The following is a 71,096-nucleotide window of genomic DNA, read 5'->3' on the forward strand; positions in this document are numbered from 1 at the left end:
CATCCTCACTCAGAAACTGCACAGCCTCCCTCGAGAAGGCGTGCTCCTCGCTGCCGGCCAGCAGTGGTGGTTTTGGGCCTCTGTCGAAACCCTGGTCCTGCTGCTTTGGCTCTACATGCTGCGCAGGCAGAGGAGAGCTGACTCGGAGAGGGGCAGCCAGCAGGGAAGCTCCAGCAGAGCAGAGGACGAGAGAGAGAAGGAGAGAGGCCTGGAGGACAGACCAGAAGACCCTTGGGACAGTCTGGGTCAAGACAAGTCTCCGGAGAAGGTCGGGACCTCTGCTGCATTGGCCACGCGCTTCCCAGCAACAATTTTCTGACGGGGCTGCATCTGGCCATGGCAGCGGGCAGCGCCTACGAAGAAGACCTGAGCGCCCACAAGGACGACATCATCGACCGCCTGCTGCTCGTGCCCCTGAAACCGCCCATCCATTGGGCACTTTTCCCACCAAGCCGGGCGCCGTGGGCGAGCTGCCGGCAAGGCACCCCTGCATCCCTGCGGAGCGCCTGCCGGAGAACGTGCTGTGCTTCCTCCTCTGCCCTGTCACGAGCTGAACAGAAGCCAAGGCCCTGATTCCTGCGCAGCCTCCGCGCCTGCTCCCAGCTGTGATGCTCCTCCTGCCCGGAGGTGCAGGAGGGCTTCACCCAATGTAAATATGTCCATAAATTTGCTTCGCTTGAGAAATCCTTTGTCTGCGAGTGTCTGGGCAACACTTTGCTGGGGAATGGTACCCCTTGGCTCCATCTCCCCAGTCGAACAAAGTGAGGAATTTTGTGCTGGAAGTTACCTTGGCAGTGGTTGCACTTATGCTTAGATTTAGCACCTCCTGATCTTCTTTCTCTTCACCCTGGTGTTCTCCACATCCCCTCCTCCCTGCCTCCTTTCCCGTGCCCCAGGCCACCTCTCGGCTTGCTTCAAAAGATGCCCCTGAAATGAGGTGTTCCATCGCTGGGTCTCACTTCTTACGGCTGCCTGGCTTCTGGCTAAGATCAGCCCACCACAAGCGGTCACCTTTCTCTTTGTCAGGGAAAGAGCACATGGAGGTGCAAACCAAAGTAGTCGTAATAGTAATGAGTACAGGACCAGCAGGCAAGGATCTCTGAACTCCAGTGATGTGCTGAAAATCTAGGGGATGTCTCTCTGTCCAGCAATGCCAGCAGTGGTGAGCACCTGGGGAGCTGTGGGGATATGCCCCCACGCCTGCAGCGCTCACCAACCTTGCCCTTGCTGCCTCCGAGCTCCCTCGCCCCCTCTCCCACCCGTCCCCGGGCCCCTGCGCCTCCTGCCCCTGCTGCCCCAGCTGACACCTCCCTCCCACCCAGCCCCACTGAGCAACTTCTCTCCCTCCTCGTCCTGGCCGTGGCTGAGGGGATCACTCACACCCTGACCGTGCTGAGCATCGTGCAATACATGCTGAGGGTGGGTGACCGGACAGACGCAGCCACGCCAGTCCTCCTGCGGCAGCACGAGGAGCAGCACAGTTGGGAGATGGTCCTGCAAGCTCTACTCAGTAAATTCCTGCTAGCCCTATGGCCGAAGTCCAGCTGCTGGTGGCCTTGAACAGCTCTTCACTCAGCCTCTCTTTGCCTTTGCTACCAGCCACCGCTTGTTAGACCTTGGGTCCATCTCGTCTCTGTAACAGAGCGATGGACCTTGTGCTCGAATTTACGCTAGCCCTGCTTATGTTTATGCACAGGCATTTTGCACCTCCTTTTCTCCTCTCTCTTCTTCTGGCCTTCTGGATACCCCCTCCCACAGCCCCTCTGCACTTGCACGCTTCCTTCAAAGGACGCTGCTGAAATCAGACGTTCCATCTCGGCATCTCACTGCTTCTCCGCCAGCTGTTCCTTTCAGGCGGGTGGTCCCGTAAAGCAAACTCGCAAAGGCCTACGGAGGCCATCGGGTTCCTCTATTTCTGACCACCAGATCTTCACCGGCAGCTGCAGGCTCCTCCACCTCTGGATGCAGTTTGATGGCTGCTGGGAGGTGGTTGATGTGCATACACCTACTGCTTTCTTCCCGCACAGCTCCTCCCAAGTACAATTACTGCCAGCACCTGTCAGGCGCCTGAGAAGGTCGCTCTTGGTAGGGGTAAACATGTGCATTTGGTGTCCGTGTCTCGGCAGCAGTGGAGCGACGGGGGTGGCCTGTGTGAGAAGAGGCAAAATGCTGCACGGCAGCATGAGGAGTGAGGAAAGAAGTGCAAGGAACGGCCCTGCGATGGCCAAGGGGCGGGCGGGAAAGGAGGAGGAGGGGAGGAGGCGCTCCAGGCAGCATAGGAGAGACTGCCCTGCTGCCCTTGTGCAGGATCCAAGTGGAGCAGGCATTGCCTTGCAGCCCTTGGAGAGGACCACGCCAGAGCAGGTACCCACACCGCAGGCCACAGAGGAGCCTGCTCTGGAGCACGTGGGCACTTCCCGAAGAAACCGTGCTCTGGGCAGAGCCCGTGCGGCAGCAGGTTTCTCCTCAAGGACTGTGGCCCTTGGGAGGGACTCCACGCTGCAGCAAGGGAAAAGTGTGAGCAGAATGGAGCAGCAGAGAGAGGAGCTGGTATGGACTGAGAAGAGCCCCCGTTCCCCATCATCCTGCGCCCCTGGGGGAGTGGGGAGAGGAAGAAGGAACTTTTGGTGGAGTGAAGCTGAGCCTAGGAAAAAAAGGGTGGGGGTGGGAGCCGTGTTTTGCCTTTGTTCCTCGCTTCCCTAAGTTTTCAATAGGCAGCAAATTAAACCAGTTCTTCCCAAGCCAAGTCTGGTCTGGGCTGGGCTGTTCTGTTCGATAGATGATTTACCAATTACCAGAACAGCTGGAAGGGACCGACAAGGATCATGTATTCCAACTGTCGACCTCCGCAAAGTCTTCGACACTGTTTCCCATGGAATTCTAGCGAAGAAACTGGCTGCTTGTGTCTTGGGTGAGCATACGCTCTGCTGGGTCCAACACGGGCTGGACGGCCGGGCCCAGAGAGTGGTGACCAACAGAGTTAAATCCAGCCGGTGGCCGGCCACCAGTGCTGTTCTGCAGGGGTCGGTACTAGGGCCACTTCTGTTGAACGTTTTTACCAACGGTCTCGACAAACGGGTAGAACGCACCCTTAGTAAGTCTGCAGACGACACCAAGTTAGGTGGGAGTGTTGATCAGCTTGAGGGTAAGGAGGCTCTGCAGCGGGACTTGGGCAGGCCGGATCAACGGGCCGAGGCCGGCCCTTGGGCCACCACAACCCCATGCAACGCTCCAGGCTTGGGGAAGAGTGGCTGGAAAGCTGCCCGGCAGCAAAGGCCCTGGGGGTGCTGATCGATGAGCGGCTGAACATGAGTCAGCAGTGTGCCCAGGTGGCCAAAAAAGCCAATGGCCTCCTGGCTTGTAGCAGGAATAGTGAGGCCAGCAGGGGCAGGGAGGCGATCGTCCCCCTGTACTCGGCACTGCTGAGGCCACACCTCGAGCACTGTGTCGGGTTTTGGGCACCTCAATACAAGACAGACAGTGAGGTGCTGGAGTGGGTACGGAGAAGGGCAAGAGAGCTGGTGAAAGGCCTAGAGAATGAGTCTGATGAAGAGCGGCTGAGGGAACGGGGGCTATTTAGTCTTAAGGAAAGGCGGCTGAGAGGAGAGCTTATTGCTCCCTACAACTGTGGGAGCGTAGCTCGCTGAAAACAGGCATGGAATGCTAGAGGGCCTGCACAGGGAAAACTGTGTTGAACAGTTTGTCTAAACTAATATAGTAGGCCTCAAGGACGCTTCGGCCTTGAGGGTCAGAATAGAAGGATTAGAAGCTAACATCCGTATGAGGCGGAACGCATTAGTATTAATAGTAAAGTGATAGGTAGAAGCAGATGACTGATGTATGTATAGCACAATTAGAGTTTATGAAAAACTGCAAGTCATGATGACTTTGGAAAATTATGCTATATAAGAAAGTGCACCTGCACAATAAAACGAGTTTCCTGATATAACTCATATTGAGTCTTTTGTGGATTCTCCAACTCCCGTCTCCGCAAGTGGCGCCCGAACAGGGACCCGAAGAATGAGCAGGACTCACATTCAGGGAAATTAAGGAAAAAGCTTGCCTCTGCAGCAGAGTTGGAGCTCGGCAGAGAAAAGGAGATAAGAAAACAGGCGGCCCATCAGGGAAAGCCGGAGAAAACAGGCAGCCCGTCAGGGAAAGCCGGAGAAAACAGGCGGCCCACCAGGGAAAGCCAGAAAAAAGAAAACAGGCGGCCCATCAGGGAAAGCCGGAGGAAAAAAACAAACAAACAAAAAAAACCCTCGACACCGCGGTAAGATAATGGAAAAAGAAGTAACTTTATCACTATTGGAAAGCTTTCTGGGAAAGCTGGGTGTAAATATTGGAAAAAAGACTTTAATATCTCTTTATACTTGGGGATATGTAAAAGGACATTTCTCGGACTCAAGCACATTGTTTGATGTGTCCGAGTGGCGTAGATGTGGGGACTCGTTATGGGATGCGGTTATTGATAAGGACCGAACGGCAGAAAGGCTGGGGGCACCGTGGCGGGAAGTAACTAACTGTTTGAAAAAGTACAAAATGGAACTATCGGTGGCGGCTGCCGCCGTGAGACGACTTAATGCGGTCGAGAGTTCGTTGGTATTTACGAAACCCCAGATGTCTCCCGGGTCTGAGGTCTTCCCGCTTGCGCCGCCGTTTTCCCGCCCCGATGGGCAGTGCCCTGCAGGGGGGCCGAGCGCACCGCCGGAGGAAAAGCGGTGACTCACAGAGTTACCAGGCGGGAGGAGAGAAAAGGAAGGCGCGCGCCTCGTCGTGAAACGACTGCGGAATCTCACCCCGATCAGACCCAGAGCGCGAGTTCGGGGGCTAGAGGGGCCTCCGCGGGGACCGCACCCTCGGAGGAGGAGGTGCGCCATCATGGCGCCGACCCGATCGCAGTAACAAGGGACTCGACGGAGAACGCAGAAAAACTACAAGAGGGCGTGGGCAAAGAAAAGGGACAAGTACATGAACCAGTAGAATCAAGTCTTTATCCCGACGTCACAACGACCCGCCTAGAATCTCGCCTTTATCCCGACGTCACAACGACCCGCCTACAGGAAGACTCTCTTTCTCCAGGGATCATGTCAAAACAAAAGCAGAAAGAGGAACTGTTTGATGAAGTCCTACAGCAACTCATAAACAAACTATCGGAACTCAATATCGCAGCGGACAGCAACAAGAAGAATCTAGAAAACGCTGCGACTCATAATCCTTTTGCTGTACCGTCATCACTACCAGTGCCTTTGTCGCAAATGCCTGTGCCAACTACTTCATTGTCAAATACACTATTAAGTGAACAAGAAGCAGGACGAAGATGGGAAGGAGTTATTCGTGATGCCCTGATTGAAGGAAATTTTCTTCCTTCTGCCTTTCCTATTGTTACAGATCAGGCAGGAGGTAGAAAATGGGAACCATTTGATTGGAAAATCCTTGAAAAAGCATGTTTAGCAGTATCACAATATGGGCTTCAATCTAGTTATACTCAGCAATTATTACAATCTATTTTTACAGCAGGTGTTTTGTTACCACTTGATTCACAACAGATTGCTAACATTCTTTTGTCCCCTTCTCAGCAGCTTATGTTCTCCAAGGCCTGGCAACAACTCTGTGACCAGGAGGCTGCACGACCAAGGCAGCAAGGGGATCCATTGTGTGGGGTACAAGCACAAATGCTAACAGGCCAAGGTCCTTTTGCGAGCGCAGCTTTACAACAAGGTTTTATAGGAGAGGTATTACAATCGTCAGAGCAGTTAGCTTACCAAGCAATAATTTCAATCAGGGAACCAGGAAAGGTATATTCCTTTGCCAACATTAAGCAGGGTCCACAAGAAAGTTTTCCTTCTTTTATTGATTGTTTATATCAGGTTATTAGAAGTCATCCAGATTTGGATGAGAGAATGAGGGAAAAGGTTTTTAAAATGTTTGCCTTTGAGAATGCTAATGATACAACAAAAAAAAGCTTTAAGTACCCTACCCAGAGATGCACAAGTAGCTGATATGCTTGAAGTTATAGAACGCACCAATGGTATCGCGTTCTTACTTGCTGCTGCTGTATACAGTGCTGTTCAACCCCTCATAGATAGAAAGGAGAGAGGCAAGCAAAAGAGATGTTTCAGTTATGGGACAAGGGGTCACTTTATGAGCCAATGTAAACTCATTTCATTTCCTTTGTAAATCAAACTTCCGCAGTTACACGGCATATCAAATTGTAATTGCACTGTAGGTTTGTGTTTGTCAGGCAGGTGTAAAAAGTACTTAATTTTTCAGTCGTTACAATAAGGTCAAAGCAGGTCCTTGTTTTAAAACTATTTTTTTGTTGTTGTTTATTTGTTTGTTGTTAAAAAAAAAAAAAAAAAAAACCGAAAAAGGGGGTTCTACGTAAAAGATATAAAAACTTTTGTCAGATTTCTTGAAGTGCTTTGGGGAATGGAGAATACCTGCTTGATAACACTTAGTTGTTATTGAGTTTTCTCAGATTCAGTTGACAACCTAGATGCGACAATCTCTGTCCGGCTGCAGGAGCCAATGAGGACTGGGACTCCCTAGGCGCGCCCCGGGACCCTTTCTCGGAGGGGCTCCCTGGCTCAATCTGGCTCGCTGCAGGGGCAGACAAGGTCCATCTACGGAAAAAGGTATTCTTTCTGGTCTGTTTTTTGTAATTTGCTAAATGTTCACACTGTGCACCAATCGGCATTGATGTCAATGTGTATTTTCACCACTCGCACTGATATTTAACGATGTGAATGAGGTTAGTCTGCTTGGTGCTGTGGTTGCTATTGTAGTAATCATGTTTACAGGTGTCTTCTTGTATCTTTTGTGTGAATGGTGTAAAGGAGCTCCTTGTGTGATAGTGTAAAATTGGTTACCAATATTTGAATGCGTGAGTGAGTGAGATGCAGTGTTAATAGCACTTTGCCTCTTTTTACAAAAAAAAAAAAAAAAAAAAAAAAAAAAGGAGGCAAGCAAATAGAGAAATTAACTTGCTGGTCCGAAAAAGCAGTCGAATGTAACTACGCAAATCCTAGAACAGATTAGAACAGATGCTATTAGATTAAAATAGCTTAAGACATGCGGTCTTGCAGAACTGTGCAGCTATTGATTTCTTGCTTCTAGCACAAGATCATGGGTGTGAAGATGTCCAAGGGATGTGTTGCTTCAACCTGAGCCATCATGGAGAATTGATTCATCAGCAGTTGCGGTGGCTGAAGGAGCACAGCTAAAAGATTCAGGATACGAATTTGTTCGACTTATGGCTGCAAACATCTTTGGAAATCTCTCCCCTTGGTTACTAGGCTTAATCAAAGAAAGCATACGATGGCTTATTATAATTATATTGCTATTGCTAGGGTTAGGCTTTGTATGGAATTTGCTGCAGAAAGGCATATCGAGTCTCGTTCACAGAGTTTTATTTGTGCAAAACGAAAAAGGGGGAATTGTGGGAGCGTAGCTCGCTGAAAAAAGGCATGGAATGCTAGAGGGCCTGCACAGGGAAAACTCTGTTGAACAGTTTGTCTAAACTAATATAGTAGGCCTCAAGGACGCTTCGGCCTTGAGGGTCAGAATAGAAGGATTAGAAGCTAACATCCGTATGAGGCGGAACGCATTAGTATTAATAGTAAAGTGATAGGTAGAAGCAGATGACTGATGTATGTATAGCACAATTAGAGTTTATGAAAAACTGCAAATCATGATGACTTTGGAAAATTATGCTATATAAGAAAGTGCATCTGCACAATAAAACGAGTTTCCTGATATAACTCATATTGAGTCTTTTGTGGATTCTCCAACTCCCATCTCCGCATACAACTACCCAGGAGGACATTGTAGAGAGGCAGGTGCTGGTCTCTTCTCACGGGTAATTAATGATCGAATGAGAGGGAACAGACTCAAGCTGCACCAGGGTAGGTTCAGGCTAGGCATTAGGGAACATTTTTCCGCTGAATGTGTTGTCAGGCGTTTGAAGAGGTTGCCCAGGGAGGTGGTTGAGTCACCGTCCCTTATTGTGTTTAAAGTCGTTTAGACGTGGTGCTTGGAGATACGGTTTAGGGGTGTACTTGGTAGAGGAGGGTTGAGGGTCAGACTTGATGATCTCAAAGGTCTTTTCCAACCTGAATGATTCTATGATTCTATGATTCTAAGCTCAAGTCCCCCATGAGAACAAGGGCTAGCGACATGGCAAGACTTCTCCCAGCTGCTTACAGAATATTTCACCGGCCTCTTCATGGTGATTGGGTGGAGTCTATCACAGACTCCCACCAGGCTATCTGCCTGGCTGGCCTTTCACCTGATTCTTAGACCTAGATGCTTTTTAATCCACCCCAGGGTGTAGTTTGCCCTCAGGGCTGCTCTCCAGCCACTCCTCTCCCCGTTCGCACTTCCCAAGGCCGGCCCTTAGTCCGTTCCCAGGTGCAGAATGTGGCACTTTTCCCATTTTGAGCCACTGGTGATTGCCAGTGCTCCGGTCTATCCAGATCCCTCTGCAAGGGCTCCCGTGCCGTCCCTCAAGAGAGTCAACAGCATCTCCCAGTTTAGTATCACCAGCAAACTTGCAAACGGCGCACTCAACTGCTGCATCCAGATCACTGGGAGAAAGATCTCCCTGTCTTCCCGTCCTGTCCCACTCAGTGGGCTTCGGGGTAGGTGAATCCTTTGTACCCTCTCTTTTAAAGGGGATTCCTCTGCACGGCAGAGACCCTTTTCTCGGCAAAGCTAGCGAGTTAATAACCCTCTTTGGTCAGTAGACTGGCAGCAATAACACACTTTAATATTTCTCAGATCGGATAAAGCTAATGTTTCACAGATCAGAAAAAAGTATGGCTCTCCCTAATTCTATCTAATAATACGGAGAGAGAAGGGAAAAACAATAGAGTGAAAAAAAAAGAGAAAGAAAGAAAGAGAGAGGGAAAGAGCTATGACCACTCCTGGGGTCCAGCGCTGCCTCGCGGGTCCAGTCTGATCTTTGGTTCTTCAGTGGTGGGTGCGCACCTGTGTCTTGATTATTGGCATTTTTATTGTCCCTTTTCATTCATATTTATGAGTCCTCTTCACGTTAGCCCCTCCTCTTCTCGCTTCCCATGCTAATTAGGACTCAGGCGCAGTATGCAACGTTTTGGTGCGTCCAAGGGGGTTTCTGTCCACTATAGGTAAGCGAGTGGACCTCCCCAAGGCCAGCGTACACCTGTAGATAAGGGAGTGGGCCTCCCCAAGTTCAGGAGCACCCCTCTTCTGCGGGGTTTGTCCGCTTGGATAGAGGAGGTTGGGTAGCTTGCTCCAACCGAAGCCTCCCTTTATCGATCGCCCCAACTAAAGTCTCTGAAGAAGAACACCTCTCCACCCTCTGATCTCCGAGGAGGGAGCACCGCTTCCATGTCTTATCTCCAAGGAGGGAGCACTGCTCCACCTTTGCAGGGCTTGTTCCCTCCCCAGAGCAGGCTGTAGGGCGAAGCAGGCTGTTTTTAGGGCTAATATACAAAACTTACCCTGTAAAACAGGTTTGTTCAAGATACATACATAAAATCTGCCCAACAGGTTATTTAAGGCAAAAAAACAGACTGTCCTTTACACTTCCTTGCAACCCAGCAGCTTTTCCGTCTTCCTTTCTCTCTCCGCCCTCTGGAGAAGTGGCAGGCAGCGAGCACCTGGCTGGGCGTCCGGCAGCATCTGGCATCCACCCCCCAGCAAACCCTACGCCCGCTGCTGTGTGACAAGGGCCGCTCCCAGCGGCCGGGGTCACTGCAAGGCGCTGGCTGCTGCCTGGGTAGCTCTAGTACAACTAGGGCAAAGCGACCAAAGGAGCTGCCGCCTGGGGCTGAGCTGGCTGCAGCCCCCCAGAGAGCAAGGAGGGAGGGCAGGAGGTGTCCCAGGGAGGATGGGAGCCTCCGCCCTCTCCTTCCTTTGGAGAGTCTATAGATCTTGGAAGGAGGGGTTGGCCACTTGGGAGGACTGTAAGACTGCTGTCAGAGGATGTAGGGAGGCAACTGGGAAAGCTAAGGCCTCCTTGGAGTTGAGCCTTGCAAGGGAGGTCAAATAACAGCAGAAAGGGCTGCTTCAAATACATTGCAGACAAAACCACCACTAGAGGCAATGTAGGCCCACTGTTGAACAAGGCGGGTGCCCTGGTGACAGAGGCTTCAAAGAAGGCGGAGTTACTGAATGCCTTCTTTGCTTCTGTCCATACTGCTGGAGACTGTCCTCAGCAGTTCCTGACCCCCGAGGCCCCAGAGGAAATCAGGGTAAAGGAGGAGTTTGACTTGGCTGATGAGGACTTGATTAGGGATCAATTAAGCAAGCTGGACACACATAAATCCATGGGCCCTGCCTGGTGGGATGCACCCACGGGTGCTGAGGGAGCTGGCGGAAGTCATTGCTAGACCACTCTCCATCACCTTTGGTAAGTCGTGGGGAACGGGCGAGGTGCCTGACGACTGGAGGAAAGTAAACGTCCCTTCAAAAAGGGCAAGAAGGAGGACCTGAGTAACTACAGACCCGTCCTACAGCCTCAGCTCCATCCCTGGAAAAGCGATGGAACAACTTATCCTCGGTGCTGTCTCTTGGCGTATCAAGGATAAGAGGGTCACTAGGAGCAGTCAACATGGCTTCATCAAGGGGAAGTGATGTCTGACCAACCCGAGAGCCTTTTACGAAGACATAACCAGGTGGATAGAGGATGGCAGTGCAGCGGATGTGGTTTATCTTGATTTCAGTAAAGCATTTGACACCGACTCCCACAGCATCCTCACAGCTAAACTGAGGAAGTGTGGTCTAGATGACCGGGTAGTGCGGTGGATTGTGAATTGGTTAAAGGAAAGAAGTCAGAGAGTTATTGCCAACGGGACAGAGTCTAGTTGGTGGGCTGTATCTAGTGGAGTCCCTCAGGGGTCGGTACTGGGACCAGTACTATTCAATATATTCATCAATGACCTGGATGCGGGAACAGAGTGCACTGTCAGCAAGTTTGCTGATGACACAAAACTGGGAGGAGTGGCTGACACACCAGAAGGCTGTGCTGCCATTCAGCGAGACCTGGACAGGCTGGAGAGCTGGGCGGGGAGAAATTTAATGAAATACAACGAGGGCAAGTGTCGAGACTTGCATCGGGGAAACATCACCCCCACGTACCAGTCTAGGTTGGGGACTGAGCTGTTAGAGAGGAGCGTAGGGGAAAGGGACCCGGGGGTCCTGGTGGACAGCAGGATGCCCATGAGCCAGCAAGGTGCCCTCGTGGCCAAGAAGGCCAATGGCATCCTGGGGTGTGTTAGAAGGGCTGTGGTCAGTAGGTGGAGAGAGGTTCTCCTCCCCCTCTACTCTGCCCTGGTGAGACCCCATCTGGAATATTGTGTCCAGTTCCTGGCCCCTCAGTTCAAGAAGGACAGGGAATGGATTGAAAGAGTCCAGCGCAGAGCCACACAGATGATTAAGGGGGTGGAACACCTCCCTTCTGATGAAAGGCTGAGGGAGCTGGGTGTCTTTAGCTTGGAGAAGAGGAGACTGAGGGGGACCTCATCAAAGTCAATAAATATGTAAAGGGCGAGTGTCAGGAGGATGGAGCCGGGCTCTTCTCGGTGATGGCCAGTGACAGGACAAGGGGCAACAGGTGCAAGCTGGAGCACAGGAGATTCCACATTAACACAAGGAAAAACTTTGTCACTGTGAGGGTGACAGAGCCCTGGAACAGGCTGCCCAGAGAGGTTGCGGAGTCTCCTTCTCTGGAGACATTCAAAACTCGCCTGCACACATTCCTGTGTGATCTACTGTAGGTGGTCCTGCTCTGGCAGGGGGGTTGGACTAGATGATCTTTCGAGGTCCCTTCCAAGCCCTGACATCCTGTGATTGTGTGTGATTCTGTGATTCCTCTCCCCGTGACCACCTGTCCCACCGCCTGCAGATCCTGGTCTCTCCAGCCCCGGCCTGTCCCTACAGGGCTCGAGCAGGCACCCTCGGGTAGGAGCTGCAGGATAGTTTCTGCTTGACCTGGGGACACACTTTTCATTCCCCTCCGTTCTTGGGGCTTGCAGGGCCAAGTCGTGCCCCAGCAGGAGGGGCGCAAGGGCAGGAGAGGGAAGGAGCCCGCTTGCAGGGGTCCCAAGGAGCAAACCCCTCGGGGAGGCGGGAGCAGAACTGGCTCTGCTCTGTCCCTGACCAAAGCTCGTCGCTGCTGCTGCAGCTGCTGCAGCTGTGAAGGGAGCCAGCACTGGAAGCCCGGCCACGGGGCTCAGCCAGCTTGCTCGTGAGGGAAACCATCTGCTTGGTCTTTACTTTGTATTTAGTTTTCATTCTTCGTGGGGACAGTAGTGATATGACCACTGAGAGATACGCCTCCATAGCTCTTCTGAGAAATGGATACCTGATGGCGTGTCAGGCGGTGCAGTCAAAAGTCTCTGGGTGCAACGCAGCTCCCTGACGACCCAACAGGGGTTGGAGCAGCAGAAGGGTGAGCGCGTGTGCTCCGTGTGCCCGTAGGAAAGCATGAGAAAGAACTTCTCCCCAAAGGCGCCTCGCTGCTGCTGCTGCCGCTGCTGCTGCTGCTGCTGCTGCTGCTGCTGGTGATGCTGCTGGTGATGCTGCTGGTGGTGATGCTGCTGGTGGTGGTGGTGCTGGTGGCGTGGAGGGAGGCGGGAGCCTGACCTTGGGGCTTCGCCGGGCGTGGAGCTCCCTGTGCAAGCCAGGGACACCCTTGTGCTGCCCCCGCTGCTCTTTCTGGGGAGGTTTAGCGGCCCTGGGAGCCTTGTCCTGCCGGGAGGGGTTTGAGCTTTGCAACGGCCGTGTCCGGGCGGGCAGGGTGTCGCCGTGGGGCTCTGGCAGCTGTGACATCACAGAGAAGATGTCACAAAGGGGGGTCAGCAAGGGTGCCAGCCGGCAGCACTGCCGCCTCAGTACGGCTCAGGCCAGCGGTGAGCGGGGCAGGCGGGGGGAAGGCTGGGCTGGACGAGGGCCGGGGCAGAAGCACCACCCCCGGGAGGTTTTCTAAGGCTGGGGCGCGGGCGCAGCCACTGCGGGGAGTGCATTGGGCAGGGTAGGGGCTGCCCTCGGGGCTGGACGCAGAGGTGCCTGGGGCTGTCACCACGGCGAGTGCCCCGGGGATCTGTGGGGATATACCCCCTCCCCGCTGCGCTCATCAACCTTCCCCTTGTTTCCTCCAAGCTCCCTCACCCCCTGTCCCCCACCGCCCCAGGCTCCTGTGGCTCCTGCACCTGCTGCCCGAGTTGCCGTCTCCCTCCTACCCAGCCCCACTGAGACCCTGCTCTCCCTCCTCCTCCAGGCCATGGCTTTCCTCATGACCCGCATCCTGGCGGTGCTCGGCGTCATGCTGTACCTACTGTGGGTGGGTGGCCCGATGAACAGGGACACGCAGCACCTCCTGCAGCACCATGAGGAGCAGCAGAAGCAGGAGGAGACTTGGCTGCTGCAGGAGATGGAGAGGAGGAGCCAGGAAGTGCACATCCTCACTCAGAAACTGCACAGCCTCCCTCGGGAAGGCGTGCTCCTCGCTACCGGCCAGCAGTGGTGGTTTTGGGCCTCTGTCGAAACCCTGGTCCTGCTGCTTTGGCTCTACATGCTGCGCAGGCAGAGGAGAGCTGACTCGGAGAGGGGCAGCCAGCAGGGAAGCTCCAGCAGAGCAGAGGACGAGAGAGAGAAGGAGAGAGGCCTGGAGGACAGACCAGAAGACCCTTGGGACAGTCTGGGTCAAGACAAGTCTCCGGAGAAGGTCGGGACCTCTGCTGCATTGGCCACGCGCTTCCCAGCAACAACTTTCTGACGGGGCTGCATCTGGCCATGGCAGCGGGCAGCGCCTACGAAGAAGACCTGAGCGCCCACAAGGACGACATCATCGACCGCCTGCTGCTCGTGCCCCTGAAACCGCCCATCCATCGGGCACTTTTCCCACCAAGCCGGGCGCCGTGGGCGAGCTGCCGGCAAGGCACCCCTGCATCCCTGCGGAGCGCCTGCCGGAGAACGTGTTGTGCTTCCTCCTCTGCCCTGTCACGAGCTGAACAGAAGCCAAGGCCCTGCCTCCTGCGCAGCCTCTGCGCCTGCTCCCAGCTGTGATGCTCCTCCTGCCCGGAGGTGCAGGAGGGCTTCACCCAATGTAAATATGTCCATAAATTTGCTTCGCTTGAGAAATCCTTTGTCTGCGAGTGTCTGGGCAACACTTTGCTAGGGAATGGTACCCCTTGGCTCCATCTCCCCAGTCGAACAAAGTGAGGAATTTTGTGCTGGAAGTTACCTTGGCGGTGGTTGCACTTATGCTTAGATTTAGCACCTCCTGATCTTCTTTCTCTTCACCCTGGTGTTCTCCACATCCCCTCCTCCCTGCCTCCTTTCCCGTGCCCCAGGCCACTTCTCGGCTTGCTTCAAAAGATGCCCCTGAAATGAGGTGTTCCATCGCTGGGTCTCACTTCTTACGGCTGCCTGGCTTCTGGCTAAGATCAGCCCACCACAAGCGGTCACCTTTCTCTTTGTCAGGGAAAGAGCACATGGAGGTGCAAACCAAAGTAGTCGTAGTAGTAATGAGTACAGGACCAGCAGGCAAGGATCTCTGAACTCCAGTGATGTGCTGAAAATCTAGGGGATGTCTCTCTGTCCAGCAATGCCAGCAGTGGTGAGCGCCTGGGGAGCTGTGGGGATATGCCCCCACGCCTGCAGTGCTCACCAACCTTGCCCTTGCTGCCTCCGAGCTCCCTCGCCCCCTCTCCCACCCGTCCCCGGGCCCCTGCGCCTCCTGCCCCTGCTGCCCCAGCTGACACCTCCCTCCCACCCAGCCCCACTGAGCAACTTCTCTCCCTCCTCGTCCTGGCCGTGGCTGAGGGGATCACTCACACCCTGACCGTGCTGAGCATCGTGCAATACATGCTGAGGGTGGGCGACTGCACAGACGCAGCCACGCCAGACCTCCTGCGGCAGCACGAGGAGCAGCACAGTTGGGAGATGGTCCTGCAAGCTCTACTCAGTAAATTCCTGCTAGCCCTATGGCCGAAGTCCAGCTGCTGGTGGCCTTGAACAGCTCTTCACTCAGCCTCTCTTTGCCTTTGCTACCAGCCACCGCTTGTTAGACCTTGGGTCCATCTCGTCTCTGTAACAGAGCGATGGACCTTGTGCTCGAATTTACGCTAGCCCTGCTTATGTTTATGCACAGGCATTTTGCACCTCCTTTTCTCCTCTCTCTTCTTCTGGCCTTCTGGATATCCCCTCCCACAGCCCCTCTGCACTTGCACGCTTCCTTCAAAGGACGCTGCTGAAATCAGACGTTCCATCTCGGCATCTCACTGCTTCTCCGCCAGCTGTTCCTTTCAGGCGGGTGGTCCCGTAAAGCAAACTCGCAAAGGCCTACGGAGGCCATCGGGTTCCTCTATTTCTGACCACCAGATCTTCACCGGCAGCTGCAGGCTCCTCCACCTCTGGATGCAGTTTGATAGCTGCTGGGAGGTGGTTGATGTGCATACACCTACTGCTTTCTTCCCGCACAGCTCCTCCCAAGTACAATTACTGCCAGCACCTGTCAGGCACCTGAGAAGGTCGCTCTTGGTAGGGGTAAACGTGTGCATTTGGTGTCCGTGTCTCGGCAGCAGTGGAGCGACGGGGGTGGCCTGTGTGAGAAGAGGCAAAATGCTGCACGGCAGCATGAGGAGTGAGGAAAGAAGTGCAAGGAACGGCCCTGCGATGGCCAAGGGGCGGGCGGGAAAGGAGGAGGAGGGGAGGAGGCGCTCCAGGCAGCATAGGAGAGACTGCCCTGCTGCCCTTGTGCAGGATCCAAGTGGAGCAGGCATTGCCTTGCAGCCCTTGGAGAGGACCACGCCAGAGCAGGTACCCACACCGCAGGCCACAGAGGAGCCTGCTCTGGAGCACGTGGGCACTTCCCGAAGAAACCGTGCTCTGGGCAGAGCCCGTGCGGCAGCAGGTTTCTCCTCAAGGACTGTGGCCCTTGGGAGGGACTCCACGCTGCAGCAAGGGAAAAGTGTGAGCAGAATGGAGCAGCAGAGAGAGGAGCTGGTATGGACTGAGAAGAGCCCCCGTTCCCCATCATCCTGCGCCCCTGGGGGAGTGGGGAGAGGAAGAAGGAACTTTTGGTGGAGTGAAGCTGAGCCTAGGAAAAAAAGGGTGGGGGTGGGAGCCGTGTTTTGCCTTTGTTCCTCGCTTCCCTAAGTTTTCAATAGGCAGCAAATTAAACCAGTTCTTCCCAAGCCAAGTCTGGTCTGGGCTGGGCTGTTCTGTTCGATAGATGATTTACCAATTACCAGAACAGCTGGAAGGGACCGACAAGGATCATGTATTCCAACTGTCGACCTCCGCAAAGTCTTCGACACTGTTTCCCATGGAATTCTAGCGAAGAAACTGGCTGCTTGTGTCTTGGGTGAGCATACGCTCTGCTGGGTCCAACACGGGCTGGACGGCCGGGCCCAGAGAGTGGTGACCAACAGAGTTAAATCCAGCCGGTGGCCGGCCACCAGTGCTGTTCTGCAGGGGTCGGTACTAGGGCCACTTCTGTTGAACGTTTTTACCAACGGTCTCAACAAACGGGTAGAACGCACCCTTAGTAAGTCTGCAGACGACACCAAGTTAGGTGGGAGTGTTGATCAGCTTGAGGGTAAGGAGGCTCTGCAGCGGGACTTGGGCAGGCCGGATCAACGGGCCGAGGCCTGCCCTTGGGCCACCACAACCCCATGCAACGCTCCAGGCTTGGGGAAGAGTGGCTGGAAAGCTGCCCGGCAGCAAAGGCCCTGGGGGTGCTGATCGATGAGCGGCTGAACATGAGTCAGCAGTGTGCCCAGGTGGCCAAAAAAGCCAATGGCCTCCTGGCTTGTAGCAGGAATAGTGAGGCCAGCAGGGGCAGGGAGGCGATCGTCCCCCTGTACTCGGCACTGCTGAGGCCACACCTCGAGCACTGTGTCGGGTTTTGGGCACCTCAATACAAGACAGACAGTGAGGTGCTGGAGTGGGTACGGAGAAGGGCAAGAGAGCTGGTGAAAGGCCTAGAGAATGAGTCTGATGAAGAGCGGCTGAGGGAACGGGGGCTATTTAGTCTTAAGGAAAGGCGGCTGAGGGGAGAGCTTATTGCTCCCTACAACTGTGGGAGCGTAGCTCGCTGAAAACAGGCATGGAATGCTAGAGGGCCTGCACAGGGAAAACTGTGTTGAACAGTTTGTCTAAACTAATATAGTAGGCCTCAAGGACGCTTCGGCCTTGAGGGTCAGAATAGAAGGATTAGAAGCTAACATCCGTGTGAGGCGGAACGCATTAGTATTAATAGTAAAGTGATAGGTAGAAGCAGATGACTGATGTATGTATAGCACAATTAGAGTTTATGAAAAACTGCAAGTCATGATGACTTTGGAAAATTATGCTATATAAGAAAGTGCACCTGCACAATAAAACGAGTTTCCTGATATAACTCATATTGAGTCTTTTGTGGATTCTCCAACTCCCGTCTCCGCAAGTGGCGCCCGAACAGGGACCCGAAGAATGAGCAGGACTCACATTCAGGGAAATTAAGGAAAAAGCTTGCCTCTGCAGCAGAGTTGGAGCTCGGCAGAGAAAAGGAGATAAGAAAACAGGCGGCCCATCAGGGAAAGCCGGAGAAAACAGGCAGCCCGTCAGGGAAAGCCGGAGAAAACAGGCGGCCCACCAGGGAAAGCCGGAAAAAAGAAAACAGGCGGCCCATCAGGGAAAGCCGGAGAAAACAGGCGGCCCATCAGGGAAAGCCGGAGGAAAAAAACAAACAAACAAAAAAAACCCTCGACACCGCGGTAAGATAATGGAAAAAGAAGTAACTTTATCACTATTGGAAAGCTTTCTGGGAAAGCTGGGTGTAAATATTGGAAAAAAGACTTTAATATCTCTTTATACTTGGGGATATGTAAAAGGACATTTCTCGGACTCAAGCACATTGTTTGATGTGTCCGAGTGGCGTAGATGTGGGGACTCGTTATGGGATGCGGTTATTGATAAGGACCGAACGGCAGAAAGGCTGGGGGCGCCGTGGCGGGAAGTAACTAACTGTTTGAAAAAGTACAAAATGGAACTATCGGTGGCGGCTGCCGCCGTGAGACGACTTAATGCGGTCGAGAGTTCGTTGGTATTTACGAAACCCCAGATGTCTCCCGGGTCTGAGGTCTTCCCGCTTGCGCCGCCGTTTTCCCGCCCCGATGGGCAGTGCCCTGCAGGGGGGCCGAGCGCACCGCCGGAGGAAAAGCGGTGACTCACAGAGTTACCAGGCGGGAGGAGAGAAAAGGAAGGCGCGCGCCTCGTCGTGAAACGACTGCGGAATCTCACCCCGATCAGACACAGAGCGCGAGTTCGGGGGCTAGAGGGGCCTCCGCGGGGACCGCACCCTCGGAGGAGGAGGTGCGCCATCATGGCGCCGACCCGATCGCAGTAACAAGGGACTCGACGGAGAACGCAGAAAAACTACAAGAGGGCGTGGGCAAAGAAAAGGGACAAGTACATGAACCAGTAGAATCAAGTCTTTATCCCGACGTCACAACGACCCGCCTAGAATCTCGCCTTTATCCCGACGTCACAACGACCCGCCTACAGGAAGACTCTCTTTCTCCAGGGATCATGTCAAAACAAAAGCAGAAAGAGGAACTGTTTGATGAAGTCCTACAGCAACTCATAAACAAACTATCGGAACTCAATATCGCAGCGGACAGCAACAAGAAGAATCTAGAAAACGCTGCGACTCATAATCCTTTTGCTGTACCGTCATCACTACCAGTGCCTTTGTCGCAAATGCCTGTGCCAACTACTTCATTGTCAAATACACTATTAAGTGAACAAGAAGCAGGACGAAGATGGGAAGGAGTTATTCGTGATGCCCTGATTGAAGGAAATTTTCTTCCTTCTGCCTTTCCTATTGTTACAGATCAGGCAGGAGGTAGAAAATGGGAACCATTTGATTGGAAAATCCTTGAAAAAGCATGTTTAGCAGTATCACAATATGGGCTTCAATCTAGTTATACTCAGCAATTATTACAATCTATTTTTACAGCAGGTGTTTTGTTACCACTTGATTCACAACAGATTGCTAACATTCTTTTGTCCCCTTCTCAGCAGCTTATGTTCTCCAAGGCCTGGCAACAACTCTGTGACCAGGAGGCTGCACGACCAAGGCAGCAAGGGGATCCATTGTGTGGGGTACAAGCACAAATGCTAACAGGCCAAGGTCCTTTTGCGAGCGCAGCTTTACAACAAGGTTTTATAGGAGAGGTATTACAATCGTCAGAGCAGTTAGCTTACCAAGCAATAATTTCAATCAGGGAACCAGGAAAGGTATATTCCTTTGCCAACATTAAGCAGGGTCCACAAGAAAGTTTTCCTTCTTTTATTGATTGTTTATATCAGGTTATTAGAAGTCATCCAGATTTGGATGAGAGAATGAGGGAAAAGGTTTTTAAAATGTTTGCCTTTGAGAATGCTAATGATACAACAAAAAAAAGCTTTAAGTACCCTACCCAGAGATGCACAAGTAGCTGATATGCTTGAAGTTATAGAACGCACCAATGGTATCGCGTTCTTACTTGCTGCTGCTGTATACAGTGCTGTTCAACCCCTCATAGATAGAAAGGAGAGAGGCAAGCAAAAGAGATGTTTCAGTTATGGGACAAGGGGTCACTTTATGAGCCAATGTAAACTCATTTCATTTCCTTTGTAAATCAAACTTCCGCAGTTACACGGCATATCAAATTGTAATTGCACTGTAGGTTTGTGTTTGTCAGGCAGGTGTAAAAAGTACTTAATTTTTCAGTCGTTACAATAAGGTCAAAGCAGGTCCTTGTTTTAAAACTATTTTTTTGTTGTTGTTTATTTGTTTGTTGTTAAAAAAAAAAAAAAAAAAAAAAACGAAAAAGGGGGTTCTACGTAAAAGATATAAAAACTTTTGTCAGATTTCTTGAAGTGCTTTGGGGAATGGAGAATACCTGCTTGATAACACTTAGTTGTTATTGAGTTTTCTCAGATTCAGTTGACAACCTAGATGCGACAATCTCTGTCCGGCTGCAGGAGCCAATGAGGACTGGGACTCCCTAGGCGCGCCCCGGGACCCTTTCTCGGAGGGGCTCCCTGGCTCAATCTGGCTCGCTGCAGGGGCAGACAAGGTCCATCTACGGAAAAAGGTATTCTTTCTGGTCTGTTTTTTGTAATTTGCTAAATGTTCACACTGTGCACCAATCGGCATTGATGTCAATGTGTATTTTCACCACTCGCACTGATATTTAACGATGTGAATGAGGTTAGTCTGCTTGGTGCTGTGGTTGCTATTGTAGTAATCATGTTTACAGGTGTCTTCTTGTATCTTTTGTGTGAATGGTGTAAAGGAGCTCCTTGTGTGATAGTGTAAAATTGGTTACCAATATTTGAATGCGTGAGTGAGTGAGATGCAGTGTTAATAGCACTTTGCCTCTTTTTACAAAAAAAAAAAAAAAAAAAAAAAAAAAAGGAGGCAAGCAAATAGAGAAATTAACTTGCTGGTCCGAAAAAGCAGTCGAATGTAACTACGCAAATCCTAGAACAGATTAGAACAGATGCTATTAGATTAAAATAGCTTAAGACATGCGGTCTTGCAGAACTGTGCAGCTATTGATTTCTTGCTTCTAGCACAAGATCATGGGTGTGAAGATGTCCAAGGGATGTGTTGCTTCAACCTGAGCCATCATGGAGAATTGATTCATCAGCAGTTGCGGTGGCTGAAGGAGCACAGCTAAAAGATTCAGGATACGAATTTGTTCGACTTATGGCTGCAAACATCTTTGGAAATCTCTCCCCTTGGTTACTAGGCTTAATCAAAGAAAGCATACGATGGCTTATTATAATTATATTGCTATTGCTAGGGTTAGGCTTTGTATGGAATTTGCTGCAGAAAGGCATATCGAGTCTCGTTCACAGAGTTTTATTTGTGCAAAACGAAAAAGGGGGAATTGTGGGAGCGTAGCTCGCTGAAAAAAGGCATGGAATGCTAGAGGGCCTGCACAGGGAAAACTCTGTTGAACAGTTTGTCTAAACTAATATAGTAGGCCTCAAGGACGCTTCGGCCTTGAGGGTCAGAATAGAAGGATTAGAAGCTAACATCCGTATGAGGCGGAACGCATTAGTATTAATAGTAAAGTGATAGGTAGAAGCAGATGACTGATGTATGTATAGCACAATTAGAGTTTATGAAAAACTGCAAATCATGATGACTTTGGAAAATTATGCTATATAAGAAAGTGCATCTGCACAATAAAACGAGTTTCCTGATATAACTCATATTGAGTCTTTTGTGGATTCTCCAACTCCCATCTCCGCATACAACTACCCAGGAGGACATTGTAGAGAGGCAGGTGCTGGTCTCTTCTCACGGGTAATTAATGATCGAATGAGAGGGAACAGACTCAAGCTGCACCAGGGTAGGTTCAGGCTAGGCATTAGGGAACATTTTTCCGCTGAATGTGTTGTCAGGCGTTTGAAGAGGTTGCCCAGGGAGGTGGTTGAGTCACCGTCCCTTATTGTGTTTAAAGTCGTTTAGACGTGGTGCTTGGAGATACGGTTTAGGGGTGTACTTGGTAGAGGAGGGTTGAGGGTCAGACTTGATGATCTCAAAGGTCTTTTCCAACCTGAATGATTCTATGATTCTATGATTCTAAGCTCAAGTCCCCCATGAGAACAAGGGCTAGCGACATGGCAAGACTTCTCCCAGCTGCTTACAGAATATTTCACCGGCCTCTTCATGGTGATTGGGTGGAGTCTATCACAGACTCCCACCAGGCTATCTGCCTGGCTGGCCTTTCACCTGATTCTTAGACCTAGATGCTTTTTAATCCACCCCAGGGTGTAGTTTGCCCTCAGGGCTGCTCTCCAGCCACTCCTCTCCCCGTTCGCACTTCCCAAGGCCGGCCCTTAGTCCGTTCCCAGGTGCAGAATGTGGCACTTTTCCCATTTTGAGCCACTGGTGATTGCCAGTGCTCCGGTCTATCCAGATCCCTCTGCAAGGGCTCCCGTGCCGTCCCTCAAGAGAGTCAACAGCATCTCCCAGTTTAGTATCACCAGCAAACTTGCAAACGGCGCACTCAACTGCTGCATCCAGATCACTGGGAGAAAGATCTCCCTGTCTTCCCGTCCTGTCCCACTCAGTGGGCTTCGGGGTAGGTGAATCCTTTGTACCCTCTCTTTTAAAGGGGATTCCTCTGCACGGCAGAGACCCTTTTCTCGGCAAAGCTAGCGAGTTAATAACCCTCTTTGGTCAGTAGACTGGCAGCAATAACACACTTTAATATTTCTCAGATCGGATAAAGCTAATGTTTCACAGATCAGAAAAAAGTATGGCTCTCCCTAATTCTATCTAATAATACGGAGAGAGAAGGGAAAAACAATAGAGTGAAAAAAAAAGAGAAAGAAAGAAAGAGAGAGGGAAAGAGCTATGACCACTCCTGGGGTCCAGCGCTGCCTCGCGGGTCCAGTCTGATCTTTGGTTCTTCAGTGGTGGGTGCGCACCTGTGTCTTGATTATTGGCATTTTTATTGTCCCTTTTCATTCATATTTATGAGTCCTCTTCACGTTAGCCCCTCCTCTTCTCGCTTCCCATGCTAATTAGGACTCAGGCGCAGTATGCAACGTTTTGGTGCGTCCAAGGGGGTTTCTGTCCACTATAGGTAAGCGAGTGGACCTCCCCAAGGCCAGCGTACACCTGTAGATAAGGGAGTGGGCCTCCCCAAGTTCAGGAGCACCCCTCTTCTGCGGGGTTTGTCCGCTTGGATAGAGGAGGTTGGGTAGCTTGTTCCAACCGAAGCCTCCCTTTATCGATCGCCCCAACTAAAGTCTCTGAAGAAGAACACCTCTCCACCCTCTGATCTCCGAGGAGGGAGCACCGCTTCCATGTCTTATCTCCAAGGAGGGAGCACTGCTCCACCTTTGCAGGGCTTGTTCCCTCCCCAGAGCAGGCTGTAGGGCGAAGCAGGCTGTTTTTAGGGCTAATATACAAAACTTACCCTGTAAAACAGGTTTGTTCAAGATACATACATAAAATCTGCCCAACAGGTTATTTAAGGCAAAAAAACAGACTGTCCTTTACACTTCCTTGCAACCCAGCAGCTTTTCCGTCTTCCTTTCTCTCTCCGCCCTCTGGAGAAGTGGCAGGCAGCGAGCACCTGGCTGGGCGTCCGGCAGCATCTGGCATCCACCCCCCAGCAAACCCTACGCCCGCTGCTGTGTGACAAGGGCCGCTCCCAGCGGCCGGGGTCACTGCAAGGCGCTGGCTGCTGCCTGGGTAGCTCTAGTACAACTAGGGCAAAGCGACCAAAGGAGCTGCCGCCTGGGGCTGAGCTGGCTGCAGCCCCCCAGAGAGCAAGGAGGGAGGGCAGGAGGTGTCCCAGGGAGGATGGGAGCCTCCGCCCTCTCCTTCCTTTGGAGAGTCTATAGATCTTGGAAGGAGGGGTTGGCCACTTGGGAGGACTGTAAGACTGCTGTCAGAGGATGTAGGGAGGCAACTGGGAAAGCTAAGGCCTCCTTGGAGTTGAGCCTTGCAAGGGAGGTCAAATAACAGCAGAAAGGGCTGCTTCAAATACATTGCAGACAAAACCACCACTAGAGGCAATGTAGGCCCACTGTTGAACGAGGCGGGTGCCCTGGTGACAGAGGCTTCAAAGAAGGCGGAGTTACTGAATGCCTTCTTTGCTTCTGTCCATACTGCTGGAGACTGTCCTCAGCAGTTCCTGACCCCCGAGGCCCCAGAGGAAATCAGGGTAAAGGAGGAGTTTGACTTGGCTGATGAGGACTTGATTAGGGATCAATTAAGCAAGCTGGACACACATAAATCCATGGGCCCTGCCTGGTGGGATGCACCCACGGGTGCTGAGGGAGCTGGCGGAAGTCATTGCTAGACCACTCTCCATCACCTTTGGTAAGTCGTGGGGAACGGGCGAGGTGCCTGACGACTGGAGGAAAGTAAACGTCCCTTCAAAAAGGGCAAGAAGGAGGACCTGAGTAACTACAGACCCGTCCTACAGCCTCAGCTCCATCCCTGGAAAAGCGATGGAACAACTTATCCTCGGTGCTGTCTCTTGGCGTATCAAGGATAAGAGGGTCACTAGGAGCAGTCAACATGGCTTCATCAAGGGGAAGTGATGTCTGACCAACCCGAGAGCCTTTTACGAAGACATAACCAGGTGGATAGAGGATGGCAGTGCAGCGGATGTGGTTTATCTTGATTTCAGTAAAGCATTTGACACCGACTCCCACAGCATCCTCACAGCTAAACTGAGGAAGTGTGGTCTAGATGACCGGGTAGTGCGGTGGATTGTGAATTGGTTAAAGGAAAGAAGTCAGAGAGTTATTGCCAACGGGACAGAGTCTAGTTGGTGGGCTGTATCTAGTGGAGTCCCTCAGGGGTCGGTACTGGGACCAGTACTATTCAATATATTCATCAATGACCTGGATGCGGGAACAGAGTGCACTGTCAGCAAGTTTGCTGATGACACAAAACTGGGAGGAGTGGCTGACACACCAGAAGGCTGTGCTGCCATTCAGCGAGACCTGGACAGGCTGGAGAGCTGGGCGGGGAGAAATTTAATGAAATACAACGAGGGCAAGTGTCGAGACTTGCATCGGGGAAACATCACCCCCACGTACCAGTCTAGGTTGGGGACTGAGCTGTTAGAGAGGAGCGTAGGGGAAAGGGACCCGGGGGTCCTGGTGGACAGCAGGATGCCCATGAGCCAGCAAGGTGCCCTCGTGGCCAAGAAGGCCAATGGCATCCTGGGGTGTGTTAGAAGGGCTGTGGTCAGTAGGTGGAGAGAGGTTCTCCTCCCCCTCTACTCTGCCCTGGTGAGACCCCATCTGGAATATTGTGTCCAGTTCCTGGCCCCTCAGTTCAAGAAGGACAGGGAATGGATTGAAAGAGTCCAGCGCAGAGCCACACAGATGATTAAGGGGGTGGAACACCTCCCTTCTGATGAAAGGCTGAGGGAGCTGGGTGTCTTTAGCTTGGAGAAGAGGAGACTGAGGGGGACCTCATCAAAGTCAATAAATATGTAAAGGGCGAGTGTCAGGAGGATGGAGCCGGGCTCTTCTCGGTGATGGCCAGTGACAGGACAAGGGGCAACAGGTGCAAGCTGGAGCACAGGAGATTCCACATTAACACAAGGAAAAACTTTGTCACTGTGAGGGTGACAGAGCCCTGGAACAGGCTGCCCAGAGAGGTTGCGGAGTCTCCTTCTCTGGAGACATTCAAAACTCGCCTGCACACATTCCTGTGTGATCTACTGTAGGTGGTCCTGCTCTGGCAGGGGGGTTGGACTAGATGATCTTTCGAGGTCCCTTCCAAGCCCTGACATCCTGTGATTGTGTGTGATTCTGTGATTCCTCTCCCCGTGACCACCTGTCCCACCGCCTGCAGATCCTGGTCTCTCCAGCCCCGGCCTGTCCCTACAGGGCTCGAGCAGGCACCCTCGGGTAGGAGCTGCAGGATAGTTTCTGCTTGACCTGGGGACACACTTTTCATTCCCCTCCGTTCTTGGGGCTTGCAGGGCCAAGTCGTGCCCCAGCAGGAGGGGCGCAAGGGCAGGAGAGGGAAGGAGCCCGCTTGCAGGGGTCCCAAGGAGCAAACCCCTCGGGGAGGCGGGAGCAGAACTGGCTCTGCTCTGTCCCTGACCAAAGCTCGTCGCTGCTGCTGCAGCTGCTGCAGCTGTGAAGGGAGCCAGCACTGGAAGCCCGGCCACGGGGCTCAGCCAGCTTGCTCGTGAGGGAAACCATCTGCTTGGTCTTTACTTTGTATTTAGTTTTCATTCTTCGTGGGGACAGTAGTGATATGACCACTGAGAGATACGCCTCCATAGCTCTTCTGAGAAATGGATACCTGATGGCGTGTCAGGCGGTGCAGTCAAAAGTCTCTGGGTGCAACGCAGCTCCCTGACGACCCAACAGGGGTTGGAGCAGCAGAAGGGTGAGCGCGTGTGCTCCGTGTGCCCGTAGGAAAGCATGAGAAAGAACTTCTCCCCAAAGGCGCCTCGCTGCTGCTGCCGCTGCTGCTGCTGCTGCTGCTGCTGCTGCTGGTGATGCTGCTGGTGATGCTGCTGGTGGTGATGCTGCTGGTGGTGGTGGTGCTGGTGGCGTGGAGGGAGGCGGGAGCCTGACCTTGGGGCTTCGCCGGGCGTGGAGCTCCCTGTGCAAGCCAGGGACACCCTTGTGCTGCCCCCGCTGCTCTTTCTGGGGAGGTTTAGCGGCCCTGGGAGCCTTGTCCTGCCGGGAGGGGTTTGAGCTTTGCAACGGCCGTGTCCGGGCGGGCAGGGTGTCGCCGTGGGGCTCTGGCAGCTGTGACATCACAGAGAAGATGTCACAAAGGGGGGTCAGCAAGGGTGCCAGCCGGCAGCACTGCCGCCTCAGTACGGCTCAGGCCAGCGGTGAGCGGGGCAGGCGGGGGGAAGGCTGGGCTGGACGAGGGCCGGGGCAGAAGCACCACCCCCGGGAGGTTTTCTAAGGCTGGGGCGCGGGCGCAGCCACTGCGGGGAGTGCATTGGGCAGGGTAGGGGCTGCCCTCGGGGCTGGACGCAGAGGTGCCTGGGGCTGTCACCACGGCGAGTGCCCCGGGGATCTGTGGGGATATACCCCCTCCCCGCTGCGCTCATCAACCTTCCCCTTGTTTCCTCCAAGCTCCCTCACCCCCTGTCCCCCACCGCCCCAGGCTCCTGTGGCTCCTGCACCTGCTGCCCGAGTTGCCGTCTCCCTCCTACCCAGCCCCACTGAGACCCTGCTCTCCCTCCTCCTCCAGGCCATGGCTTTCCTCATGACCCGCATCCTGGCGGTGCTCGGCGTCATGCTGTACCTACTGTGGGTGGGTGGCCCGATGAACAGGGACACGCAGCACCTCCTGCAGCACCATGAGGAGCAGCAGAAGCAGGAGGAGACTTGGCTGCTGCAGGAGATGGAGAGGAGGAGCCAGGAAGTGCACATCCTCACTCAGAAACTGCACAGCCTCCCTCGGGAAGGCGTGCTCCTCGCTACCGGCCAGCAGTGGTGGTTTTGGGCCTCTGTCGAAACCCTGGTCCTGCTGCTTTGGCTCTACATGCTGCGCAGGCAGAGGAGAGCTGACTCGGAGAGGGGCAGCCAGCAGGGAAGCTCCAGCAGAGCAGAGGACGAGAGAGAGAAGGAGAGAGGCCTGGAGGACAGACCAGAAGACCCTTGGGACAGTCTGGGTCAAGACAAGTCTCCGGAGAAGGTCGGGACCTCTGCTGCATTGGCCACGCGCTTCCCAGCAACAACTTTCTGACGGGGCTGCATCTGGCCATGGCAGCGGGCAGCGCCTACGAAGAAGACCTGAGCGCCCACAAGGACGACATCATCGACCGCCTGCTGCTCGTGCCCCTGAAACCGCCCATCCATCGGGCACTTTTCCCACCAAGCCGGGCGCCGTGGGCGAGCTGCCGGCAAGGCACCCCTGCATCCCTGCGGAGCGCCTGCCGGAGAACGTGTTGTGCTTCCTCCTCTGCCCTGTCACGAGCTGAACAGAAGCCAAGGCCCTGCCTCCTGCGCAGCCTCTGCGCCTGCTCCCAGCTGTGATGCTCCTCCTGCCCGGAGGTGCAGGAGGGCTTCACCCAATGTAAATATGTCCATAAATTTGCTTCGCTTGAGAAATCCTTTGTCTGCGAGTGTCTGGGCAACACTTTGCTAGGGAATGGTACCCCTTGGCTCCATCTCCCCAGTCGAACAAAGTGAGGAATTTTGTGCTGGAAGTTACCTTGGCAGTGGTTGCACTTATGCTTAGATTTAGCACCTCCTGATCTTCTTTCTCTTCACCCTGGTGTTCTCCACATCCCCTCCTCCCTGCCTCCTTTCCCGTGCCCCAGGCCACTTCTCGGCTTGCTTCAAAAGATGCCCCTGAAATGAGGTGTTCCATCGCTGGGTCTCACTTCTTACGGCTGCCTGGCTTCTGGCTAAGATCAGCCCACCACAAGCGGTCACCTTTCTCTTTGTCAGGGAAAGAGCACATGGAGGTGCAAACCAAAGTAGTCGTAGTAGTAATGAGTACAGGACCAGCAGGCAAGGATCTCTGAACTCCAGTGATGTGCTGAAAATCTAGGGGATGTCTCTCTGTCCAGCAATGCCAGCAGTGGTGAGCGCCTGGGGAGCTGTGGGGATATGCCCCCACGCCTGCAGTGCTCACCAACCTTGCCCTTGCTGCCTCCGAGCTCCCTCGCCCCCTCTCCCACCCGTCCCCGGGCCCCTGCGCCTCCTGCCCCTGCTGCCCCAGCTGACACCTCCCTCCCACCCAGCCCCACTGAGCAACTTCTCTCCCTCCTCGTCCTGGCCGTGGCTGAGGGGATCACTCACACCCTGACCGTGCTGAGCATCGTGCAATACATGCTGAGGGTGGGCGACTGCACAGACGCAGCCACGCCAGACCTCCTGCGGCAGCACGAGGAGCAGCACAGTTGGGAGATGGTCCTGCAAGCTCTACTCAGTAAATTCCTGCTAGCCCTATGGCCGAAGTCCAGCTGCTGGTGGCCTTGAACAGCTCTTCACTCAGCCTCTCTTTGCCTTTGCTACCAGCCACCGCTTGTTAGACCTTGGGTCCATCTCGTCTCTGTAACAGAGCGATGGACCTTGTGCTCGAATTTACGCTAGCCCTGCTTATGTTTATGCACAGGCATTTTGCACCTCCTTTTCTCCTCTCTCTTCTTCTGGCCTTCTGGATATCCCCTCCCACAGCCCCTCTGCACTTGCACGCTTCCTTCAAAGGACGCTGCTGAAATCAGACGTTCCATCTCGGCATCTCACTGCTTCTCCGCCAGCTGTTCCTTTCAGGCGGGTGGTCCCGTAAAGCAAACTCGCAAAGGCCTACGGAGGCCATCGGGTTCCTCTATTTCTGACCACCAGATCTTCACCGGCAGCTGCAGGCTCCTCCACCTCTGGATGCAGTTTGATAGCTGCTGGGAGGTGGTTGATGTGCATACACCTACTGCTTTCTTCCCGCACAGCTCCTCCCAAGTACAATTACTGCCAGCACCTGTCAGGCACCTGAGAAGGTCGCTCTTGGTAGGGGTAAACGTGTGCATTTGGTGTCCGTGTCTCGGCAGCAGTGGAGCGACGGGGGTGGCCTGTGTGAGAAGAGGCAAAATGCTGCACGGCAGCATGAGGAGTGAGGAAAGAAGTGCAAGGAACGGCCCTGCGATGGCCAAGGGGCGGGCGGGAAAGGAGGAGGAGGGGAGGAGGCGCTCCAGGCAGCATAGGAGAGACTGCCCTGCTGCCCTTGTGCAGGATCCAAGTGGAGCAGGCATTGCCTTGCAGCCCTTGGAGAGGACCACGCCAGAGCAGGTACCCACACCGCAGGCCACAGAGGAGCCTGCTCTGGAGCACGTGGGCACTTCCCGAAGAAACCGTGCTCTGGGCAGAGCCCGTGCGGCAGCAGGTTTCTCCTCAAGGACTGTGGCCCTTGGGAGGGACTCCACGCTGCAGCAAGGGAAAAGTGTGAGCAGAATGGAGCAGCAGAGAGAGGAGCTGGTATGGACTGAGAAGAGCCCCCGTTCCCCATCATCCTGCGCCCCTGGGGGAGTGGGGAGAGGAAGAAGGAACTTTTGGTGGAGTGAAGCTGAGCCTAGGAAAAAAAGGGTGGGGGTGGGAGCCGTGTTTTGCCTTTGTTCCTCGCTTCCCTAAGTTTTCAATAGGCAGCAAATTAAACCAGTTCTTCCCAAGCCAAGTCTGGTCTGGGCTGGGCTGTTCTGTTCGATAGATGATTTACCAATTACCAGAACAGCTGGAAGGGACCGACAAGGATCATGTATTCCAACTGTCGACCTCCGCAAAGTCTTCGACACTGTTTCCCATGGAATTCTAGCGAAGAAACTGGCTGCTTGTGTCTTGGGTGAGCATACGCTCTGCTGGGTCCAACACGGGCTGGACGGCCGGGCCCAGAGAGTGGTGACCAACAGAGTTAAATCCAGCCGGTGGCCGGCCACCAGTGCTGTTCTGCAGGGGTCGGTACTAGGGCCACTTCTGTTGAACGTTTTTACCAACGGTCTCAACAAACGGGTAGAACGCACCCTTAGTAAGTCTGCAGACGACACCAAGTTAGGTGGGAGTGTTGATCAGCTTGAGGGTAAGGAGGCTCTGCAGCGGGACTTGGGCAGGCCGGATCAACGGGCCGAGGCCTGCCCTTGGGCCACCACAACCCCATGCAACGCTCCAGGCTTGGGGAAGAGTGGCTGGAAAGCTGCCCGGCAGCAAAGGCCCTGGGGGTGCTGATCGATGAGCGGCTGAACATGAGTCAGCAGTGTGCCCAGGTGGCCAAAAAAGCCAATGGCCTCCTGGCTTGTAGCAGGAATAGTGAGGCCAGCAGGGGCAGGGAGGCGATCGTCCCCCTGTACTCGGCACTGCTGAGGCCACACCTCGAGCACTGTGTCGGGTTTTGGGCACCTCAATACAAGACAGACAGTGAGGTGCTGGAGTGGGTACGGAGAAGGGCAAGAGAGCTGGTGAAAGGCCTAGAGAATGAGTCTGATGAAGAGCGGCTGAGGGAACGGGGGCTATTTAGTCTTAAGGAAAGGCGGCTGAGGGGAGAGCTTATTGCTCCCTACAACTGTGGGAGCGTAGCTCGCTGAAAACAGGCATGGAATGCTAGAGGGCCTGCACAGGGAAAACTGTGTTGAACAGTTTGTCTAAACTAATATAGTAGGCCTCAAGGACGCTTCGGCCTTGAGGGTCAGAATAGAAGGATTAGAAGCTAACATCCGTGTGAGGCGGAACGCATTAGTATTAATAGTAAAGTGATAGGTAGAAGCAGATGACTGATGTATGTATAGCACAATTAGAGTTTATGAAAAACTGCAAGTCATGATGACTTTGGAAAATTATGCTATATAAGAAAGTGCACCTGCACAATAAAACGAGTTTCCTGATATAACTCATATTGAGTCTTTTGTGGATTCTCCAACTCCCGTCTCCGCAAGTGGCGCCCGAACAGGGACCCGAAGAATGAGCAGGACTCACATTCAGGGAAATTAAGGAAAAAGCTTGCCTCTGCAGCAGAGTTGGAGCTCGGCAGAGAAAAGGAGATAAGAAAACAGGCGGCCCATCAGGGAAAGCCGGAGAAAACAGGCAGCCCGTCAGGGAAAGCCGGAGAAAACAGGCGGCCCACCAGGGAAAGCCGGAAAAAAGAAAACAGGCGGCCCATCAGGGAAAGCCGGAGAAAACAGGCGGCCCATCAGGGAAAGCCGGAGGAAAAAAACAAACAAACAAAAAAAACCCTCGACACCGCGGTAAGATAATGGAAAAAGAAGTAACTTTATCACTATTGGAAAGCTTTCTGGGAAAGCTGGGTGTAAATATTGGAAAAAAGACTTTAATATCTCTTTATACTTGGGGATATGTAAAAGGACATTTCTCGGACTCAAGCACATTGTTTGATGTGTCCGAGTGGCGTAGATGTGGGGACTCGTTATGGGATGCGGTTATTGATAAGGACCGAACGGCAGAAAGGCTGGGGGCGCCGTGGCGGGAAGTAACTAACTGTTTGAAAAAGTACAAAATGGAACTATCGGTGGCGGCTGCCGCCGTGAGACGACTTAATGCGGTCGAGAGTTCGTTGGTATTTACGAAACCCCAGATGTCTCCCGGGTCTGAGGTCTTCCCGCTTGCGCCGCCGTTTTCCCGCCCCGATGGGCAGTGCCCTGCAGGGGGGCCGAGCGCACCGCCGGAGGAAAAGCGGTGACTCACAGAGTTACCAGGCGGGAGGAGAGAAAAGGAAGGCGCGCGCCTCGTCGTGAAACGACTGCGGAATCTCACCCCGATCAGACACAGAGCGCGAGTTCGGGGGCTAGAGGGGCCTCCGCGGGGACCGCACCCTCGGAGGAGGAGGTGCGCCATCATGGCGCCGACCCGATCGCAGTAACAAGGGACTCGACGGAGAACGCAGAAAAACTACAAGAGGGCGTGGGCAAAGAAAAGGGACAAGTACATGAACCAGTAGAATCAAGTCTTTATCCCGACGTCACAACGACCCGCCTAGAATCTCGCCTTTATCCCGACGTCACAACGACCCGCCTACAGGAAGACTCTCTTTCTCCAGGGATCATGTCAAAACAAAAGCAGAAAGAGGAACTGTTTGATGAAGTCCTACAGCAACTCATAAACAAACTATCGGAACTCAATATCGCAGCGGACAGCAACAAGAAGAATCTAGAAAACGCTGCGACTCATAATCCTTTTGCTGTACCGTCATCACTACCAGTGCCTTTGTCGCAAATGCCTGTGCCAACTACTTCATTGTCAAATACACTATTAAGTGAACAAGAAGCAGGACGAAGATGGGAAGGAGTTATTCGTGATGCCCTGATTGAAGGAAATTTTCTTCCTTCTGCCTTTCCTATTGTTACAGATCAGGCAGGAGGTAGAAAATGGGAACCATTTGATTGGAAAATCCTTGAAAAAGCATGTTTAGCAGTATCACAATATGGGCTTCAATCTAGTTATACTCAGCAATTATTACAATCTATTTTTACAGCAGGTGTTTTGTTACCACTTGATTCACAACAGATTGCTAACATTCTTTTGTCCCCTTCTCAGCAGCTTATGTTCTCCAAGGCCTGGCAACAACTCTGTGACCAGGAGGCTGCACGACCAAGGCAGCAAGGGGATCCATTGTGTGGGGTACAAGCACAAATGCTAACAGGCCAAGGTCCTTTTGCGAGCGCAGCTTTACAACAAGGTTTTATAGGAGAGGTATTACAATCGTCAGAGCAGTTAGCTTACCAAGCAATAATTTCAATCAGGGAACCAGGAAAGGTATATTCCTTTGCCAACATTAAGCAGGGTCCACAAGAAAGTTTTCCTTCTTTTATTGATTGTTTATATCAGGTTATTAGAAGTCATCCAGATTTGGATGAGAGAATGAGGGAAAAGGTTTTTAAAATGTTTGCCTTTGAGAATGCTAATGATACAACAAAAAAAAGCTTTAAGTACCCTACCCAGAGATGCACAAGTAGCTGATATGCTTGAAGTTATAGAACGCACCAATGGTATCGCGTTCTTACTTGCTGCTGCTGTATACAGTGCTGTTCAACCCCTCATAGATAGAAAGGAGAGAGGCAAGCAAAAGAGATGTTTCAGTTATGGGACAAGGGGTCACTTTATGAGCCAATGTAAACTCATTTCATTTCCTTTGTAAATCAAACTTCCGCAGTTACACGGCATATCAAATTGTAATTGCACTGTAGGTTTGTGTTTGTCAGGCAGGTGTAAAAAGTACTTAATTTTTCAGTCGTTACAATAAGGTCAAAGCAGGTCCTTGTTTTAAAACTATTTTTTTGTTGTTGTTTATTTGTTTGTTGTTAAAAAAAAAAAAAAAAAAAACCGAAAAAGGGGGTTCTACGTAAAAGATATAAAAACTTTTGTCAGATTTCTTGAAGTGCTTTGGGGAATGGAGAATACCTGCTTGATAACACTTAGTTGTTATTGAGTTTTCTCAGATTCAGTTGACAACCTAGATGCGACAATCTCTGTCCGGCTGCAGGAGCCAATGAGGACTGGGACTCCCTAGGCGCGCCCCGGGACCCTTTCTCGGAGGGGCTCCCTGGCTCAATCTGGCTCGCTGCAGGGGCAGACAAGGTCCATCTACGGAAAAAGGTATTCTTTCTGGTCTGTTTTTTGTAATTTGCTAAATGTTCACACTGTGCACCAATCGGCATTGATGTCAATGTGTATTTTCACCACTCGCACTGATATTTAACGATGTGAATGAGGTTAGTCTGCTTGGTGCTGTGGTTGCTATTGTAGTAATCATGTTTACAGGTGTCTTCTTGTATCTTTTGTGTGAATGGTGTAAAGGAGCTCCTTGTGTGATAGTGTAAAATTGGTTACCAATATTTGAATGCGTGAGTGAGTGAGATGCAGTGTTAATAGCACTTTGCCTCTTTTTACAAAAAAAAAAAAAAAAAAAAAAAAAAAGGAGGCAAGCAAATAGAGAAATTAACTTGCTGGTCCGAAAAAGCAGTCGAATGTAACTACGCAAATCCTAGAACAGATTAGAACAGATGCTATTAGATTAAAATAGCTTAAGACATGCGGTCTTGCAGAACTGTGCAGCTATTGATTTCTTGCTTCTAGCACAAGATCATGGGTGTGAAGATGTCCAAGGGATGTGTTGCTTCAACCTGAGCCATCATGGAGAATTGATTCATCAGCAGTTGCGGTGGCTGAAGGAGCACAGCTAAAAGATTCAGGATACGAATTTGTTCGACTTATGGCTGCAAACATCTTTGGAAATCTCTCCCCTTGGTTACTAGGCTTAATCAAAGAAAGCATACGATGGCTTATTATAATTATATTGCTATTGCTAGGGTTAGGCTTTGTATGGAATTTGCTGCAGAAAGGCATATCGAGTCTCGTTCACAGAGTTTTATTTGTGCAAAACGAAAAAGGGGGAATTGTGGGAGCGTAGCTCGCTGAAAAAAGGCATGGAATGCTAGAGGGCCTGCACAGGGAAAACTCTGTTGAACAGTTTGTCTAAACTAATATAGTAGGCCTCAAGGACGCTTCGGCCTTGAGGGTCAGAATAGAAGGATTAGAAGCTAACATCCGTATGAGGCGGAACGCATTAGTATTAATAGTAAAGTGATAGGTAGAAGCAGATGACTGATGTATGTATAGCACAATTAGAGTTTATGAAAAACTGCAAATCATGATGACTTTGGAAAATTATGCTATATAAGAAAGTGCATCTGCACAATAAAACGAGTTTCCTGATATAACTCATATTGAGTCTTTTGTGGATTCTCCAACTCCCATCTCCGCATACAACTACCCAGGAGGACATTGTAGAGAGGCAGGTGCTGGTCTCTTCTCACGGGTAATTAATGATCGAATGAGAGGGAACAGACTCAAGCTGCACCAGGGTAGGTTCAGGCTAGGCATTAGGGAACATTTTTCCGCTGAATGTGTTGTCAGGCGTTTGAAGAGGTTGCCCAGGGAGGTGGTTGAGTCACCGTCCCTTATTGTGTTTAAAGTCGTTTAGACGTGGTGCTTGGAGATACGGTTTAGGGGTGTACTTGGTAGAGGAGGGTTGAGGGTCAGACTTGATGATCTCAAAGGTCTTTTCCAACCTGAATGATTCTATGATTCTATGATTCTAAGCTCAAGTCCCCCATGAGAACAAGGGCTAGCGACATGGCAAGACTTCTCCCAGCTGCTTACAGAATATTTCACCGGCCTCTTCATGGTGATTGGGTGGAGTCTATCACAGACTCCCACCAGGCTATCTGCCTGGCTGGCCTTTCACCTGATTCTTAGACCTAGATGCTTTTTAATCCACCCCAGGGTGTAGTTTGCCCTCAGGGCTGCTCTCCAGCCACTCCTCTCCCCGTTCGCACTTCCCAAGGCCGGCCCTTAGTCCGTTCCCAGGTGCAGAATGTGGCACTTTTCCCATTTTGAGCCACTGGTGATTGCCAGTGCTCCGGTCTATCCAGATCCCTCTGCAAGGGCTCCCGTGCCGTCCCTCAAGAGAGTCAACAGCATCTCCCAGTTTAGTATCACCAGCAAACTTGCAAACGGCGCACTCAACTGCTGCATCCAGATCACTGGGAGAAAGATCTCCCTGTCTTCCCGTCCTGTCCCACTCAGTGGGCTTCGGGGTAGGTGAATCCTTTGTACCCTCTCTTTTAAAGGGGATTCCTCTGCACGGCAGAGACCCTTTTCTCGGCAAAGCTAGCGAGTTAATAACCCTCTTTGGTCAGTAGACTGGCAGCAATAACACACTTTAATATTTCTCAGATCGGATAAAGCTAATGTTTCACAGATCAGAAAAAAGTATGGCTCTCCCTAATTCTATCTAATAATACGGAGAGAGAAGGGAAAAACAATAGAGTGAAAAAAAAAGAGAAAGAAAGAAAGAGAGAGGGAAAGAGCTATGACCACTCCTGGGGTCCAGCGCTGCCTCGCGGGTCCAGTCTGATCTTTGGTTCTTCAGTGGTGGGTGCGCACCTGTGTCTTGATTATTGGCATTTTTATTGTCCCTTTTCATTCATATTTATGAGTCCTCTTCACGTTAGCCCCTCCTCTTCTCGCTTCCCATGCTAATTAGGACTCAGGCGCAGTATGCAACGTTTTGGTGCGTCCAAGGGGGTTTCTGTCCACTATAGGTAAGCGAGTGGACCTCCCCAAGGCCAGCGTACACCTGTAGATAAGGGAGTGGGCCTCCCCAAGTTCAGGAGCACCCCTCTTCTGCGGGGTTTTTTTTGCTTGGATAGGGGAGGTTGGGTAGCTTGCTCCAAACGAAGCCTCCCTTTATCGATCACCCCAACTAAAGTCTCTGAAGAAGAACACCTCTCCACCCTCTGATCTCCGAGGAGGGAGCACCGCTTCCACCTCTTATCTCCAGGGAGGGAGCACTGCTCCACCTTTGCAGGGCTTGTTCCCTCCCTGGAGCAGGCTGTAGGGCGAAGCAGGCTGTTTTTAGGGCTAATATACAAAACTTGTCCTGTAAAACAGGTTTGTTCAAGATACATACATAAAATCTGCCCAACAGGTTATTTAAGGCAAAAAACCAGACTGTCCTTTTACAGCAGCCAACACAGATTTGGCAAGAGCATATGTCAAATGATCTGATATTGTTCCTTGGTTGGATAACTGATTTAGTGGATGAAGAGGAAATAAATATTATTTGTGGTTTTTCGTAGGAAATATGTGTTTTCCTGCTCTCCCTCATAAGATCATCATGTAGTGAAAAAGTAAGCAATCATTCCTAATGAAGGGTTATCAAAGCAGGAGGAATAAACACAAGAAGATGGGTGATGTTTTGCCCCAAATGCTGATCACTATTAGTAACAATAACTGTAATCTGGGAAGAAAGATGGTGCTTGCAAAAACTTGTTAAGGACAGTATGTTTAATGAAGTTACAAGCACACCGAATGACAAGATCAAAATTAAAAATATTGAATAAGTTGGACAAGTCAACAAGAAGAAATTTCATAAAACATATAAAGTACTATCTGTAAAACCAGGACATCAAATGCACAAATACAAAATGGAGACTAAATGTCTAGGCAGTAGTGCTGCAGAAAAAAATACGGAATTACAATAAATAGGAACCCAGGTATGATCTTATAAATAACTAAATACATCGAAGAATACCATGAAGGGCACAGAAGGCGGGTGTGTTGTTCTGCTTGGTGCTGTTCAGGCACCAAATGTAACTCTCAGCCCAGTGTGATGAGGAGACACAGACAGAAAACTAATTCTTCCTGAAGGCAGCAAGACCGAAAGGAAGCTTAGAAAATGTGATTTTTGGAGGAACTGCATTTTTTTTATTCCAGTTGCCCAGCCTTCCTCATAGATGTCTCTGGCCATGTAGCGCTTTACTGAAAAAGGTGATTAAAGGGACAACGTATGATGAAAGGTAGGACAAGAAATAATGGCTTTAATTTGAACTCAGGGAGATTTATGTTACATATGAGAAGAAAAAAATCCACGTATAAAAGTAATAAAGCACTGAAGCAGAACTGTTTTGGAATTGCCTTGGCTGGATCAATAACACTTTAGATAACATCTGCCAGGCATCCAGCTAGCCTTTAGAGAGGAGGAGGTATTAAATCATCTCTTGAGATAGTTTTAGACTTACATTTATTCAACTTTCTCAACTATTGAGTGGTTATTTTCTTTTTTTTTTAATAACAGATTTTAAAATCTAATTTCAACAACAAAGATCACCAATATTTTTTGTTGTTTTTTTTTTTTCTCCTGATAATGACTAGTGCTATTACTGATTTCACAAGAACAATGCTAAATTGTAACAAGGAGCCAGTTGTCCTGGCTAATTCTGTTTTAATGCTTTAACTTTTCAGTTAAGTCTCCTCTAACTAACGGCATTTTCTGAAACAGCAGCATGTTTTTCCAGACAGTGACTCCTTCTAGCAGTGCTAAGGCCTGATGTCTATAGCTCGTACCAAGGAACGGGATGCAGAGAGGCCCTTGCTTGTACTTGTTCTCACAGTGACCGAGGTCACTGCTAAATCTTGTTCTCTGTGTTGGGGTGCTGGGAGTGAAAAGGGTCACAAGCACGTAAAAGGTCACACCTGCAGGGAGGAGCGAACTGGACAGGTGACCCAAACCTGACCCACAGAGTATTCCATCCCATAGACGTCATATTCAGTGTAAAGCTGAGGGGTCACGAGGGTCAATCTCTCTTCTTCAATGGCCGACATCTGAGGAGAACTCTGTCTGCTCTTCTGTCGTTGATCCCGATCTGTGCATCCCTGAATCCAGTGCCTGAGTCCAGCTCCTGCATCCCGTTCCTGTCTGCTGCCGAGTCCAACCTGGGACTGCCCCAGTGCCAGCCCTGCAGTGTGGTGGTGACGTATCATCATCAGGGTGGGCGGAGCTGGGTTCGGTATTGGGTTTGTATCTATTTGTATCTATTTGTTCATATTGTATATATTTCATTGTTTCCTTATTATTATCTTTTCTTTCATTGTTATTGTTTCATTAAAGCTGTTTTAGTTTTCCAAACGATAAAGTCTCTCTCCCTTGCTCACTCTCTCCTTTTCCCTTTTGGGAGGGGAGAGGGGTTTATAGAGAGCGTCTGTCAATTGTTAGTGGCCGGCCCAGCCTCAACCCGTGACACCAGTACACTTCTTTTCAAGGGGAGTTACCTGATAACATTGCTTAATTCTGTATTACACCACTGTGAATTGTAAACTGGAAAATGCAAATGGATTGGCAGTATAATTAGTTCTGTGAATTGCAGTAGGAAATGTGAAAAGTGCTGAAAGAGGTGGCTCAGAAATACAACCCGAAATTTGAAAGAGCTGTAGGCTTTCCTCATTCAAATTCAGAACAGGAGCTCTTAAAAAGACAGAGAATAAACACAGCATCTCAAATCATTTGTTAATTAAAAAGCAAATATTTGAAGAGGATTTGGCATACTGGAGAGGTGACAGTCTGTGCAGATCCTCTGCTGCTTTAGCAGAGGCAGTAAAAAATGTGAATACCAGTGCAGCTAAAATAGTATGCCTCCTCTCTCAATTTTTCTGTTAGACTGTTGTAAACATTTTAAACCTTTACATCTACCTTAAACTGTTGAATGCAAAATCAGTAGAATGCTGGTATTTAATTCTTCTGACTTAGATCCTAAGCTACATACATGTGGCCAGATGCGGGAGGATGGATCGGTGTGTGCTGCTCTTGTTCTTGCTCTCTTCCTACGTATTCACTGCTCAGTATCACAGGGAACAGAGTGGTGGGTTAGATGGACTCTTGGGCTAATCAATACGGCAGCTTTTGTGGGGCCAGATCACGGATGCTTGGCCCTAGCAGAGGTTTTACTGATTCGCTTTTCTGATTTTTTTTTTTCTGAATTATTTTAATGTTAACTGCAGTGACTTGCTAGAACTTCTTTGAAGAGCTGAATGCCCATTCAACAATTGTTTAAAAAATTCTTAGTGAATTGTCAGACATCACTATTTCCATAGCTACAAATGGTCTGTCAAAGCGGATTCTGTATTTTTGGAATCACATGGTACTGGAAAATCACATTGCGATCACAAGTACAGCACCAAGCCTGTGCAAGCGGCTTAGCCCAGCCCTGTGGAACAAAGTGTGGAGCTGGAATTGCTGCTACTGCATCCGCGCGGTGCTGCCTTCAGTCCATTCGGCTCCTGAGAGCAGGGCGTTTTCTCGGTCCCGAATGGGAGTGGCCATGTTGCAAGTCCATGTTGGCTGGCTTCCTTAGAGTCGGATAAGTCTGTCAGATAAGCTTTGCGATATGACAATGTACACTGTCGATTTTAGGGTTAACCTTGACCAGCTGCCACTGTTAAATGCCCTAAATATTTATTGTCTGTAGCCAGTGTTTAAGAGATATATGAAGGCAGAATAATTTTCTGGTGCCAGGCATACCACTCACTGTAGTGGCTTACCCACTTAAAAGTGATCCAAAACATTAACATTAGTGTTATGACAGCTGATAAATTAACAAATAGAAAGTTCTAATTCTGTTTCATCGTTAACATCACTTGGATTTTTATGATGTTATTTTCTGTAAGCATAGCTTACACGATGTGTTCGAAATGAGAATGGAACAACAATATTTTACTCTGGTTAGATATCTCTTCTAACTATATAGAATTTTCTGATGTTACACATTTTTAAAATGTGCAATAAAACCATAATTGGTAATAGCAAATGGTCTAATGAAATCTCTTCAAAGGAACAAACTAAAAGCACATGCTTCCTTGCACTATGCATTAAGTGGTGCTTTGATTTATGTGCTGTTTGTCTTTGAAAGTATGGTACTGTGAGCTTTAGAAGGAATAAGAATTAATTCCTTTCTTAGTGTGTTGATATGCAAAATGTTCTAATTTTTATATATCTTTTGGTAGTGCTGCTGCTAGTTGTTTAGGAGTTTCAATTGCAAGACTCCATTTAATTACTGAGAATGCTTCCAAACTTCAGCTATTTAGTCAAAAACTGTCTATGTAATTTGCTACTTCATGTTCAATATTTTTGGAATATTAGTGCAAAACTGGCTAGGATACATCCTAAAATGAAGCTAAGGAAAAAGTATTTAATCTTCATTATGGTAAAAAGACAGACAATTTTCACAGCATTTTAGTTTTAGAAAGTCTAGCAACTTTAGAAGAAAAAAAAAATACTTATTTGACAAGGAGATCATCCAAAGAGCAAATGTTAGAAGAGTTTTCACAAAACTCATCCAAACAGGCCCAACTATAAATCTCTGAAAAACTGTTTGCACATTTTTAGAGTAAGTTTGTTAGAGGTCACCATCATTATTTAATTACAAATTCTATTTGTACTGATTATTCTGCTGGTTTATGCTCTACCCATTAGCTACATGAACACAACAGGGCTTTGCATTCAGCTGCTGCTTCTGAAGGCCAGTACAACTATGTCTGTTACGGAAACGCTTTCTGCTAAGTATTGATGTGTAGTAGTCTCTGGAGTAAGTGTGTTAAACAAGTGCCTTCTGTTTTCAATACGCAGATCCCCTGCCTCCCAGCACCCTGGGCACGCTGCCCAGGCAAAACTGTGGCATTGGTAAGCAGGGCAGTGGTCAGGACGGTTGGTGGACCAGGGCCCCTGTAATGCACTGCAGCATGTCAACAGATAGCTGCAGATGAGTCTCTGACACTTAGTACTAAAAGAGAGCACTTGGAGCTCTTTTCTCAAGCACTCCTGGAAAAACCTTGTGTGTTCAGGTGACCAGAGAGCAACCAGTGGGGCATAACCTCACTGGCTTAAAAAGAAAATCCGCCATCAGAGAAACAGATTTGAGGGACAGTGTTACATCTGAAGATGGTAAGGACAGGGTAGTCCTGAGACAGACAGACTAAATGGGAGAAGAAGCATGGTGGGGAGGGGACAAGGAGTTGACAGCCAACATGGAGTATGTTGGAACATGAAGCCCAGTGTACCTGAATTTCAAAATGTCTCTGCTGGTCAACAAATAGCTGTGAATCCCACCGGCAAAATGAAAGACACTCTAGCACAGAAAACAAGTCACACCCCTTCTTGCAACCCCGAGATTGAGGGTTTTTATAGAGGCTTATCACAAACTGATGCTGCAGCCATTCTAATACGGGAAGTCAGAAGCACTACTCTTATGCAACATAGAAACTACCAAGCTGGAAGGGGAACAGAACGCTTGCCTCCTTGACTAAGCTTTGAAAATTGTTCTAGCATGAAGCAGACAGAACAGTGCCATGTCCTTGTGCCCAGGCAACTATACAAACATATTTCACTTGGGGTAAAAGCTGATCAACATTTTGAATATCTATTCCATGGGTAATGCTGACATTTCAGACCTTGCAGTTTTGGCAGAAATTCAAATTTCAAATTGAAATGTAGTTTGTGGGAACTGGTCCTCTGCTCACTGAAGGCAATACATTTGTTGTTGCTTTCATGACAGGACAAAACAATCCATGATCAAACCAACTTGCAGTGGTCCATATCTACTATCTGTATGTTAAAGCTCAATACTGCACGCACACACTGAAGCTAGCAGCCAACTACTACCACCAAATGTATCTGGCAATAAAGAAGAAAAAAATGTTCGATGAACATGGGGTGAGGCACTAACAAAATGTAGAATGAGATTGTCTGAAGAAATGATGCTGCATGGCAGAGATTCATCAGTTCATCGAACTAATTCAGGAGAAGCTGTTACCTACCCTTAAGGATGCTTGCAGTATTTTTTGTGTTTACAACACTTTCTACCCTCTCCAAAATTGAAGCTGAGAAGAAAAAAATGGGGAAGAGGGGAATGTGAAGAAGAGCTCTGCCGGAACAGGCTCCTTGATATTTTCCTTGGCACCAAACTTAAGAAAATTTTGTGACACATCTAATTAATTTATCTAGGTTTTAAATATAAATGTTAGCCTCAAAGGAAGAGATAAAGTGTTTCAGGCTTCTTGATGAAATCAATAGGCGGTCCTTAAGAACAGTTCTCTCTGATGCTTTTAGGAAATAGACAAACTCTTACCTAGGGAGAGAACAACACGCTCACAGCTTAACACAGCTGACTTCCCAGTTTGTTTCCTCCTGTGCTGGCACAGAGGTCCCAAATAATGATGCAAATCTTTTGTACTGGGTTTACGTGGCAGGGTGCTGGCAGTGGTTGGGAGGGCTGCAGGGGTGGCCTCTGTGAGAAGACACCAGGATCATGCAAGTTACAGCTGGTTCCAGCTTGCTCCAAAACAGACCTGCCACTGCCCAAAGCTGGTCCCATCAGCCAAGCTGGTGTTGCCTCTGTGATATAACATGTTTACAAAAGGGTAAAAAGCACTGTGCAGCAGCTGTGAGAGAGGAGTGAGAAAAAATGTGATAGAAACAGCCCTGCAGATGCCAAGGTTGGTGAAGAAGGTCCTCCAGCTGCCAGAGCAGAGATTCCTCTGCAGCCCATGGAAAAGACCCTGGTGCTGCAGGCTGTGCCCCTGCAGCACATGGAGGACTGTGCCAGAGCAGATATCCATGCTGCAGCCTGTGGAGGACCCCACACCAGAGCAAGGGGGCATGTCCTGATGGAAGCTGCAGCCCATGGAGAGCCCATGCAGGAACAGGCTCCTGACAGGAGCTGTGGCCCATGGAAAAGAGTCTGTGAAGAACTGCAGCCTGTGGGAAGGACCCACATCGGAGAAGTTCATGAAGGACTGTATCCCATGGGAGGAACCCCACACTGGAGTGCAGGAAAAGAGTCAGGAGGAAGGAGCAGCAGGGAGGACCTGTTATGGACTGACCACAGCCACCCGTTCATCATCCCCCTGTGCTGCTTGGTGGGGAGGAGGTAGAAGAGTCAGGAATGAAGGAGTGAAGTTGAGCCTGGGAAGACGACAGCGTTGGAGGGAAGGTGGTTTTAGTTTTGTCCTTGTTTCTCACCATCCTACTCTATTTTTAACTGGCAATAGATTAAATTAATTTTCCCCAAGTCAAGTCTGTTTTGCCCGTGACAGCAGCTGGTGAGTGATCGCCCTGTCTGCATCCTGACCTACAAGCTTTTCCCTGCTATTTTCCCTCCCTGCCCTGACGAGGGGCAGTGACGGAGCGGCTGGGTGAGGGTCTGGCAGCCGGGGTCAGCCCAGCACACCGACCACCCACAGCTTACGGCAGTCGGGTCTCCATATGCACATCTGAAAGCGACACATTTCTCCAAGCTGCTAGCTGTACTCTTTAAGTGTTACAGAACACCTGTCAGCATGGTTTTAGTCAGTAACACTCGGCAGTTAGAGACACGAAAAAGGCAGGAGGGTGGAAGGTATTATTTGAAGGCCTTTGAATATCCACTTTCCTGGAGCATGAGAGGAAGGTATGGGTGCCGTTTGTCATTTGTTCCACTTCAGTCATTTTTCTCATGATTGATAAATACAAAACAGGAACAGCAGAAGAAGCTAAAGAGCAGAACGATGAAGCAAAGACCTAGCACAGATGATATGACTAGGCATTCTCCATCCTATGTCTTTTTTTCGTTGTTCTGAAAGTGATGCCTTTGTTCCAGTAAGATAAGGAAATGAGAATATATCTAATCAGTCAAAGCAAGGAACACTATATTTAGGACATATTACTAATTTTTTGCATCAATTATAAAGTATTATTCTGTGTTTTGGACCAAATATAGCTGTAAGTCTGATTTTAGAAATTTAATATAGAACTGTGTGTGTGAGTGGAGAAGACTTTTGTTCCCAAGTAGATCAAATAAGCATTATAGAATATATTTTACTTTTCCAAAAACATTAGCAAAACAATGTGCAAGGCAATTTAGTAGGAATTGCTAGTGGTGGAAATACAAATATAAATACCTTAAGGAAAATAAATTGCCTAAGTGTATTAACTTCTTCTTCTTCTTTTTTTTTTTTTTTAATAGAAATTGGCTGGGTTCAGTTTAGAATTGTTCCAGATCTATTTGTTCAAAATTTATTGAATTACTTCCTCCTACAATCAAAATTCACCACAGATGGTTCATGAACAATGTGTGATCCCTGTATTGAAATTCTCAATTTCTATTTCATTTACTTAGGTACATAGGTAACTTTTGAAGTCAGAGAACGAGAAATAAATAAAGTTTTAGTGAGGCTCTTCGCATGACTATGAACGCTCATAAATTTGAATGAATTCTGAGACAACTGTTTTAAGTAATGTGTGGTAAAGAAAATGACCTCCAGTGAGCTTATCAGGTAAACATCAGAGTGTACCAGGGCTTCCTGGTCACGTGTTCCTAACTCTTCATTTGCTCCTGTTAAATAATACTAAATAGTCTCTTAAAATGCATGGAATATGGTGCTGTTTTAAATGTCAGTCAAGCAGTCATCATAATGCTGCTGTAAGATTATAAATTGTGAAAGCTTGTGTCCAAAAACTCCTACAACATACATGTTTGAAGACGACAAGTTTTATGATGTATAAACATTTCAGTAAAAATAAGAACTGTTTTAAAATGTATTTGTTTAAAAAATCTAGTCTATGCATTTTGTTATCATGAACTATGCATTAAAACCTTAGTCTCAGTCTTTTATAATTTAGAAATGCTGCACTATCAGCTGCTAAAAGCAGGCACAATGCTATCCTTCTCTTGAATGCAAGACTTAATTGCAGGACAGTTAAATAAAGCATGTGGTTCTTTACCATGACCAGAGCACTTATCTTTTAAGCTATTATTTGCTTTACTCAGGTGAAAATAACCATTACAGGACTGGGATGCATTCCTGACATTGTGCTTAATACAGCTGATATAAAATGCCATATCACTAGATGTTGAGTTGAAACTGGCAAGAAAGTTACATGGATGCATTTACATTTGAGTCATCTTACTTTCTTTCTTGTTGTTTGGAAAAAAAACCCCAACCACACATTACTTTTAAGGTGGAGCAACACCACAAGACAGCCGAGCTGATGTGAAGGCTCAGTGCCACCATATGGAGTGGTCTAGCCCCTTTCCCCTCAATTTCCTTCCTCAGCAGCACAATGCTGTCTTCCCTGGCAGAGGCTCTGGTCCTCCACTGACTTCTCACGCTGGGGATGTGGCTCACTAAATCATCAGCAACAAAAACTTTCTGCTAGTTTTCTGCACCGGCTTGCTACGAGAACAGACAGACAGCAGAGCAAGGGAGAACGTCACTGAATAGAGAATAAGGTAGTAAATAGTGCATTTCAGCTTTCAGTGTCTGCAAACTCTTAGATAAACACAGCTTTTTAACCAAACATGAGCTTATTTTCCCCAGGTATCAAAAGAATTTTTTGGAATAGTCTTTTTATTTAGTAATTGTAATTGTTTATCTATACCTGTATTAGCAGCCACTGTTAGGCAGCAAGAAATCATAATGATTCTTGCCTGTCACAGTCCTGCTTTAAGGCAATGAACATTTTATTCCAGCTAAAAGGCAAGAGACATTGAATCTCGCTTTTTGTCATTCTTGCTGGAACAACAAAAAAGATTCTCCGAAGTACTGTCCAACATACCACAGAAAAGCATGAAAAGAAACTAATTTTTTGAACTAAAGGACGTCTCTGGACTGGAAACATAGGGACTAGCAGTTGTCTTCAAGTGCCAAGGGAGGGATAGCCAGCAGAGACGTGATTGTCCCCTAAGGACTCTAAGAAGCAGAGCTTATTTTGGAAATTGTGCTTTCTACAAAAAGAAAACTGGATGTCTGCATAGAAAAGTGCCTATAGAAAGTATTACTGTTCTATAGTGTTCAAGGCACCACAGTTAAGCTGTGTTTGTAAGTCACTTAAACCACGTTGAAGAAACACTTCATTCGAGATGACAGCTTTTCTCTTAGCAAAAATTACCTCATAAAGCTACAACTGTGCACAAGTGCTTTGAGCAAAACATAACCCAAATGAAAGGAAGACAAATTAGTGACTCTTGTCATGTCATTGAGTTTTCCAAAGGGTGAAGAATTCTTTTATAAAATAAATGCAAGTATTTTGCACTGTGAAAAATATGAGTTTGCCACCTTAGTTATTTTTCCAAACCTTGTTTCTAATGCAGAATGCAGCTTCTCGCTCCCTCAGCATTTTTTTTTTTTGTCAAGGACAAGTTGAACCAATTTATTTGAGCTAAAATGTCCTTTCAGTTTCTGACCAGAATGGAAAGCATTGGCATATAAATACTGCTTTAAATGGGTGGTGTTGGCAATAACAAGTATCTTTCCTTGCAGCATAATACTTCCATAGATGAAAGACAAATTTGGGGCCCAATGAGTTGGTACGCTATGTTAATCCAGTGCATGCACCCTGTAGTTTTATAGACTTCTTTTCTCATTGGCATTTATTGAAGTGGTACAGTGAGTCAAGATGATGCAAAGACATTGGTGAAATATCTTGACCCTAGAGTAGTTCAGTGACAGCAAATAGAGGAGAAGGAAGCAGTGCCTGAAACTATAAAATTTTGCAAGCCACAGATTATTGACAGGGCCTAAGGGTCCTGTGTAAGGCCATAGCTGCATTTTCAGCCAAAGTAACTGCGGTCATCTTGTAGAGTGTTAGGGAGGCTTTGTTAGACAAAATGGCATAACTCTTCACAGCTCCAGCAAAAATGTTGAGGTTAAGTGTGAGAAAAAATAATTAGTGAGCTAGAAGATTATTTCTGCCCATTCTCTGTTGTGTGGAATTTTAGGGGTGTTTCTGTTTTTTTCTTCTGCATCTCCCAAAAAGACCTAAATCTTATCAATTGATAATTAGTTAGATGATCACTAACATTTAGGTGACTTGAGCTATCTTCTTGATGAACCTCCCAACTGGTTTCATTAAATGTTCCTGTATTTTGTAGAGGCCATTAAAATTCTTTGCAATAAAACATTTGTGAAAAATACAGACATTTTACCAATGGATTTGCTAATTGATAGAACTGTAGATGGCTTTTTTGAAGTAAAATGGTAATTCTAAAAAGTACCTCAGTACATTTAGGATGAAATTATACGTTGTGCTCCCAGCTTATGCTTTGCACGTGCGTCATACATGTTCAAGGTTTTTTAATGGTTCCCTCAGAGGATCACTTCTCGATGTCCCACTGTGGCACACAGGGCACCTGGATGTTAACTGAACATTTCTTTATACAGCATTTCCTTCCACGGCTCTTACTTTGCATGGTTCTTGCTTGTGCAAAGCATGCCACAGCTGACAGTGAAGTAATTGTCTAAGTAAATAGTACACACAGTAATGGGGGCTGTAAGAGCATTCTCTTAGCTTGCATGAGTTCATTCTAGGCAGTAATTCAAATATTGGCTTCACATAGCACAGTGAGAAGCCAATAAGCACATTCTCTTATTCTTTTTCTTTTAAATGTCCTAAAGAAAAGCAGGAACAAGTAAATAGAATCCTTGTTTTATGATGTGAGAAAGCAAAGTGCAAATGTGTTGCTGCATTTGATGTATCTCTAAGTCTGCTTTTAGCTTCTGCTTTAAAAAGGACAGGGGACAATAATTACCTTGAAGAGCCTTTTGTAAATACCTGCTTTTCTAAATCTTTTCACTCGCTGATACAGAAATGGCCTTGTTTCAGAACAGCTGATAACATTGATTCCCCCTTTTTCATTTCTAAGCCTCTGACATATAATTTTCCTGTTCATGTAGTAACTAACATTAAGAAAATACTTAAATCCAACCTTTTCAAAATGTTGCCCTCTATGCACAAGAGAGAGCTTCATTCTGCTTGTATAACATTTTCTGCATCCTCATCCTGCTTTTGACAACACTTGTCCAGAATGGAAAGGAAGAGAAGGCTAAGATGGCAGGGAACAACTGGAATGAAGCCTAGAAGACATCACTCTTCTCTCAGAGCTAAGTTTCTTGGCTTTGTAATAACAGAACCTCCTCATGTTGCGGAAGTAAAAATGGTGGGGCAAAGGAGCTCAGGGACAAGAACCACTGACTTGCAGCGCAATACCATTGTTAGAACCACAAAATCCAAGCCGTAAGAGAAGCAAGTGGGTCCAGATCCCATGGCTACTTGGTTGCACTGATCTCACGAACATTTATGATGCACACTGAAAAGATCATAGTTCACGGGGTCATGTCGAATTCCAACAAACCCCATATGTCACACACTCATCAAGCAGCAACTGTGAAGGAACAGTCTCAAATGAAACTAAATACGTTTTAACAAAATTAAAACAGCAGGTGTAATAACATTGATCGAATAAATCTCTCTTCTTTAAAGAAGGAACTCTGAATTAGCTGATGAAAGGTTTAAAGAAAACATAGTGGTGCTATTGCTTCTGCAGCAATAACTGCATTTCTTCCTGAAATGTTATTTTGCCTTATTATTCATCAGTGCATCAAAACAGGCATTTTTTCAAAGCATAGATTTGGCTTTTTTCCCCTTTTAACTGGCAGAGGAGAGAAGCACAAAAGTGTCACAAGCCACATTAAAATTTAAACAGGGAGCCCTTTTACAGAAATGCCCAAAAGTTCTTAATTTAAAATGCAGAACATACAAGATCTCAAACCACTGAAAAAATTACACAGAAATAGGACACTCGTATTGAAGTAGCTTCCATAACTTTCTGATCAATGGAAGGCATTGCTGAAGTCTCTGTTTTTTTTATGAAGGCCTCCAACAAACAACAGCTCAAAACCTTGAGCAATGAGAGTTAGTGAAAAGCACACTCCTTTCTCTTTATTATGTCTGCAATTACACTTTTGGAAAATAACCCAGAGAGTGCTCAACTGCACAATGAGAACTTGCATATCCCAGCTTCCTTGACAAAGCTTTCTTTTAAAATTTTGTTCTCAAATGCTGCTCCTAAGCATCTGTGTTATTTAGGAGTGAAATGTAAATAGTTATCCCACAGCAGCTCTCCCTGTTAACAGTTACGGGTGTTTATTAAAAAAATCTCTTTTCTATTTCATGTCACATGATTTCTTACTCAAAAGCTTTCAGCTTAGCAAATTGCATCAATAGCCTAGTTTGCTGATATTAACTGATAGATTAGGTTAAGGTGAGGAGAAATAAAACCTTGCAGAGCACTCTGTAATGCTACCTGAAACGAAAGCAGACTGGGTTTTGTTCATTAACATTATTGAACTGAAGTCTCTGTAATTTGTGCAAGCTCTTCACATTTGGAAGACATTGTGGCTGTGTGGTCCAGGATATCAATAAATGTTTAACTTCCTTGATTTCTGGTTATCTGTTCGGTATCCAGAGAAGAAAAACGACTGGAAAACCACTGTCCCAGAGGACGAGAGAGATGCCCTAGCACTCTGGAAAAGGGCCATGAGTACTACGAGTCATTCCTAATAAAGCTGCAGCCTGGGACCACAGTCGTGTAATTCTTCATAGTGATGCAGTTGTTACTGATGGAGGTTGAAGTCACTGAAGAAATAACAGCAAGAATACTTTACCTTTGTTCTAAACAGGGCACAGATTTCTGTAACCCTGATTTATAAAGCCCTTGGTACACGTGGTCTGTTATGGATCACAGAGGGTGCTTAATAAATATGGATTGGTGTGGGGCAGTGCTACCAAAATAATACGGGGCCTCTGATTTCTAAGAGTGGCTGCTTTCTAGCCCAACAGGAACACAAAAAGTCTGTGAAGTTTCTCAGAAATTCTCCTTGCACTTGGGTATCCTGGTTGGCAATGCTAGATCTGAGCTCTCAGGCTGCTGTGCAAATGGATATTAGCCCTTCCTTTCACCAGCCCCCCCCCCCATTTATAAGATGAAACTGTAAAAAACCCACATAAATCTGAAGCCATTGCTTTAATACTTAATATTAAATAATGCATTACAGAATACATTTACCTGAGTTTCTGATTTGATAACGATTCACACTGTTACAGAGACCAATATGTTAGTCTGGTAATTACAGACAAACATACCTGAGCAGTTAATTTAGAGCAGATCCCTTCAATAGCTTTTCCTAAATAAGACAAAGAATGATATTGTGAGTACAACATGTAGCAAACTCTAATTAGCCTTCAAAGGGTTGTATATATATATATACTAACCAAGTAAACATTCTACCATCCAAGTATAAACTTCCCAACATAAGCATCATTTGGAATAATATAAGCACTGTAGTTTCTTAAAAAGGCAACACTAGGAATCTGAAGGTAACAAGTAACATTACATGACTGTTGTGTATAAATTGCAATTTTTGTGCCAAAATTTTACCTGTGAAAAGCAGGGGACTTTTGTTGCATGCGTTGGAAACTTTTGAAAGTGGTAAAGTTAGATCAGTTTTCAAGTCAGTTACATCTGTGAAAAAGAAAAGCCCTTAAGTATTTTCATGTGGCCTACCTCCGTTTACTGCACCAGTTTCAAACGCATATTTTAATGTGTTAGGAAAGACACAAAAGTGCTAAATTAGTTTCCTTAACTTCCTCAGGTGCCTGCTATGTGAGCTCTTTGGGTGCTCAAGGGTCAGAGCGAATGAATCACTCAGTTCACCTGGATGAACCAAGACTTTTGAAATTTGGAGTATTTTGTAATACTTGTAGCCTTTTGATAAGTCTAGCCTGCTTGAACCATTAAGAGTGGTGGTCATAAAGCTGAAGAACTGTTATAACTATAGAGAGGACAGGTATGACAAGTGCCTTTTATTACACACTTAAAATACAGTTTTACCCTTTGGATGCTTCCCTCACCCATCACACAGACACAGCTACTATTTCGTCATGGTTGGAAAAAATCCTAAAACCGTAAATACCTTTTTTCCTCCTCCCCCTCCCCTTCCCCCCCTTCCCCCCCAGCTGCTAGGTGGCAAATGATGACAACCCTTCCCCAGCCCCATCCGAAGGGGAGACCTGCGCTGCTGGGGGAGGGGGGCTACCGGACGGTAACACGGACGGTAACACCCGCCGCACGGTGCGGCGGGTGCTACCGCCCGTAGAGGGGGTGAGGGGAGGCCACGGAGGTTTCTCCGCCCGGTCCCGGCTCCCGCCCCGGCCGTCAGCCGCTTCCCGCCGGTGAGGGGCGCTGCGGGGCGGCGGCGGGAGGGCGGGAAGGCGGTAGGGAGCTGCCGGGGCTCGGCCAACCAGCAGCAGCAGCGGGAGAGGGACGTAGGGGACACCCGTGGGGTGGTGGAGGGGGACACCCGTGGGGTGGTGGAGGCGGCTGTGCCCGTACCCTGCGTGGGGGAAGAGGGCGGGCGGTGCCTGAGGCGGGAGCGGGACTTGACCGCCGGAGTGGACACAGCAGCAGAGCCCTCGGCGAGGATGTTGCCGCTGCTTGTACGGTGTTTTTCTTCTCCTGCTCAGGTTCCTGGTAAGTCCCTCGTTCTTAATAGCAACTGTTTGGGGTTATTTTATGATATCCCCCCCCCCCCCCCCCCCGCGCCCCCCGCCGCGCCGTGAGATGGACTCGCAGGAGGGAGCCTGCGGCGCGGTGCTGCTGGCGTTTGTAACCTGATGGGGAGGTGCTTGCCTGTTCGGTTGGGCTTTGTTTTTGAAAGCTTTCTGCCGTACGTTACTGTGAAAACTGGAGGTGGTGGGTCTGGCCCCGTCAGTGATGCCGCTTGGGGTTTTTGTGCGGTGGGAGGGATGATAAGGAACCGGGTGCTTGATTGTCCCCTTCGTCACCGAGCAGGTGAGGGGCTCTGTGGCGCTCAGGTGAAGACCAGCTCTCAGTCGTGTGCTACCTAAAGTTTTCTTTCAGGTTTTTCCTTGGAAAAATATAGCCTACTTATTATACTTACATTTTATTATGTGGCTATACAAAGAAAACAGTGAATGATAGAGACCAAGAGCTACTTATATAAAGTCATTTGGGTCATGACTGTGTGCAGCTAGCCAGTATGCATTTCAACATACCCAGTGTGCAGTCACACCACAAGGAGTAGCGAGTGAGGGGATTCTGTGCCCCAGATATTTGGAAAAGCTTGGGGGGGGGGCTGTGTGTTGACGAACAGACATCCAGGGAGCAGCTGTTTAGCTGAATGAGACGATAGAGGAGCAGGTGGGAAAATTACCTGTGAGGTGCACGAGTGTTTTGCTAAATGCCCTTCAGGTGAAAGGTTTGTGTGCGAGGTACACCCCGCTGCAGTATATCAAACATTTAAAAGCCCCTCACTGTCCGGCCGGCCTCTTGGAGCGTATGTTGCCTTGAGTGGATCCAAAAGAATGAAAGAAGGGATTAGATCATTGCTGTGAAACGCCAAGGTGAGGAATAACGGGCTGTTAGCTCAAGCCAGGAAAGGTTTAACAACATTCCTGTGTTGGAAATTTGAAGTTGGACATCCTGAGACTAGACAGGGGGTGCAGTTTACTAAAGTAACAGCACTCATTAGACTAATAAATTCTTAAAGTTTTTCGTCATTAAAAAAACTTTATACCAAGGATGTCTTTTCTATAGGCAGGTCTATTTTTAACAGGACTTAGTATGGGGAAATCTTATGGGCTACATGTAGGGGAGGCTGGAACAGGTGATAATAACAAACCCTTACTGCCTCTTACGCATATAAACAGGAAAGCTGTGCCATCTCGGAGAGCGCACTCTCCATACACTCTCTCTTTCCTTCCGTTTGCTCCCCTGAGTTTCTTGATGTAAAAGGGCTCGATAATAGCAATGATTAGCCTCTGGCTGTATGATTCTCTGTGTATCTCTAATATAAATTATTCCCCAAATGCAATTAGATCCAGGGGTCTCTGTGCTTCTGTTTTGCATCTAAGCAATTATAGCAAAGATCTGCAAGGTCAGAGTTGCTGTTCCTAGAGCTGAGTAAGGTTTGAGGAATGCGGTTTGTAAGACTTGGAGGTGTGGGTCTGATTTCCAGACAGTATCAGTGTGTTTAAACATTTGAAGTGAACATTTTAACATGTGAACATTTCTAAGCTGTCTTCAGCATTTGAAGTGATTTAACATGTGGACATTTCTAAGCTGTCTTCAGCACTACATTCACCCTTAAGAAATACCTATCAGCAGGTTTTGACTTCTATAGATTTCACAGTAGTTGAAATCTTAAGTTATTTTGGGATGGAGAAATGCTTATTTAACCAAAATTCTGTGGGAATTTTGGGTCGTAGCTGTATTTTTTTAGTGGAAAAGCAGTAGGTATGAAGGATCTTATTAAACAATTTTCAGCGTGATGTTGCAGTCATCTGATTGTTTGCCTACCTACCAAACACATTCTTATTACATATTGTTCTCTCCTCTAAATCTCCTTATCAAGAGAGACGAATTTCAGATCTGACGATTAACCACTGTCTATAAGTAAGACGTTTGGTCTTGCCGGGTGGGGAGGGAAGAAAGGAATCTGTTCGATAGAGCGAGGACTGAAGGCAGCTGCAGTGCAGGATTGCTCTGTGACCGAGCGTTTTATTTCCCAGTTCTTTATTGCTATTGCCTTGCCTACGTTTACTCTGCCTTCTAACCAAACTTCCTTCATACCAGGAATGAGCATGCTGATGTGTTTTCCCAGAGCCTTGAAACTCAGGAAAGCAGAATCAGTAAGAACAGCTGGAAGAGTAAACCTTGAAAGAACAGCACGGGTTTGAGTCCAAGGGTGATAGGTAGGAGGTATATTTGTGGTAGGCAAAGGAAGCTGATACACACATATTTCTTTTTGGCTCTTTAGAGTAGTTTTTCTCATCTAAACATATACATACGATGTATACCCATGAACGCAACATACACATACGATATACGCCAACAAAGCCTTCTGCCTGTTCCAAACAGCCTGGCTCTGCTGTAAAAAAGGGTCTTTTTAAGTATGTATCTTAGTCTGTCCTGGGTGTGACCCCAGTGGCCCTCTTCTGTGTGGCTTGCCATATGCTGAGGCACTGCTTCAGAGCAAAATCAGTTGCTCAGGAGCTGAATTTGTCTGTTTTGTTGTTTGTTTGTTGTTTTTTTTTTTTGTCTTTACCTCAGCCTGCACTGAAATGTCTTCATAATTCAATTACTCTAATCTGCACCTTTTTATTTTCACTGTAACTTTTCCCTGGGTATGCTTTTTGTGTTGCTTAGAAACATAAATGGATATCAGAAATTGTGTTTTGTACCGTATTCCACAAAGGAGTACTACCAGGAATCTCCTTAAGTGCATTTAATTTATTTATTTTTAAAAGAGTTGCTCTGCATCTTCACTTCAATGCATCTCTGAAATATTTACATTCTCTAGGGCATCCCTCATTGTTGACATGTAACTTCTCTTTTCAGTTGCTCTGTATCTTGATTCCAGATGAATTTGTCTTTTTTTTTTTTTTTTTTTTTGGTGAAAGATTACTTTTCACCGCAGCCATTTCATGTGAGGAAGACTGTGCTTTTAGGAGTGATTGTGTCACGGGTTGGGATAACGCCTGATCTGAATGCAGCTGAACTTATTAGTGTCTCTCCACTGGGACTCTGGTAACTTTTGGATTAGACTAACACCTTTCACCTGTACAGCCTCACACACTGTGGAAGTAGCAGTGTGTCAGCAGGTGGGAGGAAAACACGCTCACAGCCTGAATGTCTCCAAGTTTTTATGTAATGCATTACAGGGATGGGGTCAATGCAGGAATTGTATACAGCACCAAGGTGTTTCTGGGGGTTGAACAGCAGAGTGGAGCTTGAAGGAAATGTTTTTTCATATGTATGATACAGAACTTGCAGGGTATTATGTGAATACCATGGAAGCCAATGTCCATGAACATGGGAACATTGTTTCCAAGGATTCCGCTATTAGACAGATTTCTGGGAGGAAGCACTGCTTGAAAGTAAGCCATTTGTCATTCGGAGATGATATTTTTCATTTGCAGTTACTGCATGGCACCGTCAATGGCTTCTGGAGCAATTGTATATGGGTTGGATCTGAGCTTGTCCCTTTACTTCTGGGGGCGTTGTGGAACTGTAGAAAAGGTCAGACTTGGGAAGAGGTGTACTTAATATCGCTTCAAAAACCCTCATTCCTTTTCCAGAATCTTTGCACAAAATCCCTAGTGCCTGATGGGTTGGGGAAGAGAAAAATGGAGGAGATAAGGAACTGAGTTCCTATTCTGGCAACATTAAACCTGCTTAAGATAATAAGAAGGCTAATGATGCTAAGGATGCCAGGTGCTTATACACATGTGTGACTTCAGAAGGCTAAGAGAAGTGTAAGTTGTACTTTCAATAAAATAAAGATCTGATGTAGGAGTTGCCACCTATTCACCATAGGCATTACTGCACCAATAGCACGAACTGCATTATGGAGTGTGTTAACATGGACAGGTGAGAACATGAGATTATTATTGGGAATGGGGAATCTTTATCTTGTGTACAGTAGTCCAGAAGACTGGAATATGATGAAGGTGAGTATTCTTGAAACCTGTAGGTTTGAAACATATTTGGGGTTTACATTGGAGATTAATAGTAAAAAATTGCAATACAGCTGCCTGCAGTGATATGTTACATTGCAGAAGGCGCTTTTTCTAACAGCTTTTTCTGCACTAACTGGATTTTCTATAACAATTTTCAAAACTGCCAACTATAAAACAGCTGCTTTGACTTTTGTCATGCTCTGGAGTTAAAGCACAAGTATATACTTCTCTTCAGGAGTATTTCTATCCCTTTGGTCTATAGATATATTTAAAGTAGACAAAAGACAATACAGTAGTGAAAATGCCCATTAACTGTTGGTATCTGTATCTAGATTAGAGCCCTCTCTGTTGTTATTACCAGTGTTAAGTTTTAGTTTTAGAGGGGAAAAAATAATGAAGCCATAGCTAAGTTTTTAATGGGATTGTTGTTTTTAACCCTGTCTAGTTTTGAAACCCTTGATGTCAGAACAATATGGACAAGTAGGATGCAGTCAGGAGAAGAAAAATTGTTAGTACGCTGGAGGATAATGATTTATTAGGTACGACAGAAAACTAATAAGGGAGAAGGCTATACCTCCTTGGTATTTTCTGTTTCTGCTGTGAAATGATTATGACAGCAAAGAAAGGTGGAGAAGTATGATTAACCTGTGCAAACGTAAGTGTCATCTGACTGGTGCTGGGGTGAGTAAGGAGCGCCCTGAAAGACCAGGGTGTGAGGAATTCTGCATGCCATGGTGCTGCTGGTATATTTGCACACCCTGTGCTTTCATTAGTACACGTTTGTCTGGGTTTGGCTTCTCTAAGTGCAGAAACTAAATGGAGCCCGTTTAGGTGAATTTAACTGCGCATTCTCTCAGTCTTTGGGCTGTCAGCGTTTCACACTAGTAATAATATTCCTTGGATTTCCTGTTTTTCCTGGATGTCTTTAGGCAGGGGTTTGTTTTGGTTATGATTGTGAGAATGTTTAAGGGAACTGTTTAAACAGTGTCATCCATGATAAGGTACAAATACCTCTTGATCAAACCTTTTCTTAAGAATTGTTTTTTATGAGATAACCTTTGATTTGGCAGGAATTTGCAGTTTGCCCTGCAATCACTTTGAACCGTGACCTTGCCTATGACATTTCCTTTCTGTTGTGGAAGGGAGCAGAAATATGTCAAAATGATTTGTGGGACATGAGTTTTGAAATTGTACGTTCTCAATTAAGTGTTTAAATAATTAATGTAATATTGTTTATATCTGAGCTAAAATAATGAACTCACTTCTGATTAATTTTGTGCAAACGCTTTAATGTTAGTTTGCCACGTCATGTTTCCAAATATGAAAAGACTCTGGAAGTGAAAGCAATTGAGCATTCAGCTTTAGGCTTGATGGAAGACATGAACCATTGATTACCTGCAAAAGCCTTCTTGCTAATTTAGTGAGGATAGTGCTAATGATTTCTACAGGTGCTTCCAATGATGTCATTTTTCAGAGTGAAATTGGGTTTGAGGAAGACAAGGGAAAATAAATGTTCTAAAGGATTTATGTTCATTATCTACATCCTTCAGCTTCCAGTGAGATTGTAGGTGGTTTTAATTGACCATCTACCATGGCCATTGTAGGTGGTCATCTACGGTGGCCTGGACAATGCCTGACCATTGTCCGGGCAGAAGCCTGGACAGAATCTTGCTTCTGCTTCGAACGGTGTTCCAGTAGCAGTGTATCTCTTGTGGGAGGGAAGGAAACCAGTTACAATCTACCTCCCTGCATGAATCAGGGATACACAACATCCAGTAGTAAAACTTATAAATCAGTCACGAGGTGCTGTGCTTACGTTCATTGCTTTTCAGAACCAAGTTAAGCCTTGGGCATGTTTAGAAATACTCTACATATTTGATGCTTTTACATCTAAGAGTAAGACCTCTGGTCCAAAGATAGTTGTGCAGAATTGTTTTCCAAACAGTTTGCCACCTTCTGAAGATTGCTTTTTCTCTCCCAGACTCAAGATTGAAGGACTTGCTCCTGGCTAAAAGCAAAAAAAGAGCTGTGGGTTTTTTTTTTATCTTGCTTTAAAAGTCTTTGCCTTCTACTGCTTTACTGAAATGACCTGGCTGAAAGTCCTCTTTCTGAACAAGTGCAGCCTTTCTTCTGGCCCATTCCTGTGCCCTGCTCCCATCATGAAGGTTCTGGCTTTCATTGAACCTCTGCACTCATTCACATATTGGCTTCCGATGAGATTGATCTGAGTCAGTGCTGTTACTAGATAGCGCTTAATTTCATTAACTTAATTTTAAACATACTGTGGATCAATTCAGAGACTTGCTGTCTGTAGCATGCCACCGTAAAATGCATAGCAATATCACAGATGATGTTTTATTAGCCTGACCTTTTTCTCTTTAATTGAAAAAGCAATGTTAGAAAAGTGATAACTGTTTCTTAACCTTAAATCTGGGCAGCACCATATTTCATTTGAAACCAAAACCATAGCCTTCAGACAATATAGCACGGATTGCAAGATTGTTTGGGGGGGGGGGGGGGGGGGGGGAGTGTGTGCGCGCACACGTTAATTTGTAACACTAGCACACAAACAGCTGACCTCAAATTTGAAACCCCCATGAATTGATAAAAAAAAGAGCACTTTAATTGCACAAGCTGTTTATGGTGGAATAGTTTATTATAAGTACTGTGTGTCATACATGGTTTTTGTGATTGCCCTATGCTCAAAAGGTAGAAGTAATCAAAGTCTCATTTGATACTCTTGTCTTTTGACTCGGTACAATTCTTCTGATAATAAACTGCGCTGAAAACTTGCACTTTTTTGAAACTGCCTTTAGTTTTGAGATTCTCAAAATTACATTTTGACCTTTTGGTTCTTGTTAATGGTGAGGGAATGAGGTCAGGTTGAAGTTTTTCATTGTGACATTTGAGGAACGGCAAGAGGGACAGAATGAGGTATCACCACGTGGCAGCCTCCTGTAGCAGAGGATGTGACTTTCTTTTTTTTTTTTTAATAGGGAATTCAAATGACAAAATAACCGGTAACAAGGCAGGGATCACTAAATGGAGCACGGCTGCTTGTCTTACTGTCGTCACTGGTTTTACAGTGGAGATACTTTGCACTTATGTAAGTGCAAGCTGAAGCCAGAGGAAAAAATGAGAGAGTCATTTTCCCTTTTGGCTTCAGAGTGCTTTGTCCCTCCTGCTGTCTCATTGCATCAGGTGAAGACTTGGTGATGGTGGGCAGAGCACATGCTGGGGTCTATTGCGTGCCCCCGGGTGACTGAATCATGTCACTGACTTCAGAGGGAGGAAAGCACAAGCATGTCACGGGTCAAAACAATAAAAGACACTCAGAAGTTCAACATTAAAGTTTAACTGTAGTCTGTATAGTATGAAAGCTGTGGCTTTATTCAAGAAAAATGAATATGTGTATGTATTATGTATTCGTACATACATCTCTTAAGTTGATTCAAAACCAGAATTTTTTGTTAGATAACTGTGCAAATGTCTTCAGACAGTTATTCCTGAAGACAGCAATGAAGTAATGCTCAGTTATTAGTGCATAAATTATGTGGGAGAAGGCTGAAAGCTTTCTTTTCATTACTGCAAATATTCTTGAGCCTTGATGTCAATGTAAGGTCCCCCATTGTTATCTCTCCAGTTGTTTTTGGTTTTGTTTTTTTTTTTGTTTTATTTTGTTTTGAGGAGGAAAACCAATACCTGTAAATGATAAAGGATAAAATGCATAGCAAGACATTCCTCTTTCAGTATTGTAAGCAGATATTTGAACAACATTTCGGAAGGGGAAGCACTAGAAGTACATATATGAGGTCCTTAAAGTGTGTTATGTTTGTGTTCCTGGGGATAAATAATTCTGGCATCCTTTTATGGGATCATAAGGTGTTTTCCTTTACTATAGTGCTAACATGCATAGCCAAATAGCAGTTTTTAGGCAAAAGAGTAGCAGCAGCAGGATTATGCAATATCATGTCTCAAGGGGAAGGAGGGAATAAGCAGGAGGCCAGTGACAATTAACAGTCTGTGTTTTGTGGCTTAGAAAGAGTTTCTTTTTGCCTCCCAATGGGTTTCTCTGTTTAGCTTTGAAGGACCTAATATACCTAAGCAGCTTGTGGCTTGTTTTAAAAGCTACATGGCATAGACAGAAACTTACTCTTTTGAAAGAACATCTTAAAATAACAGTGGAGAATACCTCTAATATTAAAGTGTACTCCCTGTGGTATGTTATTCTTTGTTCACTGGTGAATATGGGTAGTGCAAAAAGAAAATGGGCCGAGTGCATATCTCTCTAAAAATAAGGATAATCTCAATTGGTTGGAGTTGGCATTCAAGCAGATGTTTCTGAATTAGCCAGATGCCAATTACTTTTGTATTATAACATTTCTGCATCCTTAATTTAAGCGACCATGACCATATTCTTTGAATGGACTATTAACACATTACAACTTTTCTGTTATTATTTAAGGAATCCCACAGTGTTTATCCACCTGACTTATTACTGCTGCATCTCCCGTTAATACCTGCTGGAGTTTGAGGATGTCGATTCATAAATACACAGCATAGTACAGTGTAATTTTGGCTTTCTGCCTGTGGGTTTTATTGCACTGTAATAGTATGATCTTAAGTAGTAAAGGCTGACTTCTCCAACCATGTTTTGAAACCCTGTCATATAAAGAAACGTAGATGGAAGATCAGCATGAGACAATGTATAGAAACACTTGAGCAGTAATGATCATGACAGTGTGGTAATGAAATGCTGTGTGGTACTTGAGATGTCTGGGATTCTCTAGAAATAAAGAGAAGTTTTACCAATTACTCTTTCTGGTGGACTTTGGGCAAGGTGTCCAGTGATTCTAGCAGAGGAAGGGTATGCTTTAATGTGCTTAGGGCATGTCCTGGTTTATTGCAACTCCTAGCTACCTGAGACAAAACATTGTACTAAAATGTTGAGTTTGAGGGGAAACTAAGAATGGAGCTGAACCAAACTGAACCCGACTGAACAATACAATAACAATTCTTTTTCCTTCAACAGAGTCATATCAGTTTATAGTACTGGAGGAGCTGGATCCCTGTGTTTAAAGTGGTTTAAACTGGGCTCTGTTCTCATGAAGAATTCTGGCACAACGGATGGGGGGGGGTGGGGGGGTGTCCTTTTAGTGTCCTTCCAGACATAAATTTAAATGGTTAATTCCCTCACACGTGGACAATCCCTGCACATCTGTAAATCTGCTGGAGGCTGGTAGCAAAACTGGAGGCTGGTAGTTCTCAGTCATCTATGACAACTCAAATCATGTGAAATTGAGATACGTGCATGTTCACGGGGGCAGATTTTATTGACAAGCTTGAAAATCGAAGTAGGCCTTCCAAGGTTTGTCGTAGTTCTGGATTGGAACAAAATCTATACTGAATGTGTTTGAGTAGGTTTTATTCTGGAGTGAGTTTGAACAGAGTGATTGTTGCAGTCACAGTGGCTGAAACACAAAATAATTGCCTCAAGCCTTAGCAAAATCAGATGATTTTTCACAGCTCTAATTATTTCACCCTTAGAGTCCCTTTTCCAACCCCCGGTATGATAATTCTTCACTCTTTTATTCCAGTAAAGTGCTAAGGACGGAGTGACTACCAAAATGCTGTTACGCCTTCCCTGCACTAATAGACTGCAAATATATATGTGTCTGGAGACCTTGCAGGGGTGGAAAAAAAATACCCCCAAACAGCTGTGACCACAAAAAACTCCCACCAACCCAACACCCTAAAACCCAAGCAGGTTACCCACTTACTGAAGGAGAGCAGTCAGCCAATCTGAAAACAGCAGAAAAGTATTTAAGGCTTACAACCATTAACCATGATATTTTGCAGTGAGGTTTCATGACCCGTGCAAGTGCAGTTTTTCATGTTCTCTGAGAGCAAAGTAGAAGAGCCTTCACATTAGGTCAGAAAAAAGACCCAGCAAAGCTGGTGTTTCTGACTATGAAAGAACAGAAGGAATGGGGCAAATACTGGATAATATCTTAATTTTCCTCCCTGCAATTCTCCATAACTAAGTGGAACCAGTGCCCCTGTGCTTCCTCAGTTAAGTTTGTATCTTGACTATTACAATTAATAGACCTGATAAAAGTGTAAAAATTGAAACAAGCTTTCTAAATTTTGTGGAACCTCCTGAATGGAATTGTTGCTGTATTGATACCCCAGGGTATTAGTCTTAGCTTTCAGTGACTTGCTCTCTCTATCTACCTATTTAATTAACTTTTAAACCACTTATAATATTGACTTAGACAAGAAAGTGATCAAATTAATTATTTGGTTTGGTGTGTAGTGTTCCTTGTTTTTGCTAGGCAAATAGTTTCAGCTGTTTCAGAAACTTGAATTTCATTGCTAAAGGGATGACATGGATGTTTATGGAAAAGTCTTGAAAGACCCTCTCTTCTGGTAAGGGTGAGAACAGATGGAATTAGTTGATTTGGATGTATTATAACTGGCATAACCAGCAACTCTTGCAGATCAGGTTGCCCAGTATGTCTTGCACATAGGGTGTTTCTCGCTTTGTATTTATTATATTTTGTGCTTTGTGGGTTAGTTTGGTTTTCTTCCTTCCCATTCCCCCAAAATCAGCCCAGATTTGACCCTTGGGAAACTTCTATCTCCATGTATTTGGTAGCTATAGCAAGTCTTTATCAAACTTGTATGAGCTATGCCTTCCTCCACAAGCTTAAAACATGGTTTTAACCAGATAAAGTGTAAAAGTGTCTACAAAAACATATTCCCTGATAGAAAATGCTCCCTATCCTGTTTGTTAAGTTTGAAGTACCTGTTCTACAACTTTATATGAAATTGTGAAAATAGAAAATGTTACGCCTGTGATGAAGTGTGGTGGGTTTTTTTTCCCTTGCTCGTTTCAGAAACCTTAGCTAAAATATGTCTCAAAACATCAGTGTGAGTACCATGGAAAACTTCATCTCTGACAGATACATCCACCTGTATCTCTGACAGGTAACTTGGCAAAGTTATTAGGAAAATTACCTTTTGTAATGGAAAAAAATATTGGTTAGTTTTTAATGGAGAGGCTTCCTGGCCCACCTAATGTTATAAGCAAACCAAGACAGAAGGGACCCTGTTTGCCACAGAAAATAAATGGAGGACTTTAACAATCTGACATGATGTGTGCATTTTAGTGAAATGTCTGGTACACCCATAGTATCAGTGAATCTCATGATCCTTGGTGTATTTTTCCTTGAGAGAACCTCTTGAGGCAAGAGAAGGGGTTCTTCCTGTGTTGGCTGAAGCATAGAGAAGATAAGAGATTTGCTGCAGTTTGCATGTGGTGGAGTTTCTTCTTAGTAGCAGTCTGTTGTTCTTGGAGGATTACTGCTTTTTATATTTTTACATGGTGATAGAGATTCTCCTGAGCAGTGGTGAACTGATGATTTACATGACAATATATCACAGAACAAAAGTGTTTAAGAAACTTACCAAGAATTTTTGGATTTTATAATAATTTACATGGAAATTACTCGTATAGATGGAACTATATTTTTAGAAGTTTCTATAATAAATTACTGCAGAGACACAATCTGACTGAAGAGTTAGAGCACACCAAATAATTTAAAACCTGTCTTATCTTTAAATACCTTTAAATGAATTACAGTAAGCTTTGCCTGCTACTACAGAAGAGAATATTTGAAAAGTGATGAAAATTTCAGAGAGCTCTATACGAGCGAGACGTCAGAGCAGGTAAATTGATGGGTGGATTTTGAGAACAGTTTCATGTGATATTGTATACGTAAATGCATATAAGATGATTATGTATTCCCCAGCATTTTAGTGAACTTGACAGTCTGAGTCCTACTTACCCAATTCAGCGGCAGCGTGGTAAATGAGTAATCTGTCTAGCAATGAAGTGCTATTAAGTCCAGATTTCTCGTCTACTTCTCCAGGCTGGAGGGTATGTTCCAGTGTCTAAAAGCATTCAGATACTACTGTTCCCTTTGTCTCCACAATAGGTCGTGAGTAATCTTGTCAGCTGGTTTGTAACAGCAAGGCCTGTACTCAATACCTCTAGGATCAGTGTATTCATTTATTAAACTAATTTTAGTCCACACCTAGAGACCTGGAAATCTAACTGTGCCTCTCCTTCTGTCTTCGTGGGTAGGACTTCCCTGTTTCCAAACATTTGGACTGTGTATAAACAGTTAAGCTTTTTAAAAAATGTATTTAAACAATATTTTTCAGTATCTTGGCTTACTCCCTTCACAAACAATAAGGAGAACATCCCACGGGTGAGATCATCTCCTCAGTGATTAGCCAGAGACAGCCTCTCCTTGATCTGCCTACAATCCCAGGGAGACGCTAGTCTGGCCCTGTGTAAGAAATCAGATTTTGCTCACATGTGGGTCACCTCTGCTTCCTCTTCTTGTGATACGCAGGCCTGTGTCTGTTGTCGCGTCAGGGGAACACATACCTCTGCCTTGAGCCGTGGGCTGGATGCTTTCTGTGCGCATCAGGTTGTTTGGAAGGATTGGATCCGCACAAGGAAACTACACCTGGGGACTGGGCTTCCTAGTGGGTTATGGCCAGGAGAGATGCTAAGTTGTGGTGCAGCACGATGGATTTTTTTTTTTAATCCTCACTTATTATGTCATCTGCCAGGTGTGTGAAGAGCTGACCAGCTGCATTTGTTCATCCAAGTTCACAAACTGGGGGAAAGCACTTGCGTTGCTGTGAAGGAGACATAACAATAAGGGAGCCTAAGATGGGAGCTGAGTGAATCTCATCTATGAGATTTGACAGGTCTGCACTTCTGATGGTAAAATTCCCCTCAAAAAAGGTTGCTGCTATTGAGAAATGAGGTCATTGCTATAAAGCAATTCCTTTTTGTGGGAATTCATGTTGCAGCTGCATTAAAGCTGTATGCAGAAAATGTGATTTTTTTTTTTTTTTTTTTTTTCAGGTGACAGCGGAAGAATTGTGAGTAAGCCTTGCATAAAAGGCTTAACTGTGATTTGCATTTTCAGGAAATAATGAAGTGCATCTTGGGATAACTTTTGTATCAATGCATGTGAAACTAAAAAATTCATTCCATAAGTTTTTCTGTAGTGCCCATAGCCCGTTGCAGTGGTGGGACATTCGAATCCTATTGTAGCATGAAAAAAAGTAAAAATTATATATGCCACTACTCTGTGTGCACACCAGTCATGCAAGGTTTTTTTATTTATTTTTTTAGCTGGTTGAACTTCAGTATCTTCGTGCACTATCTTTTGCTGTACTGCTGGCAACATTGAGCTATACAGTAGAGAGAGACCATCCACTCATTTTCCACAGATTAGTGATCATTACTGTAGTATAATTAAACTTTAAGTGTATCTGTTTATTAGTTTACCAAATCTACTGAGTAACATAGCCAAAATATATCAAAGTTAGTTTATCATGTCTTGGTCATAAAAATCAATGATCAAAATTCAATGATCCTTTTCATAGGAAACTACGTTTCAGCCCGCACCACTTTTCTCTTCCCCCTGCTATGCACCAAAGAAAGTGCCCAAGCTCTAATTTCATTCAAGGAAAGCTTAAATTTTTGTTGTTATTGTTTAATGGAGTGGTGTTCCCTGCTTGAACACCACATGTTGCCTTATGGCAGGAAACCTTATTGAGGATGTTGTGTGCAAACAGCTCTGCATCCTGTGGTCTCTCTGTGACTGCTTGAATTCATACTGTGTTTGACCTATGGACTGGCATAACTGCGCTGCAGAGTTGTGCGATCAAACGGGCTGCTAAACAATACTGGATTCAATTAACAAGTTCTTCCATCTGCCATTCTGTATTGTTTTGAAGTGTACCCTGCTTCCATTTTTAAGAGACTATTCTTCAGTATTGCTACAGGTAGTTTATTTATACATTTAAGAAGTGAAGGAGTGGAGGGGGGAAGGCTGTGAATCTACATATATTTGCTAAAAAGTAACTTAGAGTTTGTAGGACTCGTCATTTAGAGGGGAAGGAACTGCCCTTTCGATGGATGATCTAATCTACTATTTCAGTAAAATCTTGCCGTTTTCTTAGTAATGGTTTGAAGTCCTAAAGTCAATGTTGTCTTCAGATATTATTTTTGCCAAGTATTTAATGCTGAATTACCCCCACAGAGAGAGTGTGGGTTGATAAAAGTGATGAGGCTAGCCTCTGTTGTTGTTGGGGTTGGTCTGTAGTTTTTGGGTTAAGTTTGAAGCAGTTGAGAAGTAAAAGGTTCAATAATCTGTTATTAAAGTCAATAATCTGTTACTAAGTACAATCCTCTCAGATTGGAGGAGAATATCTTATCCTTTTGATTTGCTTTTCATAGCCTGAGGTGTGTTCTCTATGAGGCTGTGCTTTTCGTTCAGTAGATAATGTGTGGCAAAGGCAAAGCTATGTTATTGATGTTGTTAGCTTCTGGTTATATTTTCTACTTTCAAACTGCAGTTTGAAACCAAAATGTATGTTATTAGCTGGATTTTACTGCTTCGTCTTGTGCATTATACAGCCCTAATAACATTCACTCTAATTTTACTTTGATTTTTTGGTTTTGTTTTTGCATCTTTTTTTTTTTTTAAAAAAAAAAGCTTCTAGAAATATGTGTTCCGTAATGTTTTCCAAGAAGATGTCATCTCACAGCTGGAGAGGCCATTTAGCTTCTGGGACTGACTTTCTTAGTGTCTCCTGCCATCCCATTGTTGGAAATGGTTAGTTTTACCATAGTGCTGCTGCTTTGAAACAAATGTTGCAGAGAACAGTTTCAGATTTCTAGTTGATTTTAGATGCTCCGTTGAATTTGAATATAGAAATGTAATCATGTTGCTTATAACTGGTTTTCCAGTTTATTAGTTTACCTTGTCACTATCACTTTGTATTATGTAGAATCATTGCTCCACAGTTCTGCAATGGTGTGTGTATGTGTGCTTATATATACACCCAGGGGTATTGTGCATGCATACAAGCTTAATTGCTGCAGGTTGGAATAGTACTGGCATTCACAAGTTGTAAAGGCAGGAGTTATTATAGAATATTAACTAGGGATGATCAGAAAGTGTTTTTGTCAAGACCTCTTTTTTTGTTTGCATCTATTTACTCTGATTTCTGGAAACGTTACTTTAGGGGCTTTAAATAAAAGAGGGAAAGATGTGTGTTCGAGCATGCTGATTTGCAATAATGAGAAAGGAAAGAATAAAGATGTAGACAGAGTCAAAATCATGCACTTTTTTGAAAAACTGGAGAGGCTTGTTTTGTCATAAAATAACAGACTTCCTGACAGGTGGTTCTTCTGCAGTCTCTGAGGGGACCCAAATGGTTTTAATCATACCTGATAGTCTACACATGGAAACATGGGGCAGTATTTGCTGGCAGGTGGTGTTTCAATACCAATAGAAGGGGAAGATCACTTGATCTAATGTTGGAATAAGTCACAGAAAAAATATGTCCTTTTCTCTTCCTCAGCCATCTGGGTTTATTATGTAGGCATTTTTTGGCAGATTTTCTTGGAAGTCTGCTCCAGACAAGGTGCATGCATGAATCCTTTTCAAGGTGCTTGCTAGGCTGAAGAGCATGAGCTGTATGCAACAACAAGCTGCTATACTAATAAGTGTGGGGAAAACAACAAAAATCTGTTTCAAATCTCTGCATGAGTCAGTGATCGGATAGATAAATCTTCTTAACCTTTCAATAGTCCCAAGCTAAAACTGTCCTTATCACTCCTATATACTCCCTGAGGGCATCTATTAAACTATAGTTGCTACACAAGATATGTAAGGAGAAATACTCAACTTTGGAACATGGGTATCCAGCATTTGATCACTGGAAAAAATGTTACTCTGTTTGCACTGATAAATTATTAACCAGGCTTCCATAAATGTATCCTTAGCTTCTAAAACCTGTATTGGTAAATGAGGAACCTGGGCTGATGGCTGTAGGTTAGCAAGAGACAGTAGCTGTAGTGAGAGTTACTACTATTAGCATCTCCTGACTATGTCCCCATCACCTTGGAGAATGTATGTTCTCCAGGTGAGGACATGAAGCCACCATCCCTTCCACGCTGGCAAACTTTGACTGCCTACTCTGTGTACACTGGACTGTCTCAGAAGCCATTTGTCCCTCTCTGGAAGATCTTTCATAGATTTCCTACTGGAAGCATGCGTCAGCTGTGCTTTCCGTCTCAAACCCAAACCAGTGAGTAGTTTGACCCTCGCATAACGATGCATTTTGATGTTGTATCCAGTGGCATAAGCTATCTGTATTGCAAACGCAATCAAAAGGCCAAAACACTTACCACGCAGATTGCTGGAGTAAATCTTTGCCAAAAAGGAGGCAGAAAGCTGCTACAGAAAGGTCAAGATATGATTAATATCCTGTGAGCACAGCTCTGCGTTGTCTTTCTCCTGAATAATTACTCTTTTGCCATTTCACCGCAAAGCTAGTGTACCAGTAATGTGGTGCCTGTGCCCAGCACCTGTTCTTCCCAAAGCTTGGAAGAGTAGCTCTAGGTCAGGTAACGACTCTGGAAGCCCACCTCCAGGTTCTTAAGCTCTCTTGCTTGTAGTGCTGCGGGAATTAAGCATCTAGCTGGAAACAGGGAGAGGGGTATAAAATATGCTAACAAAATGAATCTGAAGTGAAGAGAAATGAGTAAGGGCTTGTGTGTGTTGGAGTAGGAGCTGCTTTTTGAGAGCTTCTGTGTCTTCCTTCTCTTTGTACAGCACCCTAGTTATATCATGGAATTGCCTTGATAGGTCATGGGCAGAAGGATATATGAGAAAGCTTGTGATTGTTTTCTTATAGTTAGCATAAAGTATCATAGTATAGTGTATGTTAAGTAGCCTTTACGCTTGAAAAATCGGATTGCTGACAAAGACAGGCCTCAGGTCTCATAAGGTATTTCTTCAGTGGGAATCTATATCTTCTGTCATGTCCTATAAAGTCATCTTTAGCAGTTACATCTACTTCCTTCTAGTTTGGAGCACTTCCCACACAGTGATCCATTGCACAGCTTTGAACTTCACTCCTCCAGTGCTGTGCCTGGCTGCTGCTTGCTAGCCGCTATTGAAGGCTGTGCTGCCGAATCTCTGCTGTTGCTTTTTGTGCAAACTAGACTGAAGCCAGACAGTCTGTTCAGCCCTGGCAGCATCAGCTGCATGCCCTTTTCTCGGGGGAGGTGCATCTGAGGCACTGGATGGGCTGTGCTGAGAGGGCAGAGTGTTTTAAAATGGCAAAGAAAACCATCCCAGATGTTCCCTTCATATGAACAGTATTTTTGGAGGAATCTCTCACTTTTACTTGCTTGTTATACAGTGTATGAAAAAGGATGCCAGCCCTGTGTATGCTGCTGTCAGGCAGTCTATACAGGCTTTTGCTGAAGTTGCTCATTGGGGTCCTAGAAGATCAAGCAGCAACATGTAGTTTTTCTCACTGATCTAAGTTCTGGTCCTCAGTCATAGATGATGTGCATGGCTGCTCCCTACAGACTTGTGCTGTTACTTTGGACTGCCTTGGATAGACATTTATGGTACAAATCTCAGCTTGGGAAGCAGAGGGAAGCCTCCACGTATTCCACTGCATCCTCTGCCGTGCTGAAAGTGATCATCAGGACTGATGCACAACCCAGTCTTCAGACAGACAGCAGCATAACCTGCAAAAATGAGATTACTTTTTCTAACTAGAGTTTTGTGTGGTTTTTTTCCCGCCTGCCACAAGAATTTTGGAAACTGATTTGCTTACAAATGCAGACTTCCCAGCCATGCTCATTTTGACGTAGGCACGCTGGGACAACAGTGATGCATTTCATGGCAAGATTTAAGCAACCTGTTAGTTGCTTTATTTGCTGTTTGTACAGAAAATCATTGTGGCATTGTATTTAATGAAAAACAAAACAAGGCAACACTCCAAGCTTATTCCACTTTCTGATTAAGCTGTTTACATCCTCTGTTAGGTTTCTGGATGAGCATCCCTGTGAACATCTCATTTTATACTGCAAATGAGAAGCAGGATGTATTTGCTCACAGGTTTTGTATGCCTGCATTTGAGGTAGTCATGCTGCATCCACTTCACAGTTGGTGGAGAGAAATGGATGCCACTAGACAAGGATTCCTCTGACCTTTTTAAAATCTTCTCATGAAGGTGAGGTGAGTCATGCCCTAGAAATGCCCATTTCTCTTTGTTGCTTATAGAGTGGGGCTGGGATGATTATGTCAAAATAAATAAGTGAGATCACAGAATAGAATCATAGGATGGCTTGAGTTGGAAGGGACCTGTCAAGATCTCCAGTCTAATATCTACCTCCACGTTGGGCAGATGAATTTCCTAAAGATTTTTCACACCTCTGTGGAGAAAACTCATATAATGTATGATTATATACCTTTGGTGTGCATGAAAACAAACATTTCTTTTCATTAAAACCTGAATCCAGTTGCTTTGCTAAATCAAACAGAAAGTTACTGTCGTATGTAGTGGATAACGAGTGTCACTAAACCATCCTGTTGCTGCAGAAAGCAATGAGCACTGAGCATCTAACAGGCTGAAATAACATTTCTCTCCTCCTACATGCACACATGCCACACACACATTTCCTCATTTGGAGCACTCTCATGCAAGGTCTGGGTTCGCCTCTCCCCAAATCCAGAGGCGGTTTCACTGGCCTGGTGGATGCTTTTCCAAATGGCTGCTCTTCTAAATGCTAGGTCCCTCTTCTCTGACTGCAGTCTGGCTGCAGTTCCTCAGCAATCTTCCTGCAGCCCTCTTGCAAAGCTCAGAGATCATTTAATTTTTCTTCATTCATGAAGAAAGCAAAGCCGGTGACAGAATTTTATCAAGTGGACTAAACCTCAGATTGATAATAATGAGCTTTTCTGCAAAATGAAACATTTGATAAAGTGAAGGCACCTTCTTTGGAATACTCTTAATTCAGCAAATTAGTAAAAACATTTGAACTTGAAGACTCACAAAAAAGTTTCTATTTAAATTTTTGAAGAATCCTCATCCATTTCTATGTAACATAGCTGCTGGTGTTTTCTGATGAGAAACTTATTTGGGGGGAAAAAATTCAAGTGAACCTGCTGATACTTCCTTCACTCAATCACTTGCTGCAGCTGAAAGAAACATGTACTTTTTTTTGTGAGAACACCTTGTTAAGTAATGAAAATAATCCTGCTGTTTTACCATGCATTTTCGCTTCGCGTTGGATGATGCTGTAATAGCGCTGCAGTACAGACCGCTGCCCCAGGGATCTCGTACACAGTTACACAGGATGGTTGCTGCCCAAAGCAGCCTCAAGTCCCAGTGACCAGGAGGTGACATTTAAGGAGGATGGAGATAGGTCGTGACTAGATCACAGAGCAGCAGCAGCTGACCGGTAACAGAGAGGACAGTAGCTTTCGGGTGTCCTGAGTGTGCTAGTTTGTTC

At 46.5% G+C, this 71,096-nt stretch overlaps 1 protein-coding gene and 2 long non-coding RNA genes across 3 annotated transcripts; all 3 read left to right on the forward strand.

The window, feature by feature from the left end:
• The first annotated feature begins 4,502 nt into the window (after positions 1–4,502).
• Positions 4,503–7,767, forward strand: LOC147416257 (uncharacterized). The gene is made up of 2 exons (XR_015183784.1): positions 4,503–5,691; positions 7,120–7,767. It is a non-coding gene; the product is annotated as an uncharacterized LOC147416257 (long non-coding RNA).
• Positions 7,768–17,139: 9,372 nt separating this feature from the next.
• Positions 17,140–21,243, forward strand: LOC147416258 (uncharacterized). The gene is made up of 2 exons (XR_015183787.1): positions 17,140–19,165; positions 20,596–21,243. It is a non-coding gene; the product is annotated as an uncharacterized LOC147416258 (long non-coding RNA).
• A 7,893-nt stretch (positions 21,244–29,136) lies between these two features.
• On the forward strand, positions 29,137–34,713 carry LOC147416259 (uncharacterized). The gene is made up of 5 exons (XM_086482102.1): positions 29,137–29,431; positions 29,696–29,994; positions 30,912–31,107; positions 31,586–32,638; positions 34,066–34,713. The coding sequence occupies exons 1-5, from the start codon at positions 29,137–29,139 to the stop codon at positions 34,170–34,172; spliced, it is 1,950 nt and encodes a 649-aa protein (XP_086338228.1). The 3' UTR covers positions 34,173–34,713.
• Positions 34,714–71,096: the final 36,383 nt, after the last annotated feature.

The sequence above is a fragment of the Leptosomus discolor genome, chromosome 1 (assembly GCF_034619465.1).
Source record: "Leptosomus discolor isolate bLepDis1 chromosome 1, bLepDis1.hap2, whole genome shotgun sequence".
Taxonomy (NCBI): Eukaryota; Metazoa; Chordata; class Aves; order Leptosomiformes; family Leptosomidae; genus Leptosomus; species Leptosomus discolor.

What these genes read in the sequence shown, in the direction of transcription:
- LOC147416259 (XM_086482102.1), top strand. Translation starts at nt 29,137, where the DNA reads ATGGCCAAGGGGCGGGCGGGAAAGGAGGAGGAGGGGAGGAGGCGCTCC. An exon ending in CCAACGGTCTCAACAAACGG is followed by an intron (nt 29,995 to 30,911) that starts GTAGAACGCACC and finishes CGTCTCCGCAAG; the next exon opens with TGGCGCCCGAACAGGGACCC. An exon ending in CAGGCGGCCCACCAGGGAAA is followed by an intron (nt 31,108 to 31,585) that starts GCCGGAAAAAAG and finishes CCCGGGTCTGAG; the next exon opens with GTCTTCCCGCTTGCGCCGCC.